General features: G+C 31.6%; 4 protein-coding genes across 4 annotated transcripts; 2 read left to right on the top strand and 2 right to left on the bottom strand.

Annotated features, from left to right (window-relative positions):
• Positions 1-12,241: 12,241 nt before the first annotated feature.
• On the bottom strand, positions 12,242-12,796 carry LOC25486979 (uncharacterized). The gene has a single exon (XM_013608812.1). The coding sequence runs from the start codon at positions 12,794-12,796 to the stop codon at positions 12,242-12,244; it is 555 nt and encodes a 184-aa protein (XP_013464266.1).
• A 3,228-nt stretch (positions 12,797-16,024) lies between these two features.
• On the bottom strand, positions 16,025-16,514 carry LOC120578386 (uncharacterized). The gene is made up of 2 exons (XM_039831073.1): positions 16,284-16,514; positions 16,025-16,144 (listed from the first exon to the last, which is right to left on the bottom strand). The coding sequence occupies exons 1-2, from the start codon at positions 16,512-16,514 to the stop codon at positions 16,052-16,054; spliced, it is 324 nt and encodes a 107-aa protein (XP_039687007.1). The 3' UTR covers positions 16,025-16,051.
• A 3,508-nt stretch (positions 16,515-20,022) lies between these two features.
• On the top strand, positions 20,023-20,956 carry LOC25486977 (protein EPIDERMAL PATTERNING FACTOR 2). The gene is made up of 3 exons (XM_013608810.3): positions 20,023-20,226; positions 20,449-20,498; positions 20,603-20,956. Exons 1-3 carry the CDS (start codon positions 20,127-20,129, stop codon positions 20,801-20,803), a joined length of 351 nt encoding a protein of 116 aa, XP_013464264.1. The 5' UTR covers positions 20,023-20,126; the 3' UTR covers positions 20,804-20,956.
• Positions 20,957-51,292: 30,336 nt separating this feature from the next.
• LOC25486939 (auxin-responsive protein SAUR72) lies at positions 51,293-52,236 on the top strand. Its single transcript, XM_013608771.3, has one exon. The coding sequence runs from the start codon at positions 51,517-51,519 to the stop codon at positions 51,943-51,945; it is 429 nt and encodes a 142-aa protein (XP_013464225.1). The 5' UTR covers positions 51,293-51,516; the 3' UTR covers positions 51,946-52,236.
• The last annotated feature ends 15,252 nt before the right edge of the window (positions 52,237-67,488 follow it).

The raw sequence follows: 67,488 nt of genomic DNA, 5'->3' as shown, positions 1-67,488 counted from the left end.
GCACCTCTAAGAGGTTATTTTGAGCTTGATCATGATCCTCTCTCAATTGAAACTTATCAGTTAGCAGCGCAGTACGATTTAGTTCAAGGCAACCTCTCGGAATGCATTCCTTTCTTTGATGATGGGAATGCACCCCCTAAGAGGTTTCTTTGAATTGGATCGTGCTCCTATGTCAATTGAAACTTGTCAGGTAGCATGACAATAAAATTCAATGCAAAGCAACCTCTTGGAATGCATTCCTTTATGTGATAACTCATCTTATATGAGGGAATTCAATGTGAAAACCTAAAGAGTTAATTCGGTAGAATACATGTGTTGTGTTCTCTTCATTCTTTTGAGTTTTTAAAGGGCACTAGAAATCACTACCCTAAGTATAAGACACTTAAATGTCAATATTTTCACTAAACTTTCAAAAATTAAACTTAAATCCAACGTCATGATGATACCACATTGTTATCGCGATTTTCGGGTGTCAAGTCATTAATTTGGCTTGAACCTTTCAATCTTTGATATTCTCTATTTTTTCTTGGGAAGGGCAAAATCGAGAAAAAACCCTTAGACTCTAAGTTCGGGGGTCGTTTTCACTACGGGAAGGTGTTAGGCACCCGGAGCGATTATGGTATTCCATAAGAACCGTTCTCCTAAGTTTATTTCTACGCTTTATTTTTATCGCCTACTTTTTGAAAAGAAGAGATTTTATTTGAGTGAAGAATGAGGGGAGAAGATGGTTGAGGTTTTTATTTTACTTGGAAAATGATTTTTTGAAAAGGGGGAGAGAAGCCGTAAGGCATAGAAGAAAAATGTCGAATTTGATCTTTAATTTTATTTCACAAAAAGGCATTGGAGTTTTGACTCCAAAGTTTGTTTGAAAAATTTAGCCTATTTCAAAGAAGAAATTTCACTAGGCGTCGAATTCCTAAACATACACCTAAATTGATAATCATGCAACGTGTGTGCGAGTGTCGGTGCTTGTGTCGGTGTACATTATTAGAGATAGTCCATAGTCCGTTACATTTTGTCCTAGTGTACATTCTACGGTCTTGCGAAAGTTAAAATGGAATCCAAACTACCTAAATATTACATTTCCCAAATGAAAATAAAAGAATGCAAAGAAACTAAACTATGTAAAATTGGAATAGGAATGCAATGTTTAATGAGATGTATGAAATATGGAGATAAACTTGTTAGTGAAAGAAAGCATAAAAGTAACAAGAGACAAAAGCATATAAAACGATACGAAGATAGTAATAAAATGATAATAAACCCTAAAATTTTGGTATGAAACCTAAAGCGTTTGTAGCCTCTAATTCTCATGCCATAGCAAGTTTTGAAATGGTTTTCTTTATCTCAAGCTATAACATAGGATTATTAGCAACATGCAAGCCTAATTTCATGCCAATCTTTTGGAATAGAATTATCATTTTATTATTCTCTAGAATATGCATACATTGCTTACAAAATCAAAGCTTCATGAATCAATCCAAAACAGCAAGATCAACACATGATTATAGGCATAAACATCTCACATCAACATATCAAAAGGCTTTTATCACATACTAACACATTAATGATAAAAATATGATGAAAAAATCATGACAAATAATCCAAAAGGAATTAAAGTGCTATGGATTAATCATGCAATATTTTTATCAAGCTCACCATGCAAAAAATGTCATAAAAACATCAAGAAAACATCAAAAAGCAAGCATGAATTTTCTAGAAATTTTATCAAGATTTTTGATCAAACACTGGTTCAAATAGCAAGAAAAATGGTGTGAATAGCAAGAAGAAGCAAAAACGCAGAAAAAAGCAAAGCCCAAACCAACAGCCCAAAACCAGAAAGATCCGGACGCACAGGAACCACAGGATTGATCCAGGGGATCAAACCCTAGATCCAACGGCCAGGAACGAAGGGGACTGGACCGGTCTTGGACCGGTCCGGTTCGCTGGCTTATAAAAACAGGCGCGCCGGTTTTATTTCATTCTTCACTCCTCTTTCTCTCTCTACACTCAGAGCTTCTCTCTCTTCTCTCTTCTCACTTCGCCGGATTCTGGCATGGCACGCCGGAGAGGATGAAGAACTGGCCGGAACCTTCATAGGTCCGCCGGAAACTTCATCTTCTCCGGTGAAGATTTAGGGTTCCGGCATGAAACTTTTCAGAAACTTATGATTTTTATATCAGTTTGTTCGTCTTCTTCTCCTAAACACGTTTCTAACATTGATTTTCACAAACAAAGCCTGAAACGACGTAGATCGGAGAATTTTCATACGGTTTTGAAATTTTTTTTTTTTTAGGGTTTTGAATGAGTACGTTCAAACTCTTAAGGATCTACATCGTTTCGTGTTTGTTACTTCTCTGGTGCTTGTTCTTGCTTGCAAAGTCTAAGTCCTTATGGATCTAGATCTTGCGCGTACGGTTCAGTTCGTTTTCTGTTCTGAAATTTTTTTTAGATCTGGTTTGTTCGTTTGCATGCAGGTTCAACTATGATTAACGCCATTAAAGAGAAAAGATGAGTTTTACCTGAGTTTTAATGGAGATTCTGCTGAGTCTCTTCGGAAAACTTCGATTTGTTCTTGATGATTTCTGGCTGCTTTTTGAACCGAAAATAAATCGGTTTACTGGCTTGGTTTCTTCATCTTCTCCGATTCTTTCTCTGTGATTACGTGCTTGAGCTTGCTTCTTGCTTCTCAGATCCACATGAGAATCCCTGTGATCAGTGCTTGAGCTTGCTTCAACGTGAGCTCGCACTTGGAATTGTAGGGAAATTTCCAATCCAGTGATGAAGATTCACACGAATCTCTGAGGATTGATGTGAAATTCGTTGATTTCTGATGAATTTCTATGATTTCTGCAGAAAATTAGGGTTTGTGTTCTTCGTGTTCTTGAGAATTTTTGATCTTTTGATCCTAACAGAAAGGAGAGAGAAAGCTTGATTGTGTTTGTTGAGTTGGCGTGTGATTAATGGATCTGTGCAGAAAAAAGTCTATTTATAAACTGCCATGTGTTCATTAGAACCAATAGAAACGTGACACCTGTTAAAAGGACTGAATTGCTCGGCCTTGGCAAATTTGGCTTCTGGACCTTTCTGCAAAAACAAAGAACTTAAGGACTAAACTGCAATCAACAAAAAAAGACTGAAATGTAATTTTTTAAAAAAAGGTTCTGGACTGAAAAGCAATTTTGGACTTCTTTGAGGACCAAAATGCAAAATAAAAAATAAAATTGAAATAAAATTGGTAACCTGACAAAACGTAAAGTGAAACCTAAAGTAAAATCAACAAAAGGACTAAAATGAACCAAATACTGACATGAGGTATTTCAAAATACCTCCCTGTCGAAATTTTGACAGGAAAAGACCAAAGTGCCCCTAGGGACTAAACTGACTCAAACTGACTCAGATACAATTTTTGAAATGATTTTTTTAACAAAGACTCAACAATAATTCGTACAGACAAGTTGAAAAGACTCAGAGGCAAACACAGGGACTAAAATGGGTTCCACTGCAGGAAATGACCAAAATACCCTTTTGTATGATTTTTGAAATAAAATGCAGGAAAAGTAATGCGACACTTCAGAGAGTTCTTAAATGACTTGTAATGTTAGAAAAGACAGAGGCAGTAAAATACGTTTAAAAAGAGAGTAAAGATTCAGAGTAAAATAACAGAGAATTGACAAATATCAATGAAAAGAAATTTAAACGAGTATTTTTAGGTCCAAAATCAGGGTATAACACACATATATGTAGGGAGAATGTAATGTTATGTAGATGAAATTAAAACTAAATATAAAATTGTGTATATTTTTAATTGATTTTGTGTAATTGTGCAACTTTATTCGAATTTATTCCATACGCAACTTTATTCAAATTTATTCGATACGCAACTTTATTCATTACATTTAAAATGAATGTAAAAAAAAATCCAACTTTATTACAAGTCATTACATTTAATCATCTCCTTCGTCGCTTAAGTCAATGGGTTGTCATCGACAGTCCTTAGGGCACCTGCTTTTAGTTGAGGACCAAAATAACAAGTCCTTCCACTCCTCCTTAGCCTGGAATGATTGTACACCGACACCTTCGAATTGCTTTTTTTTACGGAACCATCACATTCGATTTCGTGTCATGTCAGAGTCGATTTGGCTTTCTTCTTCTCACACTCATTTTTCAACTGAGCATCACCTTGATTCAGATATATATATATATATATATATACGATGTAAATATGGAAGAAGGAAGAGGATGAGATAGTGAGAAGGAGAGAGTGTGAAATGATGGTGTGAGAAATAGTGAAGGTTGGAAGGGTATTTATAGGGGAATATTATGTTGTATCTAAGCATTGTGGTGAGTCAAAAAACGTGTAAAAATCAAGTTTTACCATCTGACCATTGTCCAAACCGTCCAAAAAATGTGTTTTATGTGGTGCGGAAAGGAGTGTGAGTTAAGTCACACCACCGGTCAAAGGTGCGTGAGTTAACTCACGCTGAAAGTAACATGCGTGAGTTAAATCACGCAAGAGTACTTTCGTTCATTCAGTTTGAAGGGAGTGTGTTATACCCTGATTTTGGACCTAAAAATGCTCGTTCAAATTTCTTTTTTAACAACTGATATTTGTCAATTCTCTGTTATTTTACTCTGAATCTTTACTCTCTTTTTAAACATATTTTACTGCCTCTGTCTGTCTTTTCTTGCATTACAAGTCATTTAAGAACTCTCTGAAACGTCGCATTACTTTTCTTGCATTTTATTTCAAAAATCATACAAAAGGGTATTTTGGTCATTTCCTGCAGTGGAACCGATTTTAGTCCCTGTGTTTGCCTCTGAGTCTTTTCAACTTGTCTGTACGAATTATTGTTGAGTCTTTGTTTAAAAAAATCATTTCAAAAATTGCATCTGAGTCAGTTTAGTCCCTAGGGGCATTTTGGTCTTTTCCTGTCAAAATTTCGGCAGGGAGGTATTTTAAAATACCTCATTTCAGTAATTGGTTCGTTTTAGTCCTTTTGTTAATTTTATTTTTGGTTTCGCTTTACGTTGCGTCAAATTTACTTTTTAGTCCAATTTTATTTTTTAATCACGTTTTGGTCCAAAACTTTTAAAAATTTCATTTTAGTCCATTTTTTATTGCTGTCCAGTCCTTCAAATTTTTTATTTTGCAGAAAGGTCCCAGTCCAGGTGTCAATTTTCCATTGGGTCTCCAATACACATGGCAGGCTATAAATAGTAAATGTGTCAGATCCATCACAAAAAAAAGGAGTCAGAAAAATCAGAATCAATCACAATCAGTCTCAAACAGAATCTTTTTCTCTCTCTCATCCATAACAGAATCAAAACAGAAAAATCTCAAAAAAAAGAGGAAGAACACCAAGAACACATCATCACCAAAATCAACAGATCTAAACCGGATCTGCTCAGAATCAACTCCAATCACCACAAAATCAACAAATCCGAACCGGATTCACTCAAAACCACCGCGAATCATCACATCAACACCAAAACGTACCGGTTTTTTGAGCAAAAACAACCACAAACGGGGTTGAAACGCGCGCGCACGGATGGGGAAAAAGGGAGATTCGAAGTTTTCCGAAGATTTTTCTCCGTTCTACGACAGAGGTAACGCATTTCTCTCCTCTTTTTCTTCATTTTCGCGCGCGCATATAGTGTAGAAAAAGTGTGAAAAAGTTTGTTACGGATATGTATTTGTAGATCTAGGCTTGTACGTTCGGATTTTAGAAATTCCGAGACCGGATTCGGACTCTATAGAGAAAAGGATATCTAGATCCGTAGTTTTTTTTGCGAAAAGTGTGAAAAAAATATTCAAAGTAAAAACGTAGATCTAGTCCGAATCGCTCCGTTCTCGCTAAAACTAACGCCGGATTTGTGTAGAGGAGGTGGTGACGGAACTTTTGATGTAAAAATTTCGAAAAAAAAAAAAAAGAAAAAACGCTCCGACGCGGCAGCGCTATGGCTGGCCACCGCGCCGGAGCAACTCCGGCCACCACCACCACTTAGCTCGCCGGCGGCGAGTTTCTAGAGAGAAGGGAGAGCATTTTTGTAATTTTGAGTTTTAGAGAGAGAAGGAGAAGAGGTTTATGTGTTTTTTGTGTGAAAATTCCTTTATATACTCCCTCCGTTCCCACGCGCGCGCGTGCATGTTTCTGTGGTGTTCCTTCGCTCTGTGAACCATCAGATCTGGATTGTTCCAAGATCTGATGGCTGCTGTGTGTTTGATTTTGAATCCTGTGTGTGATTTTTTGTGTGGAATATGTTATATCTTCTGTTTGAACCGTTAGATCTTTGATCTAACGGTCACTGTGCTTCCTGCATTTTACACTATCTTTTGTGCTTTTTTTTTGGACCCTTGGATCTTTGATCCAGTGGCTGTGATGTGATCTTGGGAGTTAGATCTGGACCTCTGGATTCATCCAGCGGACCAGATTAAATCCTGCTGAGCCTCTTTTTAATTGCTTTTTAATTGTGTTTTAAATACTTTTTTACACTTTCTTGGCATTTTATGCTCCTAAAAATTTTCTAAAAATGTTTCCCTATCATTTTAATTTTTTCTCTAAATGTTAGAATTTACTTGCTTATATTTTTTATTTTCTTCATTTGTTCTTTTTAATTCTTGCTCATTAAATTCCTATATGTTCTTGGTGCATTTTTTGACATTTTGTGACATTTTTTTTTTACATGTTAAATAATGTGTAGAAAATATCCCTAGGAATATGGTATGATGCTTTGCTTGTGTGTTTCTATGATCCTCACATTGTAGCTTAAAATCAAATCTCTTTTAAAAATGGCTATGATGAGGCAATTATAAGCCATGTGCATGTCTAAGTGTCATAACCAATTTTAGGTATATTTTGCCACTTTATTTCATTTCATTACTTTTTTTTCTCTCTTGCTATTCTATTCAATTTTGTTTACCTTTCTACTATTTTTATGCCTTATGATACTAACCATTTCATCTCACATTTCATTCATCCCATAGTTTTAGCATCATTTTTTTTATTCATTTCTATATCAATTGGGTTTGTAATAATTTTAGATAGATTAGTTCTTTTTTTAAAATTCCTTGCAAGACCATAGCATGTATTTAGGACTCAATGTAAAGGACTATGGACACTATAAGGGATGTACACCGACACAAGCACCGACACGCACACATGTTGCATGATTACCGTTTAGATGTATGCTTAGGAAACGCGATTTTTAGACAAATGCCAATTTTCAAGAAAATAATAAACCAATTCCATCACTCAAATTTTTCCAAACAAACCTTGGAGTCAAAACTCCATTGAATTTTTTCTTTTATTTTCTTAAACAAATCCAAATGAATCCTAATTTCTACTTAGACTTTTTTAATAACAATTGAACCAACCATTCACCATTTTCTTCTCTTATGCCTTTAAGGCCTCTTCCTCTTCTTCAAAACCATTTTCCAACAAAAACTAAAATCAACCAAACACACAAAAAACATTTTTTGAGAGAGAACTACATGGAGTTTGATCCCTTAAATGGGTATGTAGGCATGAGGTCAAAACCTCTCCAAGTCCACTAAAATAAAACCTCAAACACTTTCTCCCCCCCATTCTTAACATAAGTAAATTTCCTTTTTCATAAGTAGCATTAAAAATAAAGCGTAGACATAAACTAAGAAAACGGCTCCTATAGAGTACTATAGTCACCACGGGTGCCTAACACCTTCCCGTAGTGAAAATGACCCCCGAACTTAGAATCTAAGGGTTTTTTTCTCAATTTCGCCCTTCCCAAGAAAAAATAGAGAATATCAAAGATTGAAAGGTTCAAGCCTAATTTATGACTTGACACCCGAAAATCGCGATAACAGAGTGTTTTTTTGTTAGCAGAAGAACATTTTTTTTAAATTCTTATTGAAAGTAAAGTCTTTTAACGAAAAAGGCTTAGCAATTTCTCTTTTGGGCCTAGAGGAATCCAATTTGCTAACAATTAGATTTATGCTCTCCCCCTGCAAGTTTCGCTCGCGTCCAGCTGAAATACCCGCTAACGCAAGGGTTAAAAATTACGCCAGTTAAGTAACGTCGCGTGACTTAAATCACGCATAGTGACTTTTTTAATTTATTTACTATATTCAAATTATTTTATTTACTTTATTCTAATTTATTTACTTTATTCAAATTAATTTTATTTACGTATTTACTTTATTCTAATTTATTTATGAACTTAAAATAAATATTGATTCGATATTATTCATTAAATAAATATGAATATTTTTGCCCCAAAGTTGATCACTTCCCAAAATCGGCTACTCACCATTTTATCCCGAAAAAGTTTGATCACTTTTGCCCCAAAGAGAATGTTGAAAAAAAAAATAAAAAATAAAAAATAGCGGGAGAGAGTGAGGAGGGTGTAACATCCCAATATTTTTAACTATCAATTTTATTATTTTATTAATTGGTCATTTATTGATTTAATAAGTTATTTTAAGTTTACATACTAGCATAACACGCCACACTCCCTCCTTCAAAATTCCTTCTTTTTAACTTTACACCCTTTTGGAGAAAACATTTGATTGAGATATATTCTTATTTCTTCACTTCCTGTTAGAGCTGCCCCTCACTCATATGTCTTCTCTAATTTTGGTTTCCTCAAAAATCCTTACAATGATCCACTTTGCTCACCGAAAATAAATTTCCAGATCTTATTCTCCCTCAAATTCATGTAGAACTAAGGTAAGATTTTCCCATCATTTATCACTTGTTTCTCTTGTCTCCACTTTCTCTCTAATACTAGGGTCTCCTTTTTGAAGTTTTGAGTCCTTTCTCTCTTGCAAGCTCTTTTGTGGAACTAGTAGCCTTGTTAGGATTTGTGCAACTAGGAGGAATAAAGCGTATAAGGTAAGGGTTTTTTCCCATACGTCCATACTAAGTACTAGGATGATGTTGTGAATTAGAAGTACAAATTCTTATCTTTTGAAAAGAAAAACAACTAAAATATATATTTAGGTGGTAATATTTAACAGTTTGCAAAAGTTTATGCTTTATTTGTTTTTGTGATGTTAGGAAAGAAATGTTAGATTTTTTTTTGAAAAACCAAAGAAAGGAAAAATATGATAATGTGAGTATTGTAAAAAGGGTATAAATTTTAGAAATAATGATTATATGGTTGCTGAAATTCTTCCTGGATAAATTAATAAATGTTTAAATCTATTATAGTATATATGTGACTATATTATTTCCTGTAGAAAAATGCTTGTAGTGTTATTTTTAGCAATATATGTGGCTATATATTTCTTGGAGCAAAATGCTTAAGTTTATTTTATTTTCCGGTACGGTTAATAGTCTAAATTTGCAGTATATGTATAGCTTAATTAATTCTTGTAGTTAGCTGACAATAGTTAATGTTCTATACTCCAGTAAAAATAATTAAGTTAATGAACTATAAGAATAAAGTTGTTTGTTACTCATGAGTATGTACGTGTTTGGTAAGACTTATATGAACTCAAAAGATGAAAGGTAGACTCTCCTTTTACATAGGATATGTTTTGGATTGATGAACATAAATGTGAGATCGTTATCGAACTAAAATAATAAGAAGGGAAATGAGCCCTTTATGAAAGATTTCTTTTGTCATGTACATGATGTTGTGTTATTACTTTCTGTGTGGTTGCCTAAGTGGCGGAGATTGCATCTATTTTTATTATCATGACATAAGCATTTTTGGTGTGCCTTAGTGGCGGCATAATATCATATTGCATTGTTGTGCCTGTGTGGCGGGATTTAGTCTTCATTTTAATGATCATGCATGGCATATGCATCTATGTGGATGTCTTAGTGGCGGGATTACAATTATATTCTATGTGGATGTCTTAGTGGCGGGAATTATATCCGGATCATATAGTTATAAGAGCATGCATCCTCTGCATAATTGCATTTAGTCAGTTGTATATTTGTGATTTTATAATTGATTAAAATATTATAATGCAAATGAAATGTGTGTGAACTTTACTTAAAGAATATGACTTGAATGTATTTTCTTAATTCTTTTTGATTGAGAAGTGTTGATATTGTCTATTTTATGACATTGTTTCTGGTGCTTTGAGTATGAACCAATTTGGATAAGGAAATTGACCCTTACATTAATATAATGTTGCAGGTACCAAAGATGATATATGAAGTTTGATGTGTGATGAAAGCGTACGCGGGGACAAAAATTAGGTTTTAATTAAATTGTAACTTTAGAAGAAATTTTTGAAGGATATTTATTTTAAGAATTTTAATTAAATTATGTTAAGAATCTTGTATAGGTTTTGCTAACAAGTTATTATTGATGATAAAATAAAAACAATAGTGTTTTTCGAAAAATGAGAATGAATTAGGCGTGGTGTCTTGGATAAAAAAAAAAAAAAAAAAAATCAGGGTGTTACAGAGGGGGAGAAAGTGATATGGTGTGAGGAATTAAGGAAGTATGGAAGGATATTTATAGATGGGAATGGTAGTATAGGATATAAACATCATTAATGTCGTAAAAAAACGTGTATAATGGATAAAAAACGTGGAGATTGAATGTTGAAAAACTGACCAACCACAGACCAAAAAATGTTTGTTCTTCGTCTCTGACCACCGATCAACGTGCGTGAGTTAACTCGCGCACATGTCAGTGGTGCGTGACCTAACTCACGCAAGAGTATAAAAGGAAAACATGTTGGGCACGAGCAAAAAGGACAATATGGTTTAACTATTTTTAGCCGCTCGTAAGATGTCAATATGGTTTACTATGAGTAGTGTCCGGCTTAGTTTAGTCATGTAGTCTATCCGATAGTTTTGTGATTGCTACCCCTCATTTGATTTCTACTTAGTTTTCTCTCTTTTTGTTCATAAATAACTTAATGAATTGATGAGCGTTATTTCATGAGCATCCTTGCACTAGGTTTCAGCACCGAGCACAAATCGATCCAATTGGTATGTGTTTGAAACATTACACAAGTGTTCAGCAACGAATTAGATCTTAATAAATCAATTTGCTGCAATTATCCTACAACGTTGAAATAGAGTCCTTTTATATTGGTTTTATTGTTGAGCAAAATAGTAAAGGAATAAAATCAAATTGGTGCTTTCATTATCAAACTCAAATCGGTGTTTTCATTAACAAACTCAAATTTGTTGGCCTGATACCAAACTAACTAGAGATTAGTTCAAGATCGAATTGTGGTGTTTCGCCTAGAACAACTCTTATAGAGGAAATGTTATTTAAACAACAAAAATTTGATAACATATTTGACAACTGTATTAAATAATTAAGTAATTGTTCAAATAATATTTCTCATTTAAAATACATCTAATATTTTATGGAAATATATTATGGAATAACTAAGTAATTGTATGTTCTCGTGAATAATATATATATAAGGTTTGTGGTATAAACCCCGACCACCACCAAACAAACTAATTATCCAAATAATATTTCTCCTTTAACGATACATCTAACAGGGAAAAGGAAAGAATGGTTGCATTAAGATAAAAGATGTCGGTTCTAGATTTTGGGTGTAAAGAAGTAAACAATCATGTCATAATTTTTTGGGGTTAAACATTTTACTCCCTCCCTCCCTGTATATAAGTCTTTTTTGCTTTTTTCACATTTCTTAAGAAAAGTTGTCAGTGTAATTAATGTGTTTGTTTTGTGCGTTAATATTACCAAATTGTCATTTGTTTGTATGTATATTAAATTTGACTATTCATATTTCAAGACAAGTTAATATTAATTAGGGGTATGTTTAGGAAAAATATTAATAAATGCATCTAGTAATTTGAAAAGAGGTTTACATTAAAGGACAAAAATAAAATCAGATGAGTGTTTAGATATAGAGACGGAGGGAGTAACTTTTTTAATCGAGTCAAACAATAACATGACAAGGTCAACCGCGTGAATGTTGACTTTTTTGAGCGTCAAATGACCTCACAAGAAATGTATAATAAAATAGTAGTGTTATTTGAACAACTCTTTTAGTACAACTTTTAAGACAACCTTGTTATTATCTCTTCTCATTGTTCAATAACAACAGAGAAATAAAAAGAAAGAAAGAGAATAAGAAGATAATGTGAGTATGAGATAGAAAGTTGTACAAAAACTGTTGTAATAAATATCATTTTCTCATAATAAAAAGCTAATTCTATGTCCACCATTGACCTCATAAAATAAAATTAAGGACAGTTATATTTTTACCATACTTAAAGAAATAACAATTTATTATAGATAGACAATAAACTCATGCATAAATCTTTTCAATAATTCTACAAGCAGAATCAGCAAACTCCTCAAACCTAGTCATGTTAAAATAAACTTCATCTTGAACTTCATCTTTGTAGCTCTCAATATCACGATGACAATAAAGATCAAGCCTTCGAGCTTTAAGAACATAATATTCAGCAGCTTCATAGTTATGTTCCCGCAAAGAAAATTTTGCTGAAACTAAGAAAGGAGGAATATTACGCCGATAATCATTCGCGCATGTTTGATAAATTGGTTTTCTAGTGTCATTAGATGAATTTGTAGCCAACTCTTCCATGCTTGCTCCTAAGATCTTTGCTTGATCATCGGTGCAATCGACAAGGCTTGTGGCTATGCCAACACTGTTCAGTACCAAAGCATTTTCTGAAGACGTGACACATTTCATACATGTTGCAGGGGTGTCCGAATTACGGCATAAGGTTTTTATTAAATTCAGATCTGCTTGAATCAATGGTGGAGATAAAATGAGAAGCATAAGAAGAAGAAGAAGAAGCAGCAGCATTTCTCTTTGCTTGTCTAGAAAAAATGCCATAGTTATTGTATAATTGTAAAATTCAAAGTGGTTGATGCAAATATTGCATACATGGTGGGGGTCCTATATACTCTTATTTTTGGTGCATATCAACTTTTGTTGGTCAATAAGGGATTTTAAATACAATATTTTTTAGACAATGTTGTTAATAATATTTCAAAGGGACCTGTTTGTTTGAATGTAATACAAAAAATATTAATTTCTTTTTTATTACCAAATAGTTATTAAAAATATTAATTATTCAAAATTTTAATTTTTAAATAAAATATTTACATTTTCTTATTTATAGAATATATATTTTAATAAAGGAATATCATTAAAAAAATTATTGAGACAATAAGAGATATAAATGTCCTTTTATTTTTGTAGATTTTTCAATAAAGGATTTTTTTACTTACCTTTGGTTGAGAATTGTTTAAACCAATATTCAAAGTTGTGTTCTACGAACGGTTTGTCTTTGACTAAAATTCATTAATCTTTTGAGTGCAAATGACTTGATTTTGTTACATTGATTTTTTTTAAACTAAAGGTATCATCTGTTAGCAAATGCAAAAATTAATATTCTTCTTAAGGTATATGAAAATCATTTAAAGAGTTGACATCTTCTGACAAATATTTTTTCATATGCATTAGACAAAGATCAAACACGAGATCATGCGTCAAAAAAGTAAAATATTGAATGTTGAATAAAATAGTTAAGGGACACAAATATATACCACTTGGCTGATCTAGATATTGATTGCTAATATTATTATCTCAAAAAATTGGTAATTAAGTTTGTAGAGAATGTTATTTACAATAGAAAAAAGTCAACCTCTCAAAAAAATAGATAAAATTTAATAAAAGTATTATATAATTCAAGTATTAAAAAAATAACACAGACAACCATTAAAAGAAGAATACTTTTTTTGAATAGTTAAAAGAAGAATACTTATTTCACCTAAACAAAAAGAATAATGAACGGGTTTTAGTTTTTATTTGACTTGTGTTTTTTTATAATCATAATCTTTGACTTCTGGTCAAATTGCATTTTCCACATTTCTTCAATAAATCTTTTTTTCAAAACTTTTTAAGAAGCCAAAAATATATTAAGCAAAGTCCAAAAAAGCATAGGCTCATCAAACACTACGCAGCTCATCAAACAACGCTTTTTAGCACAAGGGTGTGTTTGAGGGTTTAGAAGGAGAATGGAGTTTTTTTTTTTTTAACAATAGGAGGAGAATGGAGTTTACTTTTCTTTTTTAAATTATTGACTATATAACATGTTTTTCTAAAATAAATTACATGTGATTGAAATATTACATGATCGTTTATCATGTTATTATATTAACTTTTTAAAAAATATTTCATAGTGTTCATAATTTAAAAACATTACTAGAAAAAGTAAAATTAGCAAGGGAAATTAGTGATGGAAAAAATGAAATTCCTCACAAATTTCATGGTCACAAAATTTAGTGACGGAATTAGAGAGGGATTTCACGTTTTCCCTCACAAAATTTCCCTCACTAATTTTTATTTTTTTAGTAGTGAAATGAAAAATAAACTCTCTCTTAAACTCTCCGTCCAAACACACCGAAGATATGTCTATCAAGAACTTAAAACAATGTCACACAAACATAAAAGTCCACACCATCAAAGCCAAAAATTGGTAAACACACCAAAGGTGGAGAACCCAATACAAGCAGACAAATATATCCACCAAGAGTGAATATATAAAAAAAAAATTAAAAATAAAAGGGTAGAATACTACACCATCACGTCACTCTAAATTTCTCCATTCTTCCTCTCTCTCAAACCCTAACTGTCACACTCGTTCTTCTTCTTCTTCTTTCAGATGGGTGATTTAGGGTCAATTTTGACCCAAAAATCACTCATCCGAATTGTTTTTCCTTCTATCATAATTTAATTGAATATGTGATTTTACATATTTTCTGTTTTCTTTCGTTTGTTTTTGTGATTTCTTCGTCTCTGAACGACTCTGTTTCTTTTGATTTCCCTTCTTTGTGCGGTGTGTTTTTTATTTCCCGTCTTAGTGCGGTGTTTATTTGATTCAGGTTGAAAGATTAGTTTTGAGCAAGAGCAGATCCGATCAATGACAATAACTTTCGCGTCGTCAACGTTGCAGATCCGGAGACATGAATATAGTCATATTAGTCATATTTGTAGGCATCGGTACTTTGTCATTTTATGTTATTACCATGGATGTTGTGAGTTTGTTCACAAATTTATCCTTTTTGTTTTTATCGAATTTGGATTTGTATTGTATCGATGTACTCTATCAATTTGAATGAATGAATATTGTTTATTTTTGCAAAAAAAAAAAAAAAAAGGGTAGACCAAAGAACCTTCAGTTACCAACCAATTTTCAGAAAAATATGATTGATCGGTTCCTCATTTCCATATCCATCATAAGACAACAAAGTGTGTGTTTGGGTGGGCGGTGGAGAGAATTAATTTTAATACAATTGAGTTTGAGAGAATTGATTTTGCTTAAAAGTGAGTTGGATGTGAATTGATTTATATTTGGATACTCTCACATAGAAGTGATTCTTATGAGTTGATGTTGTTTGAATAGTTTGAATCAAAATTAATTTTAAATGTATAATGACCAACTTATCCTTTTTTTTTTTTTAAGGAACTTATCCTTTTTGTTGTATTTAAATTCACTTTAAAATATTAATTTACAAGAGTTGTTTTTAAATACAGTAAACTATAAGCACCGTAAAATATAAGCATGATAATGAAATGAAAAACCACCATCATCGTTCTAATCAGTCTTTTTTTTTGTGTGAATATATATAGAGTTTTAAATTTTTTCTCTCTCTATATCTATATATATATATATTTGTTTTTTTTTGGTAGTGTATATATATATTTGTTTGATAATCTTTGATTTTTTTTAATGCTAGTAATATATTAAATAAAATATTGGCAACACAATGGGACTAATTTTGGAACATCTTTTTTCTGCACCAATACAATAAGAAGCCGATAAGGGAAATTGTAGCAAGCAACCATTGAAAATACAGTAGAACAATTAGAGTAAATATTGGTAGACATCTCTTTTTTGTACCACTCTTGTACCATCCCATGTGGCAGGGACATTTTTGTAAATTTACCCATTTTTTTATTTTGTTTTTCTGATTCATTCAGAGACCATCCCCTCTCTCAAACTTCCCCTTTCATCTCAAATCATCCGCCGCACTTCCATCTCTGGTGATACTGCTCGTTTTCCAAGGGTATCTTTGTTTTCTCCTATCCATAATCAAGAAGGAAAAGATCATTGCTTAAACATCCATAGCAAAGTAATAAAGGGTCGTCTTCCTTGATTGCTTTCTCAGCCACAACCTATGGCAAAGATTGAATTCCTCAGCAAAGAAAAATCAAAAGTATAGTTGTTTCTGAAAAGAAAATTCCTCAGAATTTGACGTGTGAGTGTATGTGTCTGGGATAGGAGTCATGAAGGAAAGAGTATGAAATAACATGCCTTCACCCACATCTTTGTGCTACCAGTTTCTTGTTCCTGAACAATTCTAACATTTGGATTGAAACTATGATTACACATGTCAATTAGAGGGAGCATCATGGGAATGTCAAAGTTTACCCCATTCGATTGCTTGTTACCATGTAACTTGAATGCTCTAGATGAAACTGCTGACATAGCCCATCCAAGAGATGAAGCATCTACTTCTTGGCAATCGAAAGGAGAAATTTGCATAATTTTTTATGTCCTTTTTTTTGTGTGGAGAAGAGGTGCCACGGCCGGTGAAGGAAGGAGGAACCACGGTCGGCGGAGGTGACGGCAGGATATGAGTTTTATTAGTTCCGGCGCCGGCGTCGGTTTTTTGTCAGTTGTGGTCTGTGGTGGTGGTAAAGAGAGAGGGAGAAGAAAGAGAAGGGGAAAGGCAGTCAAGAGAGAGAATTCATTTTTTATTATTTTAAGTTAAATTGTGCCACAAGAGGTGTATAAGGTGGGATTGCCACATAAAGTGGTCTACCTATAACCACCCAACAATTAAGGGTAAAGCTGGAAACAAATATATACTTTATGCAAAATCAATTTAAGCAGACGCAAAACTGCTACATAAAGCAGCTTCATCTAGAATCAAGTTTAAAGGGAAAAAAGCACGTTTTCAATTGGATGCCAAACATCCTATTCATACCATAAAATCACGTTTGATGTGCTAATCGTGCGTTTGTGCTTCTCAAACGCAGATCCAAACAGGGGCTTAAGACATGTAATAAAAACGGCAACAAGAATAAGAATTATTCCTTATCGAAATACTTTTGTTCAACAGTCGCAACATGAAAAGCAAAACTTTTCCCAAATTCTATTTGTAATGGGCTCCTTAGATTGTTGGTCATCGTGTGTTAACAGCTGATAGACTCCTTTAACTGAATAGTGTTGTGAGTTCCGGTTGATAATCACACCAATGAAAAACAAAGATGTGTGGAGCAAAGGAAGTAATAATCAATGTGTAAAGTGTCTCCAAGCAACAATAACAAAAAAACAGACCTAGTCTAGTGTAGAGCAACACCACAAGCATATACAAAGAACAAAGATAAGCAATGAAAGAAGAAACAAACACACCAAAAGATTGTTGACCCAGTTCGGTCCAATATGACCTAATTTGGGGGAGAGAGCAGCTCTCCAATCCACTATGATGAAAGTGTTACAAAGAGTTACAAGAAAATAGCTTGCAAGCTTACACAAGAACAAGATCTAATTTCTACCCATTTGTGTTTCCCACTCTCTCAATAATGACCCCTAAAGAGAAGACACAAAAGGAAGCTTTTGATCCTTCCAATGGTGAAATCTCACTACCCAAGATGTTTACAATGTTTCCCAACCCAAGAGATCCTCACTATAAAGACACTCAACCCTAAAGTTACCTCCTTTGTAATCCAAGTTTCTCTCTCTTCAAGCTCTTCTTCAAAATCTACACAAGAACACTTATATAGCAGTCTTCAGTTGATAAAATCGTGCCACGTTTTCCAAATCGTGCCACGATTGATGCGTACGACCCAAGGTACGACCAACCTTATCCTGAAAACTTAACCAGCAAGTTTGAAAATCGTGTCACGATTTCACAAAATTGTGCCACGATTTGACACCCTGCAAACCAGCTCACGGCATTACAAAATCGTGTCACGATTTCTCTGTTTTTCCAAACCACAAATTTGAAGCCAAATTTCAACAAATAGCCTTCAGCTGGGTTGTATATCCTAGTGCTTGTATCTACAATATTACCCTGAAAAAACAATATTATTAACAAAGAGTAACCCTCCAACACATGCTCCTCCTCCCAAGTAAATAGTCTCCTCATCCACTTCCACTTATTTCCATCAACCCCCAACCTAACTTCCTCATCTCAGCCACTGTTATATTACTATCAACATGAAGATAAAAAAAGTGGTTGAACTTGTATCGTAAAGGACCACCTTTCAACAAGGGATCATTCGAAAAAGAAGAATTCTTGCCATTACCCACTCTCCACCTTTGAACCACCCCCTTAAAACCTTCAAACTCCAGGATAGAACAAACTTTATCCCATTTTATCTGGTGAATTTTGCGAGCAACCTTACTAACCCCCCGCCCACATAAAAATAGTTTTAAATGGGATTCAAGTAAAGAAAGTAAATTGGTAATGACGACAAGACATGTTTCATAAGAGCAAGTCGATCGCCCGTAGATAGGTTTTTACTTTTCCACCAATATATTCTTTTTCGAATGTTGTCAAACAAACGATGGCAAAAAGACAAGGGGTGAGGGTTGCCACCAATAGTAAGCCCAAATAAACAAATGATATCCACTCAATTTTATATTTTAAAACAACAGTGGCTTCCACGCTGGTCATGATTCCTCAACATTAACACCTATCAGAAAGCGCTTATGAAAATTCACTTTTGAACCAAGTACGAGCTCAAAAAGAATTAAATTTTCCTTTAAAGCTCGGATATTTCCTAACTTTTCTCCCCTAAAAGCAACATATCATCAGCAAATTGAAGATGATAAAATCAAAAATTGGAATCTTCACCAATGACATAACCAATAAAAAGACCCACATTCACGTAGGAATTTAACATCACATTCAAACCTTCAGCTGCAATAAGAAGAAAAAAAAAACGGTGAAAGGAGATCGTCTTGGTGTAACCCTCTATCCATCTTAAACTCGTCGGTGGGACTGCATTAACTAAAATGGAATTGTCACTGATTTCACACATTACATGATCTACTTACACCATATACACAAGAAATCTATCTTAACCATAACCACTTCCAGATACTCCAATTCTAGAGTCATAGGCCTTTTTGAAGTCAACTTTGAACAAAATGAACTCTTTTTTTTATTTCTTGGCATCATCAACACCTTATTATCAATGGCAATACCATCCACAGAAGAAAAGAAAAATCTAACCTTAGATTTCTCGGTCTGTTGGCCAACACATTCGCCAAAAATTTATACATACAACCAATTAGAGATATGGGCTTAAAACCTTATTGTAATCAATCTTATTCAATTTTTTTATTCGTATCATTTTGTCATCAATACAAGACTAACGACTAATTTGCTCATTATAAATATATATATATATATATATATACCAATTTGCTCCCTCTTTCTGGTCCATTTCAGTCATTAACAAAAACTAATACCTAAATTAATCCCTTAAATTTTGACCTATTTAACATTTGAATTAAGCCAAAGTGCTTACCAATGTAGCTGTGGATACTGCTAGCTTTCAGTTGGCCTTAATATCACTCGATTTGCTCTAGATATGGTCCTCTGACACATGCAACATATTTCCTCCAATACTCTACAAAATTTTGAAATTTGTTGAATTTATGACAAATTAAATATTAAGATAGCAACCGCTGTTAAAGAAGGTTTGTCAGTCATTTTCACTTGTCCAGCATGTTGAAATTAATTCCATCATTCAAACAATAATATTTCCCTTTCCTTTGATAAATCAAACCCCACATTCCAATTTGTATCCAAACGGTTTGGAATTATTATTCAAATTAAATGTTCTCTTTATTTATATTTATAGTTTCTGACCATACTGATAATTTTTTGTTTTATATTTATTTCTCGGATAAACCAAAACTTGTGAAGTATTTAATAGAAGGTCGTGGATCATGTGAGATATGGCAGATATGAATCTTGTTGCACATTTAATATCCCTTTGCATATTCGTGCATATATTAATAGGCCCCTCTTTGTATGGTATAGTATAGTACCCCCTACATTTGCTAGCTAGCTTACATTTTTTCTCTACTAATGAAAATTGATTTTATGCTACACTTGAGTTTGTAGTTCCTACAAATATGAGCACTTACTCTCTTAGAGCCCACAAATCTTTCCTAGTTGTTATTTTCTTCACGGTATTTTCTATTGGTTGGTGCCTTAGAGTGATCCCAAATCATGGTACGTGACATGTTTTACATTTTATATTTTGGCTTCCTTAACCGTTGCCCCCGGGGAACCAGTTAACATGACCCTTTACGTAATTTTGAAAGTAACACATGAATTTGATATTGTTTTTCTCGTAGTTACCTCATGCATAAGTGTTCTAGTATCATGTAATGATGTAAGTATCTATGTTATTGCCTTGAGTATTTCACATTCGTTTTTATTCTCATGTTCCAGATAAGGTAATGCACTTACAAGAAGAGAGAACAACAATTATAGACAAAAAGGTTTGACACATTTAGTTTCAACATTGTATAATGTATAGTTACTCACTTCACTTGTGTCAAGAAGTGAATGATCAATTGTGATTCACATATTTGTGATTTTGTAGGAAGGAGCAAGAGAAGGTAGCAATGTAATGGAACTCTATCCAACCGGTTCCACCATACCAGATTGTTCCCATGCATGTGGACCATGTTCACCCTGCAAGAGAGTCATGGTAGGTTACAACAAATGTTCTATGGCAGAGTCTTGTCCTATGGTTTACAGATGTATTTGTAAAGGAAAATACTACCATGTTCCCTCGAATTGATCGATCGATGATCATAGTTATTAATTTTTGTTAGAAGTTTAGGAGCATTGTTGTTATTCTGAAGGTGATGATGAAGTTTGGGTATTTTTACCATTTGGAGCTACTTAGATTTGTTAGGCATTGTTGTTTAAACAAAGGGAAACTTTTTTATCATGACTCCATCTTTTGTTGCTTGCTTGTGTGTCTTGACTTGACTGTCTTTAAATAACTGAAAAATGAACATCATATGAGAGTTATTTACATGAAAAGTAAAAACTACCCATGCAAGGTTATTGTCTTAAACATTCTTGAGTGTATCACTAGATAAAAATATGGCCTAAAATGTGGTTATAAATGATGAACACTTGTCACAAACTCGATTCAAATTTTAAGATAGTGTTCAAGTCTTTTTCTAGATTCATCAAGTCACTCGAGTCACACTCAAGGTGTTAGTTGCGAGTGTGTGTTGTGATGAGTCTCATAATTTTTTTGACTCATAAATGGTGAGGTGACATATTTTAAATTGTATGTCATGCAATCTGATGATGTGGAATACTTAATAACCACAAAGTTACAAAAATAAAACTCTAAAACTTCAATTAAAATATGATATATCACCATTTTTAAGTTTAAAAACTGAAGTGAAAAAAAGGATGAAAAATGTGTGATTTTAAAATGGAGGGACCATTTATGTGAGTAGGTTAAAATAGGGAGACAGAAAATTAAGCTTATATTAAATTACAGTTCAAAAATCTGAACAAAGGGACCAAGACTGTCCTTAATTAAACTTATTTTATCACACAAATTTAAAATGAGAATGAGTGTATTATTTGGATTATGGAGAAAAGCTATAGTTAAGCAGTTGGTATAAGTAGTTAGACATTTCATAACATCTTCAAATATTGTAACATCAAAGTTCTCCAATCTTCTGAGAAACTTGATTCATGGAAGCAAACCTGTTTCTATTCCATGTCTGGTTTCATACCTTCTCAGATTTTCAACACAAGAAAAGTCATAAAGTGGCTTAGTGGCTTCAATTCCTATGAAATTACATACTACTAATAGTAAAATAAAATATTTTTTAGTAGTGCTAGAAAGCTTCATGATATTCAAGAAAAAATAATGTAACTAATTTCAAGCAAATTAATCAGATGATATTTTTCTGTACAATGTTTTCCCCCTTATAGGCCTCTAATTACTTTAAGAAGTTCTTTACAGTTCACAAGAAGAAAACCCAGAAGAAAAATTCATCCATTTTGGGGTTGGTTTAAAACGTAGTAAAATATGTTTCATAAGCATCTTGAGAGAAATTCGATTGGTATATATAGACATCATTCATATGTAAACCACCATTATTAATCCCAGATAGTGAAGCATAGCGGCAGACTCCAAAAATGCTATAGCGAAATAGTATGTAGCACAATGGCCGCTATTTTGAAATTTTATACAGCTTATATAATTTACACAGACATAAAAATGTTGTTGTGTGCCAGTGTGACTTATATGTCCCACATCGGATAGAAAAGTAAAGGTTGAACATCTTATAAGTAAGAGGACCCATAAACTCATTGCCTTAAGGTTTTGGGTAAGAGTGTGGTGTCTCTCTCTTGTGGGGTTGTTCTAGCATGATGTCTCACATCGGATAGAAAAGTAAAGGTTGAACACTTTATAAGTAAGAGGACTCATAAACACTTTGCCTTAAAGTTTAGGGTAAGAGTCTGAGACAGAGGAACGGAAGAGAAGCCGAAATGCGATGACCGCTACACTAAAATAATCGCTATAACGAATTATGTGACTATGTTCTAAAACCAAACAAAAGAGGGACGGAAGGGAGTGGAAAGCATTCAAAAGAAGAAATGTTTCATTAAAAATAATAGATTCTTAGAGCAATATGGTTCTTTCTCATGTATCTTCGATGATATGGCTAAAATTTACTTTCGTTAGAAATGTGATATATACGCTTCTTATTGGGAAGAAAAGTTGGGCTAATGTTCGTGCTTTGAGGGCTGCTCTCGTCTTGTTTGAGGCTATGTCAGGTTTGAAAGTTAACTATCATAAAAGTTCGTTGATAGGGGTTAATATTAATGCTTCTTGGTTGACTGAAGCGGCTTTAGTGTTGGGTTGTAAATTGGGTACAGTGTCGTTTCTCTATTTGGGCCTTCCGATTGGGGGTGACTCTCGTCGGTTATTATTTTGGAAACCTGTTGTTAATCGAATTAAATCTAGACTGTCTGGTTGTCGTAGTCGGTTTCTCTCTTTTGGTGGTCGCCTAATCCTTCTCAAGTCCGTCCTGACTGCTCTTCATGTCTATGCACTTTCCTTTTTCAAAGTTTCGTCAGGTATAATCTCTTCCATTGAATCTCTGTTAATTAAATTTTTTTTTTTTGGGGGGGGGTAGTGAGGATAAAAGAAAAATAGTTTGGATTGGTTGGAATTCTTTGAGTCTAAAAAAGGAGTATGGAGGGTTGGGTGTAAGGAGGTTGAGAGAGTTTAATTTAGCCCTGTTAGGAAAATGGTGTTGGCGTTTGTTAGTGGAGAGGGAAGGGTTATGGCGTAAGGTGTTGAGGGCTAGGTATGGTGTGGCGGATGGAGGTTTGGAGGATGGGGGCCGGAGTTGTTCTTCTTGGTGGAGGGAGATAGTGAGGATTAGAGATGGGATAGACGAGGGTGGGGAGGGTTGGTTTTCGGTTTGTGTTAGGAGGAGGGTGGGGGATGGTTCCGATACTGATTTTTGGCGGGATTGTCGGTGTGGTGATGTTCTGTTTCGTGAGCGCTTTAGACGGCTATATGATTTGGCCGTCAACAAAGTAATCACGGTTAGGACTATGTTTTTGTTGGGGGTGGAGGTTGGTGGTGAGGCGTGGTAGTGGCGTCGTCGGTTATGGGCATGGGAGGATGACCTAGTAGAGGAGTGTAGGGCTTTATTACTGACAGTTTTTTTGCAGGAATCTGTTTCAGATAGATGGTTGTGGCTACCGGATCAGGGAGGCGGTTATTCAGTCCGTAGGGTGTATGACATGCTGACATCACAGGAACAGCCTCAGTTACATTCATCTATGGAATTAATTTGGCATAAACAGGTACCTCTAAAAGTATCTATTCTTGCTTGGCGGCTTTTGAGGGATCGCTTACCTACGAAGGGAAATTTGGCAAACCATGGCATTATTCATATGGAGGGGCGGTTATGTGTTTCCGGTTGTGGTCATGATGAAGATGTGAATCATTTGTTTTTGTCTTGTCCATTTTTTGGTGCCTTATGGTCTTTGGTGCGGGAGTGGCTGGGGGTTGAAGGTGTTGATTCTTAGTCTATGGCAGACCATTTTTTGCAATTTATTCAGTATGCTGGTAGTTGGAAATCACATCGATCGTTCTTCCATTTGATTTGGCTTTAGTGTATTTGGGTTTTATGGAATTAGCGGACGATAGAGTTTTTAGAAACAGGCAGAGCTCTTTACCACAAATGTTAGACAAAGTAAAATCATCTTCTTTGTGGTGGTTAAAAGCTAGTAATATTGTTTTTAGCTATGGTACTCATAATTGGTGGTCGAGCCCTTTGGTTTGTATGGGCATCGATTGATAACTTGTGTATTCTTGACAGGACTTTGTTTTCTTCCATGATTGTTTAGCACGCCTTGTGCTGCAACGATTACGTTTGTGGTAATATATATTTCATTTTGGCTTGTTCAAAAAAAAAAAAAATCTTCAGATGCTTAGAAATGTGATCAAATTTATGATACCAAAAGTTTACTTTGGTTCTGGATCAGCTTATGCATCATGCATGAACAAAACTAACTACTACCAATGTAGTAACAACTAGCAGCCCTGTAATATAGCATTGTTTGGATAAACAACTTATTTTGAAGCTTATCATATAAGCGCTTAAAATTAAGCTATTTCTACCATACAAAATAAAATAAAGTCAAACTGTTTTTGTATAATCTATAATAAATTACTCTGGAGAGCTAATGGAAATAAGTTGAAAACAACTTAGAAACATGACAAAAGCTGTTTGTTTTCATAAGTTCTCTCAAACAACATAACACGTGCTTATGTCATTTGTTAAACTCAAATAAGCAAATCTAATAACAAGAAATCAATAAGAAGAACTTCTAAGTTCTATATATCACATGCCTTCTTAGATTCCGACTTTTATTGCTGCAGGAACTCTTAACCCCCAGATATTCAGACCAAACAATGTTCATGATTTCCCTTGCTTTCAGATGATCAAGTTCAATTCTCCTGTACCAAACCCCTAGAAATTCAAAAACCCTACCAACAATATACCTAGAAACTAAAACATAAAACCATAATATATGGTTAAATATTTTTTTTTATAGATAAGGTTAAATATGTTTTAATTCTTATAATTCACTAACTTTTAAATTTAATCACTAACTTTTTTATAGATAAGTTCAATTCTCTCTCTCTCTCTCTCTCTCTCTCTCTCTCTCTCTCTCTCTCTCTCTCTCTCTCTCTCTCTCTCTCTCTCTCTCTCTCTCTCTCTCTCTCTCTCTCTCTCTCTCTCTCTCTCTCTCTCTCCTCTCCCTCCCTCCCTCCCTCCCTCCCTCCCTCCCTCCCTCCCTCCCTCCCTCCCTCCCTCCCTCCATATCTAGTGCAACATTCTCAGCTCTTGACAAATTCTAATTTTCTCGAGCAACACCTCTTCATATACCTCAGTGAGACAATACCCCTGATGCAAGTCCTAAAAACCTCTCGATACACTCCTTACATGTCCATATAGATCATGTACTACATTTTTATTCCCTCCTAGTTGTACATCTTAAATTAAGCCCTTACAATTCTTTCTAAAACTTTACTTTAAGGTGTTCTTCTAAGCTTTTACATGAGTTGTGAAAGCACTAATATTATTAAAGGTGTCTTATTCAACTAAAAAATTTAGGGTTATGATTTGTTCTCCTACCATTTTTACGGGCATAATATTCTTCTTCCACTCCTCGTCAACAATAATGTTGATCTCTACCATATTTTTCCATCTAACTTTGCTAGTACACCAAATCTTAAATATTGATATATCCAATTCTTACGTAAGTCTGCTTATATTTTATGTTTCAAAACAAATCTCACTCTCATGAACTAACTTCTTCGCCCACAACTGTTTACAAAAATGTGGGAATCCTTGTTTATTTTTCACTACATATCCATGTGGGTGATGCATCCACCCTTTCTCATTTGACACTATATTCGAATCATAAAATGTGTTGCTTCTGGAACCAAATTACACTACAACGTATTTGATCCATATCATATAAAGATTCGACTAAGTTTTACGTTGATTAGTAATTTTCTAACACAACGCTTTAAAAACAAGCATATTTGTCAAAATTAATTTGTAGAACTAAGAAAGTTAAACAATTATTACTTGATTGATAAATTTATTTTTCTTGTTTGGCGCTTCCAGCCTCTAAAGAAACTACAAAGAGAACTTTGTCTGCAATGAAAAAGATCAATACAATGCAAGAATCTTAAGCAAAACAAACAATGGATTCCTTACAAATAACTCAATAGTTCACACTGAAAGAGATGTTGTTACTCGTTTATTTATTTAGTACAACATCAATTATTAATGAATTTGGCCATTTAAAACATCATCAAACTCAACTTTTTTAAATAGCTGTAGTCAACTTTTCTTTTATGCTGCTGTAATTACATTTTATGAGTTTGTTTGGTAAGACTCATTTTTTAACTTCTATCTTATATCTTATGTCTCATAACCTCATTTGATTAAAAAGACTCAGTTTCGTAACCAACATTTTTTCATGAGCTTGTAACTTATTTTTATTAACTTATAGTGTTTTTGATACGCTAATTTAAAGTATTTTATAGCTTATCATTATTATCTTAATTTTACTTTTGTAATCTTAATGAAAAAAAATTAACTAAATATATAATTTTTATGTCATTTCATATTTATAAGTTAGATCAACCATTAATTTTACTACACACTACAAATTTAATCAATTAGTTTTTATGCTATCAACTATTGGTATAAGAACATATGTTATAAACCAACTTATCAGTTATACGCTATTTTTTACCAAACAAAATTTAGTAGGTAAAGCATATTTTATTTTAATTTATATTTAGATTTGGCCTCCTCAAAGTCGTGTTTTGTAGTTTTCCAGGAAACTTCCTACTAAGTTGGAATTGGGTTTACCAGAAGCATTGTTAGGACTAACGTTAATTAATTTCCACTTATGAAACAGACAACAAGAGTGATGGCTGTTTGAACGAATCGTTTTCTTGAATATAAGTGAGTCTGGAGAGTTGAGACGAATGATCAAACTATTTTTTTTTTTAACGTTAGTGGGTGACCAAATTTGTCGTTCGTTGAATTATGTACGGTTGTACTTGTCAAATTTCTTCCAAGTCAAGTATTGGAATTCAACGTCCAAGCTTAGACTAAACATTTTTTGTCCTCTCATATAATAATAATGTGTGTAATGTCTTTACAATTTTTTCCCCGAAATTTGCTAGTGACTTCGGAGGAATTAGGAAGATAAGTTGTGAATGATTGAGATTATTGAGATTGAAATAATATCCTATGTGCAAACTCATGTTGATTATTAAAGATTGACATTAGTCAAATTTGAGAGGATTTTCATTGTCATCCAAGCTTATGGATCGGTCTTTTAAGATGTTCAAAACCGACTTATAAACAGAATTGTTGTATTCGATTACTGAGTCTTTACTTATATGATATTTCCTCCAGTTCTATTTATAAGAAAAAGTTGACTTTTTAGATTCATTAAATAATTAATGTATTTGGTATAGAATATAGACTAAATACATTATTTATGCAATTAATCAAAAAAGTCAAATATTTCTTATAAATAGAACCAGAGATAGTATACCTAAATAAATAATCACACTCACAATTAAATGATATATTATTGATACGTTAAGTGTGACTTAAATATTCACATTAAATGAGAGATTTTATGTTGGATAAGATATAAATGACATAACTCATATTCCAATATCTTTGAGTTTTTGGTGAAAATGTGATATTCAGTTTATTTATATGGTTGTTTCTAATTTAATACTCCCTCCGTCCTAAATAGTATGACGTTTTAGGCATTTCACACGTATTAAGAAATTAAATTAATTTTGTTTGGGAAATAGATATTATGAGTTGTTTTACAAAATTGTCCTTAATAAATGGTATGGAAAAGATAAATTAAAGAATTGAAAGAAGAGAGTAATAAATAGTTAAGGATATAATAGAAAAAGTAACATTAAAGTTTCATTGATATTGTAAAACGACATATAATTTGGGACAAAATTTTTTTTCAAAGCGAAAAGTCTGATTCAGTATGATGGAAGTAGTGAGAGTTCAAAACATTATATATTTGACCCATGAATAGAAAGTCTTCTTGGTGGAGTGGTGGCGTGTTTTGTTGCTACGATGGTGCGCAGTGCAAGTATAGTGAGTGGGATATCAACACATGAGAGAAGATCGTCGGTATTATGTGTGAATGATAATTTCGCAATGACTAGAGAGGAGCAACCAAATGAGTGAATCATCAACTTCGTCCCTGAATTTTTACGGGTCGGCCAACTTCGTCCCTCAATTATGCGAAATATCAATTTAATCCCTGAATTTGTTAAATGTCAATCAAGTTAGGCATTCAGTTCAAATGGAGCGTTAACGGGGCTGACGTGGCCGTTAACCTCTCACATGTCAGACGCCACGTAGGCAGGGACTAATTTGGCCGATAATGACCTAAATTTTCAAGGACTAAGTTGATTGAATTTCAGGAAATTGCTCTTCTTCCCCAACGGCTCTCTTCCTTCTCCAACGACTATTTCTTTCCCAAATATATAAAATTGGAACCCTAATTTTACAATGTGTAATCTACACTCGAAAATCTCCAAATTTTCTTCCAATAATTAAGGGTCACGTTCTTCCCCAAATCAAAAAATCGCAAACCCTAATTTTTTTTAATTGAATCTGAAAACCAAAATCTGCAAAATTCATTCAAGCAAAACTGTTGAAATTGAATCTAAAATGATGGGAGGTGGTCATATGGGCAAAAAGAGCTATCAAAGTCAAGCTTCATCTTCATGCTCCATGTTTAATGGTGATGTGAGAGTGCTTGAATGTTGTGTGGGTTGATGAAGCTGAAGAACTAGGTTACTTTAAAAACAATGGAATTTGTGCTGCTCATGGAAGAAAGACAAGAATGATGGAGAAGGTTCAGTCCATGCTTAAGGCTAAGGAAAGTGGCAATGACGAGGTTTGGAGGGCAAGGTTGATGGAAAGTGAGCTTAGGGTGATTAAGTTTATGATAGTTATAATCTGCTTGTTTGAGTTTTGCAACATGCTAATGTATATTTCTAAGGTTGTGTAGAGTTGTAATGATTTTACCATGAAAAGAGGTTGAAGATGAATGAAATGTTGCATATCTGTTATAATTTTACCATCAGATTAGTCCCTGAATTATTTGTGTTACTATCAAATCGATCCCTGAATCATTTTAAAAACCATAAAAAAAGTCCCTAAATTATATTAACAGAAATCAAGTTGATCCTTGAGGCATAAATTTGCAGAACAACATAAAAAAGGCAGTAGATACCAATCAAAATAGTAATAAGTCATAACTAAATGATAAAAACATGAAAACGAAAATCATAAAAACGGAAAAAATATGGGCGAAAACGAATAGAGAAAAAGGAGAAGAAGATGAACAAAGTTACCTTCAAAACAAACAAAATCTTCCTTCAAAAATGCAATCTTGATCGCCGGAGAGGATGATGATCTTGGACAAGTGAAAATGGAGGGAAGAAGAACAGACAGACACTTAGTTGATGTGTTCTGTATGAAATATGAGGATGTATGGTAATGGTAAACATAGGGGTAAAAAAGGAATTGCAGAAAAATGAAGTTAAAAAAGTGAAAATTGAAATTTTCGTATTTTCCATCAATTTAGTCCCTGTACACGTGGCTTTCTTTTTCCCACGTGTACAAGCCAACACAGCACACTAACGGACCTTTTGGACAGAGGGACGAAATTGATGGACGTCAAACAAATTCAGGAACTATTTTGATATTTCGTTAAATTTGGGGACGAATTTGGCCGACCCCTAAAAATTCAGGGACGAAATTGATGGTTCACTCGCAACCAAATATAAACATAAAGTATTCATATTGTGAAAGAAAAAAAAAAAATACATATTAATAATTGATAATCTGAAAGGTTACTTGTTTCTGTTATCACTTGTAATTTTTGGACCACAATTATCATGTAAAATAGCAAAGCTTTAATCATTATCCTTTTTTTCTCTTTAAAAAAGTTGTGTTTTTTTACTAACGGTTTATATTTAATATGAGAGACGAACGTTCAATTTCATAGGAACGGTCCAGCTTATACAATTTTATTTCTGTCATCACTCATATATAGGATTGTCCCTTATAGGGTGCAAACAGTTCTACCGAATGGGGTCTCCCAAATTTTAGAGCCCAATTTTTTTTATTTGTCTAATACATGAAAAACTAATATATATTAAGAACGCTCAAATATTTTATTTGTATTAGGATGGTCAGATGGTTGAGAAGCGTCTTGGTATATTGTTTGTTAGATAGATGTCCTTAGTTCAACACCCAATGGCCAACCTAAATACATTTTTTCTTTAATAATATAACCTTTTTTTTTTATATATTTTTTTGAACACTTGTAACTTTTGTCCCACAATCATCATGTGAAATAGCAAAGCTTTAATTATAATCCTTTTTTTCTCTTTTAAAAAAAATTGTGTTTTGTTTATTAGGGCTTGTCTTTATTACAAGAGTCGAGCCTGCACTTTAGGGTATTTTTTAGAACACTTGTAACTTTTGTCCCTTAACTATCATATGAAATAGCAAAACTTTAAGAGAAGTGTTATTTGAACAACCATTTGGTTGACAACTTTTGAAACAACCTTAATTTACAAAGAAAAATAGGTATTTGCACGAAAACCAAAGCAATAGAGAGATAAAGTAAAAAATAATGTGAGTATGAGAGAGAAAGTTGTCACAAAAGTTGTCGCAAAATAGATGTTCAAATATCATTTCTCAAACTTTAATTATAATCCCATTTTTCTCTTTTAAAAAATAATCGTTTTTTGTTTATCTGAGTTTATCTTTATTACAAGAGTCGAGTCTCCAATTTCATAGAAACGGCCAGCTTATACAAATTGGTAATTGTCATACAATAATCATTTAATATGGTAGTAGTTTTTTTTTTTTTACAAAATTTACATGCTAGTAGTTGATTACTTAGTCTTATAACTTTAGATATTAATCCACAATCAAATAACTTCTTTGTAGTCTATTCCAGACCATTTGTCCATACTTATATCAATTTGCTAATCCTGATTTGAAAACCTAACCAAATAGTGACATTAAAACAAACAACTAAGAACATATATATGGGTCCTACGCAGAAGCATCCCTCTTAATTAGAGTCCTGTGATTGTTGGGACAAAGCCAATAGACATGAGACAGAGGGAACTTGGAAAGTAAATAAGTAGGGGAACAAAAACCAATTTTTTTGTGTCATGTATGGTGTCACCAAATTCATACAGCCCAGGCCCAGTTAAAACAAGTGGGTCACACATTTTATATGTGAAGATTTTTGTACTAAATATAAAAACGACGGTCTATTTTTCCACCTTATGAACTTCTTGCGAGTTCTATGCAATTCAGATTATAGAATTTAAACGACAAAAACACTTTATAAAAACATTCAAAAACACATTGAAATATTCCGGATTTTAAAATTTAAAAAAGGCACGCGAGAAATAAATTTAAACTAAGTCTCCAAATTTTTCAATGACAAATTTAAAATGAAAATATATTTTTTGTTCAAAAGGGAGGATTAAATTAAGAAATCAGTTGAGCACGTCTATTCTAAGCATCATCAAGCAAAATTAAGGAAATGACATTTCAAAAAGTTCCTTCAATATTGTCCAGTGGTAAACATGTATTATTGATGTCCTTCGATCAATGTGTTGAAAAATAAATACAATATCTTAAAGGAGGGGGAAGAATTGAAACATTTACATAACTGCAATCATGGACCATGTCAGCTATGACTTTCCAATACATTTCGAATTTGATCGGCTTCAAATTCAAAAATTGGGAAATTTTTATTCCAATTCTTATGGTCCAAAACACAACTCAAATAACATTATTAGATGAAATTAATTCTGCTGTAGAATCATTGGATAAGGTTGTCCTGCATTGATTTTATGACCACCACGGGGTGAAAGAGGAGTATTATTTTTTAATAATATTTAGAGAAATGAAATTTGAACATCTATTTTGTGATAACTTTTGCTACAACTTTCTTTCTCATACGCACATTATTTTTTGATAAATGATATTTGTACAATCACTATGTGATAATTTCTTAACAACTTTCTCTCTCATACTCACATTATGTTATTATTCTCTCTTTTCTTTTTTCTCTTTCCATTGTTTTTGACAAATAGAAAGAGAGAAAAAAGAAGTTGTCATGATGGTTGTAAAAAATGGTTGTTCAAATATCACTACTCTTATTTTTTACTTTATCTCTCTATTGCTTTGATTTTCGTGCAATACCTATTTTTTCTTTGCAAATTATAATTGTCCCCATAAGTTGTCAACTAAAGGTTGTTCAAATAACAATTCTCTAATACTTATGGTCCAAAGCAAACTCAAATAACATTCTTCTTTCTTTAAACTAACATTTTTTTTTTTTTATCAATGTAGTCCGTAAATTATTAAAATCAATATAAAAGATTTTAAAATTATTCTTCCGTTCAATTAAGATTTTCGTTAAGTTGACCATCAATAGACATTAAATTATGGAAGTACATCAATTTTTAGCGTTCTTAGATGGACCACTCTTTCACATTCTCCCAATTTTTATTGTAAGAAAAAAATACATCAATTTATCACATAAACTTCATTATTTTTTGAAAGGAACCCATAAACCAATCATGCAAACAATCAATCATGAAAACAATCAATTAGTGTCCAAGCATATAATTTTCTTATATACCTCGTCAAATAAAATTTTCATTTTTGTTTGAGAATAAGACTTTGGAGTTTGGACCCAAAAGATACAAGTTTGAACTTCGTTAGTATATTTAAAGTAAGATAAATCTAAGTACATTTATAAGCATTTGTTAATCTTGAATGTTTTTTTAGATGGATGAGATGGCAAAGATATCATTAACTCTCTCATACAAAGTGGAAGTATCTGAATTCGAACCTCGATCATGACGTACAACTTTAAAATTTTGACATTTTTGTCAATTGAACTATGACTTATGGGATATCTTCAAATGTTTTTTGAGTAAATAGTCAATTTCCCCCTGAAATTGTAAGTTTCATCAATTACCCCCTGAAATTTCACAACGTTAGTCAATTTATCCCCTCCGTAAAATTTTTCTGTTAGTGAACATGACGTTTTGCAAATACCCCTCTGAAGTTTTGCACTTATGTGCAAAATGCCCCCCAAACTTAAAAATTTATATTTTTTTTTTCTTAAAAACAAACAATCAATAGTTAAATATTAAAACTAACTATTAATTTTGGAATTTGGGAAAACTACATGCATATATACATCAAAATAGGCTCCAAAATGGGGGAAAATATGTATTTTTTAAAGTGACAATAATGGGATGATTTGTGGATTAATATTGGGGGTTGTGTAGTTTAAATGGTTTGAGCAAATTGTTGAAGGAGTTGGAGGAGTTAAAAGACTAAAACATGGTGAAGGAGAAAATATAAATTTAAATCTGATTATTAATTTGTTTATAAACCTCTAAAAATAATAATTAGTTTATTAGAAATAACCATTATTGTCACTTTAAAAATATACATTTTTCCCTATTTTGATGTATATATGTATATAGTTTTTCCAAACTCCAAATTTAATAGTTAGCTTTAATATTTAACTATTAATTGTTTGTTTTTAAGAAAATAATAATATAAATTTTTAAGTTTGGGGGCATTTTGCACATAAGTGCAAAACTTCAGGGGGGTATTTGCAAAACGTCATGTTCACTAACAGAAAAATTTGACGAAGGAGATAAATTGACTAACGTTGTGAAATTTCAGGGAGATAATTGAAATTTTGTTAATTTTAGGAGAGTAATTGATGAAACTTACAATTTCAAAAAGGAAATTGCCTATTTACTCAATGTTTTTTCTACTCTCAATTAAGGCATCATCTCTTACTTTAAATTTTTATTAGAAAAACTAAAAATAGATTATGATTGAATGACATATTAAGAAAAGAAATGAGGGAAACATTGAGAAAGGATGGTTAGGGGGGTCATGTACAAGTAAATGGAAATCACTGTCAGAAAGTGTGGATGGTGTCTTTGCGTGAGTCATCAAAACAAGCAAGTGGGTCGGTAGCTTGTCCTTTGTACGGATGTACGGCATTACGAAACTACTGATAACTCCGTCACACCAATATCTAGGTCCCATTCCATTAATTCTCCCACGCGCATATCTTACATTTTCTAACACGCGCCACTTGTTCACCCAGTCGTAGACAATCTAAGCTGTTGATTGCTGCCATTTGGCACTCACTTCTCACTTTACATTGAGCAATATTTGTTTTTTCTGACGTCTAAGGTGCGCATACATCATGCATTTTTCTTATCAACTAAGTTAAATTTACGATAATGAAATAATATTTTTTCTATCACAGTCTGAGACAAATGTAAATGATTTTTATTTTTACACAAACACATGATAAAAAAGTAAAATAATTTTTGTTTAGAATTGTGATCAAACAAATGTTGTTCATTTATATAAAATTCACGGTATTAGTTTATATTATTCTTATGTTCAAAAGAAAATTATTAAATTATTATCTTCTTTTTTTAATTCTTTTAATATCTTGATTTTGATTGTGATTTGTACTCCCCCATTCCTTATTACTTTTTTTTAGTGGAGGATTAAACTCCCTTCTTCTTTATTAGTTGTCCAACAAAATTATTTATATTTGTTTATTTGTGATTAGGAAAAGTAGTATTCCACTTGTAGAAATTTACATAACCTTGATTATCTTGCTTGCATTTGGACTAAGAATGTTCTTCTCTGAATGAAAAATACAACATTTTAGAGTCAAACTTTGTCAAAAGAAAAAAAAAAAGTTAGAATTAAACTAAAAAATATGTCACGATTTACAGATGATGACGTTAAACATTAAAATAAATAAAAAAAAAAGACAATAACGTTAAATAAATCATTACAATAAACTTCTTGACAAAAAAAATTACGAAAAAGTGGAATCACTTTTTTTTTGTTTTTTTGAAAGAATTGGAATCACTTTTTTGTTTTGCGAAAACTTGGAAATTTAAAATTTATTCAAATCAATCGGTGTATAGTCTATTTAAATTTTGCAATAGTAAGAGATGATTATAAAGAAAATCACATAAAAGAATTATTTTAGGTTTATTTTCATTATTTTGGTTGAGATGATTATAGTTTATTTCCTCTTTCTTCGTTGAACAAAAATTTATGAATTTGTTCACTATCTTAACATTTTTAATATTCTCAATTTTTTATTTCATTTTAATAACACAGAGTCAACACACGTTAAATGATACTTTTGACTCATCACACACTCAATCCACTCAGTTTTTTTCTTTTCAAAATCAGTTTATAAATCTTTATGTGGGAATTTTTTAAAGGATAATCGAGGAATGGCGTATTTTTATTAATTATAATGAATCATAAAATGACCAAACTTTGTAGCTTGAAGTTGTGACGCTAAACTATTACCACTAAACTAGCAGCATATTTCACTTTTCAGATTTATTAATAACTGATATATTAAGATTATAATATAGTTCGGATACATAAGTTATTTAATAAAGAGTGAGAGTAATGATATTTGAACAATTATTTAAATTTTTGGCTTAATTACATAAATGGTCCCTTAAATAATTATGAAATTTTAATTTGGTCCCCTTATTAATTTTCGTCCCATTTTGGTCCTTTAAGTTACCTCCGTCCATCATTTAAATCCATTCTGTTAACTTTTGTGAAAAACTGTTAACATTCATCTTCCATTTCATCACCTTCATCGTAAAACCCAGAAAATTTATCGTATTCTTCACCAAAACCAGAAAAATTCATTCTTCATCACCTTGAATATCAAATCCATAAAAGAAAAGAAAAACTTAAATTAAACCCAAATTAACAAAATTTAAGCTCATAAATAAAAACAACAAATAATTATTTAACAACAAATAGATATTTAACTCTTCCTTAAAAAAAAAAAATTTAACTCTTTTCCCAGCATCATAATAACAACAGACGCCATCCCCTTTTTCCAACCCCACACCTCTCCTTGATTCCAGAAAGTGAAATTCCTCCCCAAATTAACTATTTCACTCATAAAAATTCAACCAATGACAATCATAGAAATTCTAACCTTTAAAACTTTTCCCCAAATTTTCAAACCCTAACCTCAAGGATATGCTATCGAAGAAATTCCACCAATCACAATCAACAATTAGAAGAATCTGTAAAAAGTTAAAGAATATGGCAGTGAGTGGTTGTTTGATGGGATCTACAAATTGAAGAGATGAAGATGAATTTTAAGGTTGTTCTTGGAAACATTGTTTGAAAAAGTGGAGTAAAGATCCTTGTTATTGAACCTTTATCATTTAGTCATAAACTTATTTTGATTTCAATTTTTTTTTTATTTTTATAAAAAAATCTACAAATTTTCCCCATTTTCCCCTTCAATTCTTGCGTTCATCATAAATTAGAGTTCAAGTGTGCTATTTTTGTGTGTTATACTAAGATTTTAATGTTTGGGGGCTTTTGCTGTGGGATTTGCTGTTGGCAGTAGCAGGTTTCGAGTGGTGTGGGTGTTTAATTGTGGGCTGTTTGGGTGATGTTTTGTTTGGCTAGTAGCCTGTGTTTTCTTTAGCTGCTATTGCCATTTTAGCCTCTATCTGTAATTCCTTGCGTTAAGCACTTCCTGGCCTCTGTTGTTGTTGCTGCAGTTTTTCAGAAAATTCATTGTGTTTATCATCATCTTCATAATGTTTGAAGAATTTTGCAGAATTTTAATTTAATTTCATTTGTTATTGTTGTTTGAAGATTAATGGGTTTAAATTTGTTTTAATTTTGGATGATGATGAATACTAATTTATATTTAATTTTAGAGTTTCTTTTATTTTTCTGGATTTTATGATGGATTTGATGATGAATTTTTCTGGGATTGGTGATGAATACGATGAATTTTCTGGATTTTAAGATGAACGTGATGAAATGGAAGATGAATGTTAACAGTTTTTCACAAAAGTTAATAGAATGGATTTAAATGATGGACGTAGGTAATTTAAAGGACCAAAATGGGACGAAAATTATTAAGGGGACCAAATTGAAATCTCATAATTATTTAAGGGACCATTTATGTATTTAAGCCTAATTTTTTTTTTATAAATGTGACCAAATAAAGTATTCTCTTTGTCCTTATTGAAAGAAGAAAATAAAAAAACATCAAAATCAATGTAATCATTAATTATTTTAATTTTTTGAATATTATTTCAAATATACTCGTACAGAAAATTGTGAAACCTAGAATACATAAATTCAATGGCAGAGCCAGAAAAATCTCGAGTGGCCAATCAAAATATATTATAATATTTTTCTCAGAAGAGGGAAGGAAGTGTTTGTGAGGGTGGGTTGTGTTGTATTTTTCTTAAATTATTATTGGTATTTTAGTAATTTCCTTATAAAAAAAATTAATTTTTTTTTGGGGTTGGTCGGGCCCACCTAAGCCCATACAGTGCTCCGCTACCGCATTCACTAATATTAAAAAGACGAATATTTAATGATGGGTAAAAAAGTCTTTTACTCATCAACTACACCTTAAAGCTTGTGAATTTTTGTTATAGGCCAAATATATCCCTGAGTCTTTTAAGTTTCATGTTTGTTTCAGATAGATCTTTAAGTTTTTAAGATTTCAGATAGGTCCTTTCAGTTTCGAGTTGTTTCGCATAGGTCCTTTAAGTTTCTAAGGTTTCAGATAGGTCCTTTAAGTTTCGAGTTTGTTTCAGATAGGTCATTTCTATCAACCTCCGTTAAGGCAAAGTTGATATGTTCGTTAAGCCAAAGTTGATCTGGTTGGGGAAAAATTGATACCAAGTGTCAGAGAGAACCACATCACCCATTTAACAGACATATCAGTTTTGGTTTAACGGACATAACAACTTTGGCTTAACGGAGGTTGACAGAAAGGACCTATCCGAAACAAACTCGAAACTTAAAGGACTTATCTAAAACCTTAGAAACTTAAAGGACCTATCTGAAACAAACGTGAAACTTAACGGACTCAGGGATGTATTTGGCCTTTCTTATAAATAGGACCAAATTTTTTTAAAAAGATTTCTTATAATAAGGAATCGAGGGAGTAGCCAAAGATTGTTTTCTTGACAATATCTAAAGCGATTGCAAAACACTAGACGATTGCTATAAATCTCAAATTGAAAATGAATTCAATTTGGATTTTAATTACTTGAGTAAGATTCAACACAACCAAACACCACCAAAAAAAAAAATTCAATTTGTGAACATATAAAGCAAATTTTGAACAATAAAGAGATTTGTATGTTATGATTTGCGTGTTAATTACTCAAGATGATTGCAAAAGAGTTGTTAAACATCATTGGAGCCATCCTGTTAATGGTTGTCCCATGTTTGTTTTGGCTAAAAAAACTCAAGTCTCTTAAGGCCAGTGTCAAAGTTTGGAACAAAGATGTGTTAAGCGATGTTCATAACAATGTTAAGATGGTCAATGACAATTTGAATGATATTCAACAAATATAAGATCATAATTATTCTGACAACCTTGACGTTGAAGAAAGACTTGTTGAAATTGATCTTGAAAAGACTCTTTCTTTTCAAGATAAACATAAGTATGATTAGTCCAGAGTCAAATGGTTAAAGACACTAATTTTTTTCTTCACAAGATGATCAAGATCAGATGTTTCTCAACAAATAACCATACTTAAGCTTAATGAGGTATATCTTGATACTCCTTAAAATATTGAAGATCGTGTGATTTTTTATTTGTCTAATCTATTTGCTTTGGTTCCAGTGGCGTTGGTTTGAACCATAAAGTATACTTTTCTCCATCGTTTCAGGTTCGAACATCTTCAATATCCATTTGATGGATTAGTTTAACTTTTTCTAAAAAAAAACGAAAAAGAGTTCCACTTCATTTGCTCAATAAAATGTCCATTTCATAGAATATCCGTTATAGTTAGGAAATTATGGCTCCTTCGTGTTGCACAGTTGCCAAATTTATTATGGTATGATTGCATGTAGATTTTTTTTTTCATGCATGATTGCATGAAGATTAATAAATAGGTGCGTGTATTTATTTTGTGGCATGGTCGTGAAGAAATTAGATATAAAGAAGTACTAGACCGGAGCCCACAAAAAAAAAAGTGGTTACTTTATATGGTAGGACAACTGACCTTTACGCGTGGCCATATGAGTTCCTTTTTGAGCAGACATTAACGATAATATGTAAAGGAAGGAGAAGGACGACACCTCAAGTTTTAGGGCAATGACATAAACATGTACCCTTAACAGCTAATAAATCTGATAAAAACAACTCGTTTTTTTTCTTTCTTCGGGGCTTCTTTTCCCTTTCTATTATATTATTGTAATTATATTGTAGAAAAATGTCGATAATTAGTGATGTTCACGTTCGAGTTGATCGGTTTTTGGCCAAATCTGTTACTCGATATAATATAATTTCATTTGTTTAAGTTGAGTTTAAAAAAAAAACCCATATTTTTACGTCAAATCTGAACCTACACAAATGGTGATGAATCGCATGAACTTGTTCGATTGAGTCGGATCATTAGATTTATGAGAAATTTGTAATTTTTAATACAAATATATATAAAAAAAATCTTTTATGTCATCATTTTGATTAAAATTTCAATACTAATTAGACTAAATTCTATAATTATAAATTTGAATACTTAAATTAGATTGATTTTTACATATAAAATTCTTAAACTATGTGAACTAAAATTAAAAAAATCAAATTAGTGAGTTAGGTCCGCAGGTTCATAAATTTATAATCGTAAACCCTTTTACATGAACCAGACAACTTTCGATTTGAACTTGTTTGTTCAGGTTGCATCTGAACTTGAACAAGTTTGGGTAAGATACAAGTTGGGTTGATTTAGATCATCAGGTTGAACGTGTCACCTATTTTCTAGTTTTATATGCATGTTTGGATTAACTCTTGAGAGAGTCGACAATGATTTTGAAGACTTTAAATCAGTTTTGATGTATTTGATAATTCTCGTTTAGAAATAATTTTGTCTCTATAATTGAGTATAATTTAAATTTAGGATCAAATTAGTGTTTTACTTGCATTTCAGTTCATATTTTATTCAGATTCCACTTTTACTTGTGTTATTTTTTTTAGCATTTTATAATTTTTTTTACCGTTCATCGTCTCACTTAACACTCTTTAGAATTCACTTAAATCAGGACCGTGGAATAATATTCACTCAAGAATTCATTATATGGATGTACATGTTATAATGTACTAAGTGTGAGAATAGTTGAGTGACATTGTCAAGCTTATGGTTGATAATGAGGTCCAGCAGACTAGGTAATTGGAATCCATTAACGCCCTTTCTTGGGACACTTTGGCTACATCAGTTGTACAAGGCCAACAGGGTATCAAAGTTAAACAAATATTGCTTGTACGTAGAACCAATGTATAATGCAACAATCAAGACATGCCCAGGTTCAAGGGAACAATGTACCTTATATATTTTGAATTCCGACCCTAATAAGGTTGCTACTGTGAACCCTAGCTAGAGGGAAACTTGTGGTGAATGATACTATATCTTGAACCCAAGAATACAATAAGATAAAATTATCAATGTTACTTATGTTGTTTGGCCGTTTGAGACTTTGAATCCTGATCTCTGTTCTCCATCTCTACAATCTTTTCAATACTATGAACATCGTCAAGAGGTTTATGTTAAACAATCCCACGTTGGATGGTAGACATTCTAAACAAATGTTTATAGGTAGGATAGTCCTCACTAGAGCAGACCCAAACATAAATTATCAGTGAGGTTAATTTTTTTGGTCTACAAGATATATTAAATTTACCAAAATATTGTACTAAAAATAGTCGTAAAAACTAAATTTACAAAGAAAATAGTTTATCTTCCATTTATTGAAAATTAGTTAAAATAACATCATTTATAATTGTTCTAAGAACATCTTTTTCTATTAAAGTTGCAGGAGGATCATTTAACCACTAATCGCACATCTTGTTATATAATTGACTTTTAACATATTTCATAGTTAAAAAACATATTCAACACTTGCAGTCATCGTTGACAAAACCAGAGCTAAGTTTAGAAGAGCTTAAGACAGAAATTTCTTGCACGTCAAGGTATTTTCAATTTCTTTTCATGTTTGCTTAAAAATAATTAAAATATTTGGGATCCAAACTTTTATTAAATGTTTATACAGCACGTTAATCAGAAAATCGAACATCCAATCATAAACAACACATGCAAGCAAACATACAATCAAAAACCTTGTAACTAAAATGTACTACTTGATTATTTCTTGCTAAAAAACCTTGTAGTACTATTTGATTATTTCTTGCTAAAAAAATAAATATATGTACCTGATAAATTTCAACGCGTTCACAAGCATTAAATGAATGCACATGGATCGGTCAAAAACAAAAAAGGGCACATGGTCATCAAGTATTGGATGTCAGCAGCATCTTCCCAAACAAGAAAGTAGAAAATGTCCAATAGAAAATTTAATATTCAATACAGCTTTTTATTTTAGAATAATATATATATTCAATACAGGTTGATCAAGAAATAGATATTCAATATTCATTGACAAGATTTTCTATTTTTATAATAAGATAATAAAAAATATTATTGTTATATAGTAAAAGATTAGTATTAGTAGTACTCAAAGTAAAGTCTGAAAAAACAGTCACAAACAACACCTTAATAATTAGCATAGTTTAATTAAAGTCTTGACCTAAACAATTTTAAGACTCTCTAATAGTTCCTTAAAAAAAAAAAAAAGACTCTAATAGTTAACTTCTTTCAAAAAAAAAATAGTTAACTGAAAAATACCACCCTCGTTTCAAAAGAAATCCACCCTTAAAAATACAAGTTTAGTCTTTAAAATACGAGCTATAATTGTGAATACAACTATCTCTAACAACGTACTTTGGCATGCCCAAGGTACTTTTGGTGCAGGTTAAGCTTTGCTGTGGAAAGTAAGTAGAACGTAATGTGATTTGGTTATCTTGTGCTAGAGAAATTTGAAAATATTGAAATCATGTGAATAATCTTAACCTAATTGATCTCGTTAAGTTTTATTTTTGGTGGTGGTTGAAACATCAAGTAAAAGGTTTTAGTTATGATATAAATCAATGGTGGGATCATCCGGCTGATTGTCTTGGCAGCATTGTAGGCACCATTTATGTTGGTTTGTAGTCTTTGTTTGTTTAATTGTTTTGGCGTAGTTATGTTGTTCAGTTTGTGTTGTTTTGACCATTTTTGTTGGATGGATTGTTTCTTGTTGTAATTTATTTTGATTTCTAATTAATTTTACAATTATAGTACAACTACCAACATGTATCGTATGTCATTCGCCCTTCAATTCCTTTGTGCCATTTAGCATTCCTCTTTGAAAAAATAAAAATAAAAAATGAAACGGCCCTTGTATGGGTGCGGCTGTGCTCGCATGAGAAGTAAATATATATTTTTCCGTTTCAAAAAAACGAAGTGATTAAGCAAAAGGAATTAATGAACTTCAATAAATAATGAATTGTTCATAGGAAATTGAGTTTGAGTTCTAATTGAAAAAATTATTGATCATATTTTATAGATCACTTGCCCAAACTTCAAATTATGAAGATCTCTTACATAGGAACCAAAAGGTTTAGGCAAAATAAAATAATCATAAAGAGTCGAGACCCTTTATCTAACTTACAAAGATGTGAATTTAGAATCCATTGTAACGACTTAATCAAATCTCCAATAGAATTTATTGGCTCTTGTCATTTGAACGAATTTCTAGAGATGAGATGAGCAGAAGTATCACGTAGCTATGATTTCTCTCAGATATACAGTAATCATATCTCAATTAGACAATTTATCCTATTCACTTGGAAAAAATCGTTATCAAGACCCTTGAAGCATAATCATCTCAAAACTATCTAAATTATTCTCATATGTCGATTCTTTTGAACAATCTTGTAGATCGGACATTGGATCTTCATTTTCATTTATCGATCCAACATCTAAATTAAGTAAATCAATTGCTCATATCCTTAATTTATGACAAATCAAAATTAGATCGGAAATTAAATCTCACAAAAGATACAAGATATATGAGTTTAGGAAGATTAAGTCGTTGGATTTTTCCCAAACCCCCGAAACTACAAGAGACTACTCACTCATGATCAAATGAGATACATAATCAATAAAATAAAGCAAATAAAAAAAATCTTGATGGAATGGAAATATGGAGTAGCAATTCACCCAAAATGCATATAGAATGAGTTTTTGGAGTTTTACAAGTGAAGGTGATCGAACAAGTCTAGTACATGCATATTTATAGCCTAAGAGATCATTAATACCTCATTACATCAAATGACATTCAAAATTAAAAAAAAAAAAAAAAAAAAAAAAAAAATCTTATAAGGCTTATATGAATCATTTTTTTGGCACCATCTAAGTAGGTCATGTCTTATAAAGCTTGAATGCATCGTCTTTGGCTTAAAATCTACACTTGGCTTTTTGAACAGTCCTACAAATGCGAAGCAAGCAAATCATAGTAATTTTTTGTTAATGGCACATTTATTAAACAAATCACTCATACAAGAAGTATGAAATGATTGAGGATAAACCTACAACAATACAAACATGCAGTAAACCAATATAGCAAGTAAAACAAAGTGACAAGGATAGCAAGTAAAACAAACCCTAAAAAGAACAAGAACTATGACTTATCAGGTGTTACACTAAACGACTAAACATATGTACATATGCTACTAAACTAGTCAAATTGCAAGTTACTTTTTTAGCATTTTTTAACATGATAATAACGAGGAAGATCCGTTTTCAAATTCTTTTGTTTTATTCTTTCTGAATTTTCACTTGCAAGTTGGCAACTTGATCAGTCACATTATGTTTTTTACAAAATCAAATTCCATGATGCAATAAAAAGGTAAATACAATATCCAAGCATATCTTTAACAAAAGAGACTTTATGTTCGTAATCACATTCAAAAGCGATTCACAGAAAAAGGCAAAGCGCAATCCTATAAATTGAAAAAAGCCAAAATCTTGCCAAGCACGATGTCACACCGCACAAACGTAGGCAATTGGGAGGATGTCCACTAATATTGGTGGCAAAAACGGATCCGATCCACCGGGATGGCTCGTTTAATCTACCATTTAAAGCGGGTTGGGATGAGGTTATGAGCCCACCCCCTAGTTAGTATGTCCTGTTTAGCCTGCATTGCCATCCCTTATAGAAAAAGAGCTAACTCTATCTCTAAATTTTGATGATAACAATATATAAAAGAACAATTGAGTACTCTAAAGTTTTCTCAAGTGTGTAGTGTAGGACCATATAATTAAAATTTGACTTTGAAATCCAACGCGCTAACACAAAGAAGCACTGATCTGGAGATGGTAACAAAAAGTCAAAGATTTGACCAAATGTTTATAAAGTTTTGAAGACGAAACTATGTTCTGAAATAATCAAATCAATGGTCGACGCTCTGATGAACATCTGACAAAGACTAAGTTTTATCTCTTCTGAAGAAATGTCACTGACTATGTGTCAGAAGTACTTTTGTCCTTGGTGAATTAAAAGAAGACACGTCAGTAGCAACATATAAGTTTTTGGGAAAGACAATTGTTTGCAACTAAAAAACACACTTAAAAAAAATCATTACAAACTTCTATCTTTAATTTCTTAAGTGTTTAGAGATAATCGTAAGATAAAAAGTCTCTTCTAGTGTGCTTAAATTAGTCTATTACTCGTTGAACCTCAAGTGTAAACAAACATCAAATTATTATAAACTCTTAATTCTGTTGAATTGAAGGAAGTTCATATGGTGGGGCTAGACGTGGTTTGTAAGTACTTTTGTAATCAAAATTAATTATAGTGAAAAATTCTCTCAAGTGTAAGAGGACCAAACATAATCACGTATTGTGGATGAGCTAGTAAACATAGATGTGTTGTTCTTTTCTCTCTTTTCAAAAAACACAATTCAAAACGGAAAAATAGTTAATGTTACATTAAAAACAGAAAAATGCATTTTTTTCCAAAAGCAACACTTACTACAAAACAAAGAGAGTATATTATTTGTACACCAAAAAAAAAAGTATATTATTTAATGATCATGTCTAGAAATTTGTAATTCGACTCTTCCTCTCTTTCTTCTCTCCTTCTCAAACCCTATATGTCACCCTTTTCTTCTTCTTCTTCTTCTTTTCAGAGGGGTGATTTTTGGGTTAAAATTGACCCTAAATCACCCATCCGAATTGTTTTTCCTTCTATCTTGGTTGAATAAGTGATTTCACATATTTTCTGTTTTCTTTCGTTTGTTTTTGTGATTCCATCGTCTCTGAACAACTCTGTTTGTTTTTATTTCCCGTCTTTGTGCGGTGTGTTTTTTATATCCCGTCTTAGTGCGGTGTTTATTTGATTCAGGTTGAAAGATCAGCTTTGAGCAAGTGCAGATCCGATCAATGACAATGACTTTGGCGTCGTCAACATTGCAGATCTGGAGACATGAATATTCTAGAGACATGAATATAGTCATATTAATCATATTTGTAGGCATATGTATTTTGCTGTTTTATACTATTAACATGGAGGCTGTGAGTTTGTTTAGTGATTCATCCTTTTTGTTTTTAGCGAATTTGAATTTGTATTGTATCGATGTACTCTAACAATTTGAATGAACGAATATCGTTTATTTTTGTAAAAAAAAATTGTACATAAATTTGTAATAGAAAGGTACCATAAACGAAAGGTAGTGCAAAGTGCAGCCATGTCATTTTTTTAAAGGATAATTAACCATTTTCTCACAAAAGGAAAAAAATAAAAGAGAATTTTATATTTTTTTTATATGAAAAATCTAGAATGAGAGGATAATGCCTGAATCCTAAATATAGCGTTCAATGATCACCCATCAATAGATCTATACTTATCTCTTTTCAAAGTGCATCAATATGATTAAAATTTCAGATCAAAAACTTCCAAATTCAAGGCTTATATTTTTAAATCAAATCCTTAAAGTTAAGGATATTTTGAAAAATTTAAATGAAGTTAAAGATTTTTTCATATAATTTAGCCTAAATATTTGGATGCTAATTTTTTTGTCGGTTTTGAGGAGAAGGAAGGGGGGACTTTAAAAAGAATGAATGAGTAGGTTGAAGAAATAAAGACTTTAATTACAAGAGGAGATGGTATGGAGGTTCATTTTTATTCATAATACAAAATATTTCGCATTTGAAGGAAATCAAAAAATTCTATACGGGGTAATTTTATTTGACAAAAATAAGGCTTTAATATGTGTTTCGTCCCTGTAATTATGGGTCATTTAAAAATTGGTCCCTGTAATCGTTAATCCTAGCAAATTACCCTTTCAAAGTTTAATCATTTAAAATTTCGTTCCTGAGGTGATAATCTCGCTGAGGTGGCAGTGATTAGCTAATGTGTCCGGTGTTAATTAAGATAAGTGGCTGCTGACTCATATTTTTCACTTGAATGGACAAAAATGCCCTTAGTGCCCTTCTTCTTTCTTCCCTCTCTTCTTTTCATCCGTTCTTCTTTCCTCTCTTTCCTTCTCTTCCACCACCACCAACACCAGATCTCAATCACCTCCACTAATTTATTGAAGAAACTCTGCAGAAAATTGTATCTTCTCTAGAACAAAAGTTCTACAAATCTGATAAACAGCAGCATGAAAAACATTATCAAAAGCAATGAACATCAAATGGTAATTATCATCAATTGCAATTGAAAAGCTTAATGCATTGATTCTCAACGATGACGATGATGCAGCGACGATATCAAATTGAGAATCTAAATCCGGCGACGGAGGCAAAGCAACGGCGTCCGATGTCGGAAAAGGATGGATGACCAGAGGCATTGCGAATTTTTGGGTCATGTGTGTGTGTGTCCAAACCTATAATTTTTGTTACAAATTTATAATTTTTCAGATCAACAATTATCCAAACCTAGCATTTCTGTTACTGGAAAATGAAGAAATAGCGGAAAGAGGCGTGATTTAGGACGTAGGACTAAGCCATGATTGCATTCTGGAGAGATGTTTCCTGACCTTCCCCTTCACAACTTTTACAATGCAGAGAAACCCTCAACACCACAACCTGCAACAAAATTCATTCAAAAATCCCAACAAACACGATGAAAGAACACTCAAGTCCATTGTCTAGACTATACAATGAAAAAGTTGCTTATACACATGTGAAATAATTCACAGAGAGAGAGAGAGAGAGAGAGAGAGAGAGAGAGAGAGAGACATGCTAACCTGGTTTGTAGAACTAGATTTTGGAACAGATGAGCTTGAACAAGGTTTAGATAAATGTTTATCTTCATCTTCACGAAGCACTTGAGCATTCTTTTTGTTATCATCAACCTTAGTTAAATCCGGTGGAAGGGGGTGAATTGATTATTGATTTAGTGAATTGGATACGGTAAAATCAATGAGAGGTGAAATGGTGAATGGGTCATGGCTCAATTTTGTGGTTGTTAAATTAATTTTGGTGGTGGTAATGGTGGTTCTGTTCTTGAGTGAAGAGAGAGGAGAGGAAGAAGAAGAAGAAAGGAGAGTGAGGAAGAAGACATGGGTATTTTTGTCTTTTTGCACTAGTCTAAGAAGAGGAGGGGTAAATTAGGGACATGGCAGTCATTAAGTGGGTTAAGGAACTAAATTTCAAATGATTAAACTTTGAAAGAGTAATTTGCCACGATTAACGATTACAGGGACCAATTTTTAAATGACCCCTAATTGCAGGGACGAAACACATATTAAAGCCTAAAAATAAATAATATTCATTCATTCAAATTGATAGAGAACATCGATATAATGCAAATTCACTAAAAACAAAAAAGATTAATTTGCTAACAAACTCACAACATCCATAACAATAGCATAATACGACAAAGTAAAAAAGCCTACACATATGACTATATTCAAGCCTCTGAAATACTCATGTCTTCGGATCTACAACGTGGGCGACGCCAAAGTCATTGATTGGATCTGCATTGGATCAAAGCTGATATGACAATCTGAACCGAACAAATACTTGAACGAAACAAGAAAGACAAACAAAACCGCACAAAGATAACGAACAAACCAACATCGCACTATGACAACGAAATCATAAAATAAAAAAATGAAATAGATGTGAAAAATCACATATATGATGACGGTTCACAAGAGAGTTTATATGTAATAGTCAAATTTAATTTATACTGCAATAATTTTCTTCAAATTTAAAATATAACATTCATAAACATTAATTTCTTTTTATTGGTACAACATAAACATTAATTATCATTCTCTAAAAAAATAATTTTTTAAAAAATGGAAAAATTTATCCATTTGTCCTTGTATTTTTCACCTTCAAAACCCTCTACTCCCCTCCTCATCCTCTTCAAACTATCAAACAAAGCCTAAAACTAGAAGGGTCTTGCTAACAAATATCGACGAAACACTCTTTAAAAATTTCAAATTACTCTTTTTGTCTCAAATTAGGTGTCCTATTTGTGTTTTACACAGTTATTAAAGAGACGATTAATAGTGATAATCACGTCCATCTTTTCTCGCTTTTCTTTCAATCTAAATAAGTGATTTTCACAAATATCAAGTTTCTTCTTCAATTTTTTTTTCATGATTTCCCCGCTAGAGTGAGGCATTGTGCTGTTCGTCGTCTTGTGCGACGTTGTTAGATTTCTCGTCTTGTTGCTGTATTCGTTGGATTCTTATTGAAAGATTGACATCCGTTAGTTATAGATTCAATCATTGATTTAGACGTCAATGTTACACTTTTGAAAGCATGGTTATTCTGGTCACTAATATTTTATTTTATTACTTGTAAGTATTTTGTCGTTGTATGCTATTAATTTCGGTGTTGTGAGTTTTTTTTTGCAGGTTCAACCTTTATGTTTTTAGTGATGTTGAATTTGTAGTTGTATCCGATATACTTTATCAACTTAAATGAATAAATATCGCTTTATTTTTGTCAAAAAAATTATAATTAATGAATTAGTTATAGATTATGGAATTTCAATAAATAAGTATATATTAATGGAAAAAATAATAAATTTTTATATCTTCTTATATATTAAAGTTAACAAGTAAGCCCTAATTTTAACCTAAACCCTATTGCATAATTTTACTGTTTTAACCCTAATGTTCACACCTAATCTCCTATTTTCATGAACAATCTTCTTATATATTAAAGTTAACATGTAAGCCCTAATTTTAACCTAAACCCTATTGCATAATTTTACTATTTTAACCCTAATGTTCACACCTAATCTCCTATTTTCATGAACAATCTTCTTATATATTAAAGTTAACATGTAAGCCCTAATTTTAACCTAAACCCTATTGCATAATTTTACTATTTTAACCCTAATGTTCACACCTAATCTCCTATTTTCATGAACAATCCTAATGCTCTCTCCTAATCTTCTTATATATTAAAGTTAACAAGTAAGCCCTAATTTTAACCTAAACCCTATTGCATAATTTTACTGTTTTAACCCTAATGTTCACACCTAATCTCCTATTTTCATGAACAATCCTATTGCTCTCACCTAATCTTCTTATATATTAAAGGTAACCCGTAAGCCCTAATTTTAACCTAAATCCTATTGCATAATTTTACCGTTTTAACCCTAATGCTCACACCTAATCTTATATTTTCATGAACAACCCTAATGCTCACACCTAATCTCATATTTTCATGAGCCCTAATTTTAACCTAAACCCTGTTGCATAATTTTACCGTTTTAACCCTAATGCTCACACCTAATCTTATATTTTCATGAACAACCCTAATGCTCACATCTAATCTCATATTTTCATGAGCCCTAATTTTAACCTAAACCCTGTTGCATAATTTTACCATTTTAACCCTAATGCTCACACCTAATCTTCTATTTTCATGAACAACGCTAATGCTCACACCTAATCTCCTATTTTCATGAACAAAGCAAATCGGCATCGCTTTATTTCCCCTATTTCTTCAAAACAAATCGCCCTATTTCTTCAACAAAACAAATCGCCCTATTGGAATAAAAGGGTTTTGAAAGATTATAGCAACATTTTTTTTTGTTAATATTACACTTTTCATCCAAATTAGAACTGAACTCTCTTTGTTAAATATTTACCACAAAATGCACTTGAATTTTGCAATCTATATAAACAGGTGGAAGAAACATTTCAACAAACAGTTAAAGGGTATCATTTACGGTAAAGGCCAAATATTCGATAAAAGGAAAATTATTTAAATAAAACATTTTACATGTTCAGGTTAAGAATGAACTATTTTTAGGTACATAATATAACATTAACATATAATTTTTACAAAAGAATGAAGTAACATTTTTTCAAAAAAAAAAAGAAAAATATGAAGTAACATACCAATAATATAATATTGACATATAATTTTAACAAAAGAATGAAGTAACACACGATTGATAAAAATTAATATTTTTTTGTGAATAAGCGTGGTGTCTGAGGTTCGAATTCCAACATCTGCATATATTTGGGACCACATATTTCATTCTCTTTGATATGCATTGAGATTTGTTTTTGTCTACTATATCTACAATGTATATGACCCGTGCGGCAGCACGGGTGGAAAGTCTAGTTAGTGTTATAAAAGTAAGTAACAATAATTTGAAGGGGAAAAAATCCCTTAAACGACACAACTTTTATTAAATGATACATAATTCTTTTTTATTTACAAATGACACATAGTTTAAGACATAATGATTAAAAAAAAATTATTTAAAAAAGTTATATACTTCAATTCTCCATACATTAAATAGACATAAATTTTTATAAAAATTTATCAATTAGAATTTTTAAATAGTGTTTCAAACACACTTCTAACATTTAAGAAGAAAAAAAATTATGAGATAGGCATAACCTCAAGGTAGTGCCGCGTGAATCCACATCCCACACACAACTGTCCGTCTCCATCCTGTGGCAAACATTGAGACTCAAGACACTTACAAAAAGCCAAATACAAAAAAACAAAACAAAAAACTAATTCAAATCAAAACCATACAATTAAAATGAAATAAATAAATAAATCCCATCCTAGACCCACCCACCTCTAATTAAATTTATTTTATTATTAAACATTTTATACATTAATTTCTTTCTCTCACCAATTGTACCTGCCAAGTACGCTTACCTGTACCTCCCACCCACACTTCTCGCATCATCACCTTTCTCTCTTCCTTCCCTTCACAATATATATATAAACACACTCTCTCATTCATTTTTCAATTCCTTTTCACTCCTCACTTCTCACCCACCTCAACTCAACAAACACACACTCTCTCTCTCTCCATAACTTTCTCTCTCTCTAGATTCTCTCTCTCATAACAAACCGTCATGAAGCAGTTGATTCGCCGTCTATCAAGAGTTGCTGACTCTTCTTCTACTCAATACACCCTACTCCGAACAGACACCTCAACTCGTAGGCGACCTAACCTAGGTCGCAGACGAGTTGAATCGTTCCGTCTCGAAGTACTGGCGAAGATCCGGAGATCTCCTTCGGCTGTTGTGCCTGAAGGACATGTTCCGATCTACGTCGGTGACGAGATGGAACGATTTGTGGTTTGTGCAGAATTGTTGAATCATCCGGTTTTTATCAAGCTTTTGAATGAATCGGCGCAGGAATATGGGTATGAACAGAAAGGTGTGCTTAGGTTGCCGTGTCATGTATTGGTTTTTGAGCGCGTGCTTGAAGCTTTGAAACTTGGACTCGACACGCGCCACATCAATGAACTTCTCAATTCCTCGGAAGAAGAATTCTGCTGAAAAAGAAGAAGAAAAAAGTTTTAAGAGAAAATTAGGAAAAAGATGAATATGGTAAATTAGTGAGTTTTTTTTTTTTTTTCTTTCTTACTCTATGTAAATATAAATCAGGATCTTGTGAGACAAAGAACAGAATTTGAGCACATGAATGTTATGGTTAGAGTTTGTTTTTGTGTTCTGTTTTTTTTTGTTTCTTTGTTTCCTTTTCTTAAGGTTGTTGTTGAGTGTAAAGGAGAAGATATTATTAATCTCTAATGTTTGCAACCAAGGAAATAGAATCATGAATCATATGTCTCTTTTGGTTCTTAAATTTTGGTTTCTTTCCTTTTCTTGGTTAGATTCTTGGGAAACAAATAGAACAAAACAGGGAAAATGTGTGATTGTTTGTTTAAACAACTACTTGCCGTTTTGGTTTCGGATTTTAGTTTATTTGCCTCTGCCGTCTTGGAGTCCAAGGGTTTCTCATTACTTTTTTTGGGGTGAATTTTATGTCATGTGTGTAGTGTTAATTTTATTTATTTAATTTGTAAAAAAACTTTGTTTTTTAAATATAAAATTTTATACTTTTAACTATAAAGATTAATCTCTGATCAGAATAAATTGCAAAACTTGATAAAATTTTTCCCTCAAGAGATGGTACTATACTGCATTTGGGATGTATTGATATATTTTTCTTATGGAAATAAATTTAACGTGTTTATCTATACTAATATATACTTGTCAAAAAAAAAAACTATACTAATATACTAAAACACTACCAAAAATAAAAAACTAATATACAAAAGGAATACATCATTTTTTTATCTTTTTTTCGGTTGATCGATTTTACTCCCCACTTACTATAAAATAACAAATTGATTCTCTTAAAAATATGAAGAAATACAACGTCAGTAGACACACCTCGTGATCGGGGATTGCTTGATGATGTTTGGCATAAGCACGTTCCTCTTAAGGTTCGTTGTTCATATGGAGACTTCTTCGCAAGCGGCTGCCTACCAAAGATAATTTAGTTCGGCGGCACGTCATCATCGCGGAAGACAATACTTGCATGGGAGGGTGCGGTTCACAAAAGACCGCGGATCACCTTCTCTTTCGTTGCGACACTTTTAGCAGCGTGTGGTTCGCGGTGTTGCAGTGGTTACGTCTCTCTTTTGTTGCTCCTGGTGGCTGCCGGGATCATTTCACTCATTTTGTGGGGCTACCACGTTCGTCTTATTCGTTCCTTCAATTAATCTGGATGGCTTGTGACCGGGTTATTTGGAAGGAACGGAACAACATAGTTTTTCATCATAAGATTACAAATTCCCACACCTTAACTGACAAGGTTAAACTGATATCTTTCCAATGGCTAAAAACAAATATGCTAACTTTTATTTTTAGTTATTATGACTGGTGACTGCACCCTTTGTAATGTATGGGTGTCAGGTTGTAATCTTTTTGTTCAATACTTTTTTATTTTGGTGTTCCAACAATTAGTTTTAACAATAAGAATTTCATTACACAACTTAATTAGGCTATTAATTTTCTGAAAGACATATTTTTCCATAGTGGCCATAATTTGAACCATGACCTTACATATATTATGCATTTTTCTTAAGCATTTAGTGTAACATGTTGATGTTTTAAATAGTTCTTTCTACATTAAATTTATTTCCTTTTAAAATTCTAAACAAATGTTCTAAAACCCTTTATATATTTCTTAGCGTTTGATTTACGATTGTTTGTTGAGTTACCAAATTTCTTAGCGGTCAAAAAATTGTTTGCCACAAACCCTTTATATATTTCTCTTTTATTATCATCATTTTCCTTTTGTCCTTAAGATAATTATGGAAAACATATGAGATCTAACTTTTGTATGTCTCTTTAACCGTTTTCCCATTTTACTAGGTAGAATCGCTGTGCAACCGTCATCAGCGATGTGGGTACACACTGTGTGTGTTTATGTTAAATATATACTTAACTATATACATTATTTATAATTTCAATTTTTCAACAAAGCATTTCATACAATTTTTTAAATAAGATCCGTAAATCGCCAAATAGATACTTAATAAGTACGAAGTCTCAAAACGGTGAACTCCATCCATTGAGGATGATCTATCCAATCTCAAAAGTATAACGTTTCCTCATTCTCTGATATATTACTTTCTTTTTAATAGTAAAGATAAAAGTAATAGTTAAAAATTTAACTTATGTGGTTAAAAATTTATTCCACAAACATACACTTTTCAACTAGAATTTTTTTATATTGAAAAGGTTATCACGATGACAATATTTTTTTTTTTTTTTTCTGAAGGCGATGATAATAGAAGTTGAACCTAGGATATAATGAATCAACTTTTTATCAACCAAATCAATATTCATTAATTGATTGAAATTACTTTGGAGGAACATTTATCACACAAATTTATACATCAACACCATAAATATTTTTTAAGTTTTATGTTATTTTCCTTTCAAAAAAGTTTTAAATTATTTTTTGATCTCATCTCGGATTCGACGTCAACACTTATTCATAAAAATTGATTATTGTGTAAAATATTTGTGTCAAAATAATATTCTTACATTGCGATAAAGGACACCATATCTTATACTTATTACATTTTTTAAATAAATTTAAATTTCAAATAACTTTTTTTTGGTCAGGTAGCGTAATGACTAAAATTCACTTTATAAATTTTATTCCATGGGTACTAATAAATTCTCTAAAAAAAACTATAATTATTTTCGGATAGGAATATGCATTTTAGACTTACATTCAATCACAATATTTATAAATAAATTACTGTTGTTTTCATATTTGCATTGAAAAACATAATCATAGAAGAATATTTTCGTGCTTATATCATGATGAAGCTTTTGGCTTTGGCAGGTCAACAATGTAATTGCCGTGATATGCGGTGGTGATTTTTGAATCTAAATCGTACCACGGAAAGAAGGGGTAAGTTCGTAGTTTTGTATTTAAATGAAGGATATTTTGGTCACTCAGGTCCTGCATGTCCTGTCAAGTGAAATCGTATATTAGCATGTGGTGGTCTTTTGGTTGGAAAATAGCAGGCTGCTAGTCGTTACATTTCACCTCATCACAAGTCAAACTCAATATAAATGAGACCAAAATAGTAGAAACTAGAAAGTATTAATATGAAAACCAAACCAATTCAGAGATATGTTGGAACAAAAAGTTTAGACAATATTTTTAAGTTTTGATTATAACAAGTTATTATTAAAAGTTTAACTTTATATGCTAATATTTGTTCAAGTGTGCATGATCATTGATTAAAATTTATATGTTTTAAAATAAAATATTGGTTTTGGAAGAACAAAATAGAGCAAAGGAGTTTTCAAGGGAAGCTTAGTTGCAAGTCAGAATCTGAAGAAGTCAGAGTCTGAAGACTATCTAGAAGATGACTGTCAGAGTCTGAAGTTCACCCAGAGTTCGAAGATTCATAAAAAACTAAATGAAGAACTTGAAGTTATATATTATGGATAATTGAAGACACAAACATGCAGAAGGAATAAAAGACTGAAGCAACATATATTTTGAAGAATTATAAGGCTTTGGATTTTTATCTTAAGAGAAAGGACAACGAAGGACAATTGTACAACCACTACCTCCATTACTCCAACATTTCTTGCGCATAGTACAAGCTATAGATATGTCTCTACTGGATTGGAACAATTAATCCCCTATCAAGGAATGATTTTCAAATTATTCCTTCCTAGGATATTAATTATATCAAGCAACAAATCAATGTTGATTGATCAAACTTCTACACCGATTCTTTGATGTGTTGACACATCTACAACGTCTCTTTCATACCACTATATAAAGGAATAAAGACTTGAAGATTAGTAGAGACTCTGAAATATTTTACTAGTGTCAAAACTCTGCTGAAATTGTTGTGCAACAAAACACTTATAATTTCTTATAAACTTTCATATCTTAGAAATTCTTAAGTATTAGAGTCTGAACTGTTTTGTATTGTGAACACCACTGATTGAATATCAAGTGTTCACCCAAACTTATTCTTTGTAATTTGTTTGTTTAGGAAGTCTCTTGCTTTAGTGCTTGAGCATAGGAAATCCCTTGCTTGTGTGTTTGAGCAATTGTAATCGTCTGTGATTATAGTGAAAAATATCGTTCGAAGTGCAAGGGAGTTGGACTACTTCCGGATTGTGGACGGAACCAGGATAACTGTTTTTGTTTCTTTCTTCTTCTTCTTCTTCTTCTTCTTCTTCTTCTTCCCCATATATATATATATATATATCACATTTGACTCTGAAATTGTCTCAGAATCTGAACTCTAGACTTATTTAAAAAGAAAAAAAAACTAATATAATTGACCCCCACTCTTATGTTTTTTTTCACCTTCAAGATAAAGTAAAAATATAATATGAGTATGAGAGATAATGTTATCATAAAAATTGTCACAAAATAGTTGTATAAATATCATTTTTCGATTTAAATAGAGCAATTATAATGTGGGTGCAATCTCATATCAAATTATTTAGACATATATTCACAAATGTAAAAAATTAAAAGAGAAAAAAGATAAAATAATGTGACCGAAAACATTTATCTTTTTAATTTTTTATATTTGTGTAAGTTCAAATAAATTTGATTTTTAGCCGTGCCGAAAAAATACAGCTCGTTCAAGTAATGGTTGGGTAGTTACATTTGTTCTTGGTACAACAAAGATTTAATTTGTTCTTTTTCTGGTGTATTATTCTTCATTTCCAACAAAAAAATGACTTTGATAATCTCAAGGACGATCCAAATCTAAGTGACGCCTAATTTGAGATCTAAACTTTATTTTTTTCATTTGAGATTTTTTTTTTTAGAGAATAGTAATAATCAATATCTTTATATTCAAATAAATAAAATTTGGTAACAAAAAAAATAAAAATAAAATTTGAATAGTAATAATCGATATCTTATGATGATCAATATGTAAAGAAGTGATTTGAGTCAGATAAGTTGATATATGTTTATAGTTAGGACTTTTGACAAGAGCATTACGAGGGCCTTTCCCAAGGCTTGCCCCTCGCATATTTGTTTGGGATTTAACTCTTGGTTTATTCATTTGCAATGACATGATTTGCGAGGGTTTCACCCTTTGCAAACTACATTTTCACACGGCTTCTAGCGCTTTTGCCAGGGATCTGCCCTTGGCAAATAGCGATATTTCTTGTAGTGAAAATTATTACTAAAAGTCATATCTGGCAAGCCATCTCAGGATTTTGTTTAATAAACAAATGAAGAAAGGACTAATTGTATATATTTTAAGAGATAAAAGAATTAAATGAGATAAAAAATGATAAAGTTCTCAAGTGTTACAAATAAATAATATAAAAGATCTTTAAAGTTATTATATTTTTTGTCTTTTATAAACAAAATTACTAAACTTGAGATATGGATCGTTCAATCTCGATTAGACATGCATAATCATCTGAAGTGCATATGATTGAGTGTTGTCAGTGACCGTAGACATTCTGCGTTCCATAAAGAGTTGAATGTGATTTCAAATCCTATTTTTAAAGAAGGTAAATTAAGCACATGTTTGGAACGACGTTTCCTTCACATTTACTGCGTCCCTAGCAATTTAACATGGAATTCTAGAAGCTGAAATAAGTAGCATTGAGGTAGACACACGTTAAATTGGTTTTTGACGTGAAAACAAACAAGCACTAACTCACTTAAATTGACACGAAAGAAAATCGAATTTGAGACGGCCTTAAAATGAGCACACTTCAACGTTCCAAACCAACACCAATAATTTCAAATCCTCTTACAAATTCTAGTTGTGAGATTGCAAAAACCAATGAATGTCATATACTTTCCAATGGTAGATTATAACCTAAAATGGATTTGTCCTAGAATGAGACCAATCCTTAGACATCTCAAAAACAAGGTAAAATATTCAGACTACGTGTGGATATGGTTCGGCCATTATTGAAGGGTACTTCTTGACACTATCACATAAATTCTAACGAGCTTTAAATCATTAGCGACTTATCACCCAAAATTGGAGTTCTACTCTAGTTAAGGGCAGTAGTTGAAGTGATATTTTCGGTTAAGTTGAGTGCTACCAAGTACCAACCGTCCATTGCTAAGCGTTTACTTTGTTAGCAAATGCCTTAGGGTTAGGGGTCTCTTTCCTTAGACTCTAGTTTTCCTCTTTTTTCTCAAATGATTTTTTTCCAAGCAGTTATTCTCTCCAGCCACGATTAGCTGTAAATAATTTACAATTATACTCAACTAAAAAATAATTAAAAATTAAAATTAGAGAAATAAGTTCACTAAATTTATAGACAATAAAAAAATAGAGATGAATTTCATATTTTCTTGTTAATTTTATCATCATATACTTTATTGCCACGTCATCTAATTGAATGGTCAAAATCATGAATTGATCGTATTTTTAAAAATGGGGACCAAAACTGAATTTAAACTTATTATATGATCAAAATTTATGCATTCTTAATTGTCCAAAGTTATTAACAAAATGAATAACTTCTTTCATTGAAATGGAGTGTACGTTCAGATCACTTAAAAAAATCTTTGCAATTATTACTAATATTTTGTCGGTTATTATATCTTTATATTATCAATCACCATGTTAAATATAGATAAGACTCTTTTTAATAAACTTATTTTTAAAATGAGTGATTATGAATGTATTGACCACTGATTTAACAGAAACGCCCTTTCATATGAATAGTTGTGTGGAAAAATTATACCAACTAACTACACGGTTGATTTTGACAAACTATTCTTTATTTTTGTAAATTTTAATTTTAAATTAAATTAATATGTATTTATGTTTTGAAAAATATATTCTTTATTTTTGTTAATTTTAATTTTAATTTTAAATTTAAATTAAATTAATATGTATTTATATTTTGAAAAATAAGAAGTTAATGTGCATACTCATTCATATCATATTATTCATACTAATATAATTCGTACCAACCTTATTTTAAAATAGTTTGTTTATCACAAATAATTGTAGCTAAATTGTGCGATTGCATATGTAGTATTGCGCCACAAAGAATCACTATGGGTCTTTAGATAATATATACTCCTACTCATACATGCATATATATTCAAAGAGGAATAGGATGAATTTTCTTAGTAACAATTTACATTTATATTTTTTTTCATAAAGTTTACAAAATTTGTAATTATAAACTAATGCATGTAAAACAGTTGGAAAAATAACCACTTTTCTTGAAACAATAACAAACAATAAAATAAAAAGAAAAAGAAAAACAAAACAACACATGATAAGATTTGGAAGTTAAAGAGTATGCAACCACCAAAACCATAGATTTTATTCAAAACCTACCCGTTGATTCGATTATGTCTTAAATTGGCATTACATGCACAAGTCAAGGTGATCATTTCAATATCCCTCAACCTACACTCCAATGTAGGCAATTTAATATGATTAAAGCCCTCAAGAATGCATATACCACTTATATGAATTAGGTTTACTATAGGTGTGAGCCCCCTTACATATTTTCATATATACTATATATTAATTAATTAATAAAAAAAAAAAAGAGTGAACCCACATTCTATTACTTCCTTGAAACGGCAAATTTTTATGACAAGCATTCATCATTCTAGTCCCATGATTTCCAATATGCTTAATTACACTTGTTATATTGTTTCTAATTAAATTTTTAAATGCATTTCTTGTGTTTAAGGAAATGCTATTCCTATGAGGATTACTAGCTAGATATAATGATATCTTTCCCAATTTGTATGTGTGTCTATATATAATCTTTTAATTTGATTTTTCTTTTCTAATTACTGAAGGACAATCCACAAAGAAAGGTGACGTGAGAATGGGGTTATGTAAACATACATGCTTGTTTTCTATTGATGATGTGCATGTTTGTTTAATAGAGATGACTCATCAACATTAGCTCGAAAGAGAGGTAATTAATTGTTTCATATTTGTCAAACAAACTTTTAAGTCTCGTATCAATTTCAAAGAAGCCTTCATTACTAATGACCCATTTATTTTGTGAAAATATTTTTCGATTTTATTTAAACTTACATTAATTCTATTTGTTAATATATGATACGATCATCGAAGCTAGAATAATGAATCTTCAGTTTTGATAGGAAATTAAAACATACCACTAACAAAACTATGAGAAACTAGGGTTCTAAGCTAAAAGAGAAGAAGATAAAACTGATTAATTAAGATAACATAACATTTTCATTCATTTTTCTTCATTCCTTCTAATGGTATAATACTACCAAACAAATTAATATAATATGTTTAAAAGATCACTCTTCTAGAATAAACTAAAAGATTCGTTATTCTAGCCTCAATGATCGTATCAATATACAAACCGACTTTTGTAGTGAATAATTCCACTTTTTTTTTTTTTTGTGGTGGCTGGGGTTCGAACCTCGTACCTTGCATATATTCTGCATTGTCCCTACCAACTGAGTTAAACTCACGATGACAATTCCACATTTTTTTAGCAAAAAGGGAAAAGTAGCAAAATTATTTTCATCATTTCTCTTCCAAAAATGCAATATTTACTTTACTTTCGATTACAAGTTCATTTCAACAATCTCATATATTCTCTGTCCTCGTGAGCTTAGCTCAGTTGGTAAGGACAATACATAATATATACAAGATCTGGGGTTCGAATCCCAATCACCACAAAAAAAAAAAAACTCATCTTCTCTTATATATATGGAAATATGAAAGCTTCCCATTTTTTTATAGGAAGTGACCTATATTGATTCTGAAATGATTTATAAGAAATGTATAAATTTAAGACACTATTTTATCAAACTATTCTTATTTAATATATGTTGTATTTTCTTACTATCTTAAATATAAGATTGAAGTAGTATTTTTAGAGTAGTCTACATATATAAAATTAATTAGAAGATATAATTTTTAAAAAATGTCACATTGAAAACAAAAAATAATATCCATTTTAAAACAACTTTTTATTAAAGTGATATTCAATATTCATGGTGAAATAGACATAGCGACTACATGTCAAATTTAAATACTCATTCTTCTTGGGTTAGTCGAACATTCCACAACCTTGAAATTCTAACTTTGAATCTCGAGGTTAAACTTTATAGGTGTACGGAAGGAAAGAAAATAACAACATTAATAAATTCGAAAAAAATAAAAAAATTCTACGTGTTCAAGATTCAATGAAAATGCATGTGACTAATAGGATTTGGGTCACAAACAAGATGTCACGGATAATTTGTAGGGAAAGTTTTGTCCATTACTTTGGTATGTGTTCTTTCTTCTGGTCCCTCATAAATTTGGACGAGCATGAACACATTCATATACAAATTGATGGGTTTTGTCATGGTTGATCAATTAAATTATTTGATTAGGAAGATAATCAAAGTTGGGACCCTTAACCGATGCGTACGGCGTTAAATAAACAGAAACATTTTTTATTTTAGAAAACATTAGTTCTATGGCTCTCTTTAACTTATATATATTCATTTAATTATATCATTTAATTAAATATCGTTTATTTTTGTTAAAAAAAGAGTTTAGTCTTGTCCTACTATACATACATTATACAATATAATGTATTGAAAATTGATCTGTCTGGTGAGGAATTGATGGAGACAACTGTGATAGAAAGTGCTTTGGTACGGTGGTGATGTGTCTTCGCGGTGGGATAAAAGATGTTTGTAGGCACATTAGCACTTCAATGCTCAAGTAAGTATGAGAAATGAGATGGAACATGTGAAAAGTGTGGGAAAAGTGAATCATACCTTGGAGGTGAAGTTAAGTTACCTTTATATAGACGTGTGTGAGAATAGTCGTTCCCATGAGATGCGGCGCATCATCAGGAGGCCGTTGAAGAATACGTGTACAATGTCTGATGCGTAGAGGCATGCTTCAATGAGGTGACATATGCATCACTGTTGGTGTCCTCCCTCAAGCGATGCGCCTTGGTTAGGTGAACTTTTAGTCTACGTGTCATCGTTGGGTTGGCCATCTAACCGGTCCACAGCAAAAATGATATATGATGAAATATAAAGCATGCTTATCTTTATCATCAAATGGAAGAGGAAATACTTTGTTAATCTTATACGCATATTATCAGTATTATTATTTGTTAATAAGGTATATCGACATCATAAGTTTTTTTTATTTTTTTTATTTTACGAAGAGAAGATAGGGTTAGGTGTAAGTTATATTAGACCACCAATCCACTAACAAGACTTTTCACCCTCTCAAGGAAGTAAATAAATCAAAAGGAACGAGAGAGCTAAAAAGAAAATATAACATCATCAATAAAAAAATATAAAAGTGATGAGTAACAATAGATTAAATGGTTGCAGACGCAGGTTAGGAAGTACAATTCTCCACTTCTCAGCAATTGATATATAGAATTTTCATGTCAGATTCTTTCGAACAGAAAGAAAATGAAAAGTATTACAAAGTGTTATGTTAGACGTATGACCTCGATCTAGATGAGGGAAGAAAAAAAAGAAAGTGTTATGATTATGTTAGACGTATGGATTTTAGATCGACTCACGTCTATCCCAAATGCCGTCGAAAGAAGTGTCTACGACAAACTGGTAGATTATTTTGTTATGGACTTAGAAACACATTAAAAAATTGAACCAAGTATAATTCAAATTAACCAGAGAGTGAATTTGTATCAACCTTGTTTATTTGAATCAAAATTTAATAGAAAATACTTTTTGCCGATTATATACACAAGTATCCAATTTTCAATTCAGAGCTAAAATAGAAAAACTCGGCTCTTACAATTTAACAAACATCTCACGTGTTCGTTTTTCCGTTAGTCAATATAACTTTAATATTACTTTTATCTACTTTTAAGATTAGAAAAATAACAACAATTCATGCAAAATCGTTTAGAATAAATCACCTAAGTTTATTGCAACTTAACTGGTACAGTTTTGGAGTCGAAATCAAACTATATATTAAAATACATGAGCATTAAAAAAATTGAGAAAACTTTACCTTTATTATGGTCCTAGCTGTGCACGGAAATTACACAGTTTATGCTAAAAAATTAAAGTACAATAAGTTAACATTGATTCCACGTTGTTGTTGAATAGACGTAAAATTTGGACATGTTGATCATTCAACGCAGGGTACATGTACTTTAAATACGTTTGTCAAAACACTTTCATTTTATAATGCTATAAGATCTTATAAGATGTGTGTGTACGAAAATTACCTAGTGCTTTTCTTTATGGAGACCCTTTACGAAACTTTTGAAAATTTGTTGGCTGGTCAACTTCTTTTGCATTTAAAAACAATATATTTTTTGGATTATTACATATAAAATATTTACAAAGAGCCAATAATGTTTCATCCCTGTTGGGGTTGCATCATATATCACTTTGAGTGTTATTGTTTTCTTTCTTTGAAGCAATCGCTTTGAATGTTGTTGATTAGTTTAAGAAGTGGATTATGCTCATCGGTATAAAAATTAATTGAAGCTTGTTTTTTTTGTTGATAAAAATTAATTAAAGGTTATCACATATGTATGGTTATATGCTTCAATTTTTGAATAATGTTTAATTTGGACCAACCATAGAATGTATATGCTCTGTACAGCCCATTAATTTAATGTTGTTTTAATTCTAATCATCATAATCCAAGCCAGAAGGACGTTCCTTTAATCTAGCAGCATGCTAAATTTATCAATTGATAACGTTTTGTTCATTCAAATCTAATCATCAATATAAGTTAATTACTCCATATGGTGGATTGATGGCGTGACCGAAAGAGTATATATATATATAAAAGAGGAAAATCTACGAAAGATAACATTTTAGTGGACTCTTCAAAAAAAAAAAAAAAAAAAACATTTTAGTGGAATTAAGGATTGGGACATACTTTTATGACTCCTGATTGGTTGAACTTATCTTGAAGCTTATGAAAAAGAGTTATGCAAATAAATAAGCTTTTATCTTAATTCAATTTTTAATAACAAAAATTATACCTTTATAAGTTGTTTTTTCATAAATTTCATTAACAAGTTTATAAATAATACATTTATTTACATAAACTGTTTTGCATAAACTTTAAAATAAACTAATCTAAACATGCCCTAAGTGTATGTGACTTGTCAAAAAAATTTAAGGCATGTATTCTATCGTAGAATAATTTTTTATGCTTGATTGTGGTCTTTTGAAATTCTAAAAGATTAATTTGTGTCCATGATAAAAACGACGAACACTAATTTGAGTATGGTTCTTGTGATAGACAGAGTTGAAAATTACGAGAGATCAAATTAAATTTTAGTTTTTTTTATTCATTGTTTTCAAAATTTAAAGTAATATTAGCTATCATTATTTACCTCATGCAAATATAGCGAATTTGAGTTTCGGTTCTGTATTATATTTTTGGAAATATTACCTTGTAATTTTTTTGTTTTAAAGAAAATCCTTGATGTAGATTTCTTGTTTATATGGCACATTATGAGTATAAGTGGCACATGATAATTGTAAATCATATTGGATGGATAATTTATTTTTGGTCAAGGAAGAATAAATAATTTTATACCCCATGAATATGCTTGATGTAACCCTAAAAAAAAATATGCATGGTGTATAGTTTGAAAGTTGCATTGCATGCCCTTAAATTGCGCAGTATGCACATGCACGTCACCATCAAGCCTATATCCTTATATCTGGCACTAGCTAAGCCATTTTCGATTCTTGTTCATTCTTTCTCTAATTTGTTAGAACATGCACGTTTTTATAAAACACACACTTTGTTTCTGCTTTGCTGTGAACTATAATTTCGTCGAAAATGATTGAAGATCCGATATAGTAGCTAACTTGCATATTGTGCTCAATTATAAGGAAAAGAAGTTAACAAAAACACTTGTCCCATCTCTGATACTCTTCACGTGGTTACATTTATTTTGATTTATGTTGTCACATTAATGAGGTGATAATGTATGTATCTTCTCTTCTTCTTGTAGTTTGGTTTGTACCCCTTAATAGTCAACATTTATGACATAAACTAGCAATTACTTATACGTCTCAAATTATAAATTATTTTGACTATTTCGCGTATTAAAAAATGTAATAATTTTAGGATTAAATATATTTTCCGTCTCTATAAATATACTAATTTTTTGTTTTAGTCCGTCTAAAATTTTCCTTTAATTTTTAGTCCGTTGAAAATTTTCCATCTTCACTTTTGATCACTCCTTTTAAGTAAACTCATATGTAGAATTCGTATTTTTTAATAAAATTTTATAGAAAAATTCATAATATTATATTCATCTCTCCTAAAAAAAATGTAGAATTTTTTAACAAAACATGAATTTAATATGAATTTTTCTATTTTTGATGGTTAAAAAATCATATTAAATTTATGTTTTGTTAAATAATTTTAATTTTTTCGGGGAAAGATTTTTACAATATTCTACACATTTTTGCACAATTTCATTAAAAAAAAAAAATACTAAAACTAACTTAAAAATAGAGACTAAAACTAACTTAGTGATTGAAAATTTTATAGGGACTAAAAGTGGAAGGAAAATTATAACGGGACTAAAACGAAAAGTTGATATATTTGTAGGGACAAAAAAGACATTTAACCCTTAATTTTATATGAGAAAAATATTTATTAATTGTTTTACAAAATTATCTTTAATAAATGGTATAAGTACATTAATGTTTTATTGATATTGCAAATTGAATAATAATTTGAGGCAAGTTTTTTTCTTCTTCTCAAAGAGACTTATAATTTGAGATGGAGGAAGTAACAAATACTCGTCATCGTTTATTATCAATATTTAAATTTATTATAAAATATTACTAGAATTTAAGTAAAACTATGTGTATATATCGACACACAAACAATTAACATTTGATAGAATATTTTAGTGAATGATATGGTTTGAGGTAGTGGGTAGAGGAACTCGTAAACTTACGAGTGTTACTTACCGTATCAGAAAAAACAAATATGTATAAATAAAATGGTTAAATAAAATTTGTCTCTATAAATATAATAAATTTTGTTTTTATTCCATATAATTTTTTTTACATGTTTTACTCCCTATAAAAAATTTCAGCAAGTGGTTTTTTAGTCCTTGTTAAATTAACATTTGTTTAATTATGTTTAAACTTTTAAATTTTGAATGACTTTTGATAGACTTGTTTATAACTTTATAAAAAGTTCCTCCTAAAAAAAATAAGTTCAAAAATTGATTTTTAGGTGCAAATTTTCGTTACTTTTCTTTTGAAATTTTGCCTTTTAAAAAAATTCTATTTTTTTACAAAAGAATTTCTTATAATATTCTGAATATGTATGTGAAAACTTATTAAAAAAATTTAAAAGTTTAAGTATAATTAAACAAATTTTAATTAATAGAGACTAAAACTCTATGCTGAAAATTTTATAGGGACCAAAACATATCACCTTTTTTTCCCTGAGGACTAAAAATGGAATTCACTATATTTATAAGGACCAAAAATTTATTTAAACTTAAATAAAAGGTCTCATCTTGATTTTCGGTCGTGTGATTGAGAGCACGTGAGGTTGTGCTAGTGTTTGTTTGAGATGTGAAACTACAACTTCACATTCGTCAATCCATTCCAATGATGCTTCTTTCCTCGAGAGCTTGAAGAAGGGGAGTGTGCGTTGAACAAACTTTGCCATGAAGCGTGATAACGTTGTTAGCATACCATTGAGGTTTCAATTGTTTTCTTTAAAGTTTGAGTTTGACATTATACAAATGTTTGACATTTGTTTAGATTTGCTTCAATTCCTCATTTTGTTATATCGAAGCCTAGGTATTTTCCTCTCCACGCCCCAAACATGCACTTTTCAGGCTTCAAACATGTGTTATACTTTCTCGTCTACTCGAAGACCTTTTTAAGGTTGATGATATGATCAATCAACCTCTTGTTTGAATTTTACGATCATATCATCCATGTAAACTACGGGCATATATCTTATAAGGTATTTGAAGACCTTATTCACCATCCTTTAGTAGGCTGCACCTGCAATTTTGAGACCAAACGGTATTACGTTGCAATAATGGTTCCCTGACTCGGTCATGAAGGCTATTTTTCCTTTGTCGATTTTAACCATTAGTATTTGAATATACCTAGGGTATGCATCCATAAATGATGGTAGTTTAAAACCTCAAGAGTTATCTACTAGTTTATTTATGCTAAGGAGAGGGTATGCATCTTTATGGCAAGCCCTAAAGAGCATGAATTACATTGAAATGAAATATTGAAATAAAAAATATCTTATGCAATTTTTCCTAAAATATTAATGTTTTGGACTGGGCCATGGTCCATTTCCCTCGCAAACCGGTCATCCATCCTCGCCTCGCCTAATGCACAGACAGATTATGGCATGGACCAACCCTAAATCCTTTGGATCCAACCAGTGTAAGCTAATCTTGATTGTTTAAATTTAGATCTAAAGCTAACTTGCCATAATTTGCTCACAAGTCTCCACTAAGTATAGTTGTCCAGAAAAGAGTACAAGGACTAGAAACCCTAGTTCCTCAATA

Source organism: Medicago truncatula, chromosome 2 (assembly GCF_003473485.1).
Source record: "Medicago truncatula cultivar Jemalong A17 chromosome 2, MtrunA17r5.0-ANR, whole genome shotgun sequence".
NCBI classification, from domain to species: domain Eukaryota; kingdom Viridiplantae; phylum Streptophyta; class Magnoliopsida; order Fabales; family Fabaceae; genus Medicago; species Medicago truncatula.
This window is presented reverse-complemented; position numbering and strand designations above follow the sequence as displayed.

Bases quoted from the DNA above. Each gene is read 5' to 3' on its own strand.
- LOC25486939 (XM_013608771.3), top strand. From the start codon at position 51,517: ATGAAGCAGTTGATTCGCCGTCTATCAAGAGTTGCTGACTCTTCTTCT.
- LOC25486979 (XM_013608812.1), bottom strand. From the start codon at position 12,796: ATGGCATTTTTTCTAGACAAGCAAAGAGAAATGCTGCTGCTTCTTCTT.
- LOC120578386 (XM_039831073.1), bottom strand. From the start codon at position 16,514: ATGCAAATTTCTCCTTTCGATTGCCAAGAAGTAGATGCTTCATCTCTT. The intron at 16,145-16,283 runs GCATGTTATTTC...TCTTTGCCATAG, and splicing joins GCACAAAGATGTGGGTGAAG to GTTGTGGCTGAGAAAGCAAT.
- LOC25486977 (XM_013608810.3), top strand. From the start codon at position 20,127: ATGAGCACTTACTCTCTTAGAGCCCACAAATCTTTCCTAGTTGTTATT. The intron at 20,227-20,448 runs GTACGTGACATG...CTCATGTTCCAG, and splicing joins TAGAGTGATCCCAAATCATG to ATAAGGTAATGCACTTACAA. The intron at 20,499-20,602 runs GTTTGACACATT...GTGATTTTGTAG, and splicing joins CAACAATTATAGACAAAAAG to GAAGGAGCAAGAGAAGGTAG.